Here is a 72,089-nt window from a genome sequence, read left to right as displayed (position 1 = left end):
GATTTGAACATGTTTCTTTTTGACCTCTCTATTACTTCGTATTTGGGCCTCTGAACGATGCTAAAGTCTATACATCACGTGACTGCTCCTGCAGGCACAGTGACAACCAGCCAGAAGCCATGTGGGTGTGCTTGGACCCCGTCCAAGGCCGCATTCGCAACATGTCCTGGGAAAGTGATGGACATCCTGCAGGATGAACAAGACAACTGTTATGTGCATTCTTTTTATTGATAAAGATGTTAAATGCGGGTGGGAAATAAAGCTTGGGAGAATAAATTAAGGGACGGGAACATTGAACAAAGAACTAAAGAAGTTTATTAAACTTAGCATGGTGTGATGATCATCCCCCCTTGCCTGTCCAATCAGAATTAGGAGTTTCATAAATTTGAAACATTTAGGGGTGGTACATGCCATTAAAAAAGTATAATTGAGGTAGTTTAGTTAGTTAGATATGCTCGTGTTGCTGAGATGCTGAGAGACTGGGATGCTGTCCAAGAGCTGATCAAATACTGAAGAAGAATCGAATAGCAGAACTTCGAGCCAAAGTCGAATAAATTAGAAGAAGGTCGTGGAAGAATCAAGGAGGGAAATAAGCCAAAGAATTAGAAGACTTATTTCCCTCCTCGATTCTTCCACGATCTTTTTCTAATTTATTAGATTTTGACTCTAAGGGAAATAAGCCAGAGAATTAGAAGACTCAAAAAGGGGCTAAGGAATGCCCCAGGAAGAATCTGGGGAGGCTTACCCTGGGAGGGGAAAGAGGGGGGAATCACATAGTAAAATCCATAAAAACAAAAAAATGCACAAGGTGGGGAGCAAAATAGGGAGAGAAAAAAATGTCCCAGCTAAGCAATGTGAGGGAGAAGGGGTACAGACAAAGTTTATGGGAAATAGGAAGGTTTCACCAAATCGGATGGGCATAAAAGGGATTGGTCTAAATGTCTGTTAAAATAATGATATGGAACGTTAACGGACTCAGGATAAGGAAAAGGGCAGCAAAAATACTGTAATACTTAAAAATAGTGGACTGTGAAATAATGATATTGCAAGAAACACATTTATTGAAAGAAGAATGGGAGAAAATTCTTAAAAATCAGAAATGGATAGATATGTGGGTGTGTACAAACCAAGAGTGCTGTGTGAAAGGGGTGTTGATACTTTTTAGGAAATCTCTAGGAGCAAGGATTGAAGCCATGGAGGTAGATAAGCAAGGGAGATGGGTTGTAGTGAAAGTGAAGATACACAACAACTTATATACACTGGTTGGATACTACGGGCCCAATCTGGATGACCCAGAGCCACTTTAAAAAATCTACTCGCAACTCCTATCTGTGCAGGTTCCTATAATAATGGGGGGAGATATTAATATTATTCTGGATCTGAAGAAAGACAGGTTCCCAACCAAGAATGGCCTAAGCCTACCTAAAATGAGGGAGTGGGTGAACCTTTGTATTAAAGATCTAGGGATCATAGATATATGGAGAGTAAAAGGTGATAAGACCAATAAATTCATGCTGCAAAACAAGAGACTGGGGCATGCATCAAGAATAGACTACTTCCTAATAGATAGGGGCCTATTAAACTCTATGCGAGGGGTAGAACATTCACCAGCACACTTGTCAGACCACTCCGCAGTGATCTTACACCTCAATTTAAATTGTCTCTCGCCTACCCCTAGATGGACAGCAGATAGAGGCATATTTTTAGATGAAACCTGTATAGAAGCATTAACAAGAGATACTGAGGAGTTCTTCAGAATAAAAAAAGAAGAGACTACGAAACAAATCGCCTGGGAGGGCTATAAGGCCTTTATCAGGGGAAGAATAGCCAGTCTTGTGGAATATTATAACAAATTTAAAATGAATAAGATCCGAGAACTAGAACAAGGGATAATATCCCTGGAGCTAAAACTTAACAGGAATATTAATACCGAGCAAGAGAAAATCAGTATTGAGGAGAAGAGAACCTTGAAAAAAAAAACATCTGGCAGACTTTCTTGAAACAATAGTAAAAGACAAATGGGAGGCAAGCAAGATATCACACTACGAGTACGGGGAAGGATGTGGGAAACTACTAGCGTGGAAATTGAAAACAGAGGCAACATGTAATAGAATAGTAAAGATACAGAAAGAAGACCAACAATATACCACAGAAGAGAAAGATATCAGGAAGGAGTTTGTGACATTTTTTAATAAATTTTACTCAGAGGAAAATGTGGTCACGGAAGAGCAGATGCAATCTGTGCTGGAAAAAATAACACTTCCAGAATCGTCACAAGAACAAAGATCAGAGCTTAACCAAGGTATTAGAAGGGAGGAAGTACTAGAAACCTTGACTAGACAAAAAAAAAGTAAGGCTGCATGTCCGGATGCACTCCCAAACGAGCAATATATACATCTGCGAGAAGTACTGGCCACCCCCCTGACAGAACTCCTAAATGGAGTATTTATAGGGAAAAGGACTCTTCCAGCCTCCTGGAATGATGCAACCATTACTGTCATACTCAAACCAGGAAAAGACCCCACTAAAAGCGAATCCTACAGGCCAATCTCACTTTTAAATGCCGTTTACAAGCTCTATACGCAAATGTTAGCTAAAAGACTCGGAAATATTGTGGGCACAGTGGTACACACAAATCAAAAAGTTTTCATCAGAGGAAGGTATATACAAGAACTTACACATGAACTTATTACTGCAATCGATATTGCAACACACCACGCAATCCCACCATCGGTTTTAACTCTGGAGGCCGCTAAATCATTCGATAGGGTGAGCTGGCCCTTCTTGAATGCAACTCTAGCTAAATTTAGTTTGGGAGACACCTTTCAGAGCGCAATCAAACATATATACAAAAGCTCTTCAGCAATGGTTCTAGTAATGGAATGTTAACAGAAAATATAATGATAAAAAGAGGAACAAGGCAGGGGTACCCGTTATCCCCCTATTGTTTGATCAGTACATAGAGCCATTAGTAGAATTAATAAGAAAAGAGAAGGGAATAATACCATTCAAACATCAGGGATGGGAGAAGAAGGTTGCCCTCTTTGCGGACGAACTGATGGTATTTACGAGCAATCTAGAGGTCTCTCTCCCAAACATTGAAGACATTTTCAAAATATATGGAATGGTATCAGGGTACCTAGCAAATCAAGCAAAAACAGATTTCCTAGAGTGGAACAACAATTCTCAAGACCCAAGAGTAAAAGATAAAATACAATACCTGGGCATAGACCACAGAGTGGATATAAAGGCAATTGCAAGTCTAAATTTTGAAAGAATTCATAAACAAGTAAGGAAGCTGCTAAAAGTATGGGGAGGTCTTCCGCTGTCTTTTATGGGAAGATCAAATATAAATAAAATGGCTATACTCTCAAAATTCACCTACCAGTTCAACACTATCCCACTGGAATTCAACATCGATCAGACAAAAAAACTACAAGGAGAATTAAGCAGTTTTATCTGGGCTGGAAAAGTGGCAAGAATAGCCTGGAAAAAGATAAGGAGGAACAAGGTACAAGGAGGGATTGCTACCCCAGACAACCTACAATATTGTAGAGCATTTCAATTTAAAAACATTAGGATACTTTTAGAAAGTTTTGATCTATATCCTGACCACTTGAAGGTGGAAGTCAACAAGGAAGGAAGCCACTACTTATACAAATTTGGTCACCCCAAGTACTTAAAGAAAATAAAATTAAAAACCTTGAAGGCGGCAATAACACTTTGGTACCAAATGAGAAGGATACTCAAAAACCATACTACAGCAGATATGTGCTCTTATGGGATTCCCCAGGAACCCCGGACTGTCTGAAAGACAAACTAGCAAACCCCCTGAAGGAAAATATTACCACAAAATGGGGTGAGTTAATGACACAGAGCTCTGTCATAGAGTGGGAGGTGCTGAGTGAAAGAACTAAGGGCACAATCTCGAGATTTAAGTAGCACCAAATAAGCAGGTGGGTCAAGAACTTAAAAGACAGCCATGATGGAAATGGGATAATAGAGGAAATGCTGCAGGGAAACAAGATCACCAAAAGAGAAATAGCATATTGGTATTGGGCACTTATAGAAGAAGGGGAGGAATACTATGAAATTTCAAACAAGATCTGGGGAGGAGTACTACCGGAGCTGAATATCCAACATAAATGGCAAGTATCTATGGCTACTTGTTGGAAAATTGTAAAGTCTGCACCATTATGAAGGAACCACTTATTCACTATCCACAGAGCTTAATGGATCCCAAACAGGCTATCTAAGATCAGAGGCCAAGGCGAGAGAAGTTGCCCTAAGTGTGGAGAGCCGGGTGCAGACGACCTACACATGTTTCGGCAGTGCCCCCAACTTGAGGAATTCTGGGAAGAGACGGGTAATACTTTGTCTAGAGTAGTGGGAGGACAGGTGGAGGTGAGTATAGATTTGGGTATTTTTGGGCTAAGTCAGAACGAGGTCAAAGCAACTAAACTGAGTAAAGACGAAGAAAACATTCTGTTTATATTGATACTTCTAGCAAGATGAGAGATATGTATCAAGTGGGTAAAATGTACACCTCCAACACATAAAGAGTGGGTGGCGTCCGTACAAAGAGTAAATAAACTAGACAGAAGCAGGCATAGGGGAAAGACAAATACATTCTGGAACATCTGGGAAAACTATAATCTCACAAGTTAAAGTTGGTGAAATGCATTGTATGGTCCTATGATTATGCAATGCAATAAAAGCTTTCAAGTGGGAACTTGAAGGAGTAGTCATAATGACTAGCACAACCTAGAACCGAAATGCACTGGAAGCGGACAAAAAGGGGCTCAAGTAGACAAGCTATTCTCCACGCACACGTTGCGCTTACCCAGGAGAAGCCCCGGAAGGTCGGAATAGAAAGAGAAACGGGCCCGACACCTCCAACTCCAAATTATTGCTATATGAGGACAAAAAAAAGAGAATTAGAAGAAGATCGTGGAAGAATCGAAGAGGAAGATAGTGTCAGAGAGGGGTGTGAAGCAGGCGTCGAATCTAGAAAAGGTCATCTATCCTGTCCCTGTAACTGTCCTGAAACCTTTGTCACCTGAGATGTCCCAGGAGACCCTTCCAGCTCCTTGCCAAGGGGCTGGTTTCCACACAATTCTAGGTAATTATAATTCTGTGTAGTATGTCATTGTACTGCTCTCTTTATTTTCTTCCTCTTCAGGTACTGTCATTGTAATAAATATTGTTTAGATGATTTTACTGACACATTTGAGAGAATGATTTTTCTTCCTTGGAGAAAACGGTGTACGAATTGTATTTTGCTTTATGGCTCACATGACTTTATCTAGATAAACATTTAAACTCTTCCTGAGTCTGTGCTTATTTAAAATATTCAATTTATGTCATTTCACCTTATACTAGATTAACTAAAAGGTCCATTGACCAAAGGATAGTGCGATTCAGAAAAGATTTGATTAGTAGATGTTAAGGTAAATTGAACTTAAAGCATATCACAACCAATTCACCCCAGCGGTAGTTTACCAGCCTATGTGACTGTGTGTCTATGGGCCCAGGTGAGTATGTGGTTTGTGAGTAACTCTATCTGGTAACAAATGTACTTTCCTTTTTTCAAAAGAAAAATCACTGAATAGACAATCAGTTACTGAGTGTTATTATTGCATGCCAGCAAATTAAGATTACTACACCACCTCCCTTGAGTAGGCCTTGGACTGCTCTGCTTCGCTCCCTGAGAAAGTCAATCGCTAAAATAGGGTGTTTGGTTCCCAGTGGAGAAAAATTTGATCCGATTGCTTGTACAGGCAATAAAACTAATGGCCCATTTTCTTACAGAGCCAGATAGTCTAGACTGGCCCTGGAAATGCATGGGAGCAGTTCTTGTCAATCCTGCTTGCCATCACCAGCTCCTGCTTCCTTCCAAGTGGCTAATCTGTGTGTCTGTGTAGGCAATTCTTGTCTTAACTCCCACCTTCTTGGGTCTAAAGGCCAAGCCATTGTCCTCTGGGAGTAGGGTTGTTAACTCCTATCCAGGAATGTTTATTGAGCCTCTTTAGTGGGGCGGATGCACTAGATCTGAACCAATTTTCACCCAGGCAGTGCAAAATAAAAAAATGTAAATCTACGTTTCTACTGGAATTATCAAAAATGGACTTTTGTTATTGACTTATATATTTAAACTAAATGAAAAGCAATTGTAAACTATTTTGCTTGCATTGTCCAAAACATATATATAAAATGAGGACTAAATTTACATGTGGGCCAGTTCTTGGAAAATCGAGCCACACATACACAATGAGAGAAGCGTTTGGACACCGCGAGGGTCTGCTTCTCCCAATATGTACCATATTTTAGGAGTGACTTTTTTATTTATAAAATAGATTTTCCTACATGAGAAAGGCACTTTTCCAGCAGTGCTTTTAAAATGCATTCCAGCCAGAACACAGTGGTGCACCTGGCAGTCATCTTATTTTGTCTTAAATGTTAGTGTTGTTAGTACCCGCTGTAGCCCATGTATGTCATTTAACTTTCCTGCCATTGGTACATTTTCTTCACCATCTACCATGGTCTGACAGGAAAGTTAAATCAGCATATTAGGTGAAAGCATTTTCAATAGTGGGTGTTTAGGGGCGAGGCTTGTGTACTGTGGTTCTGAATGGCATTGTTACAGCGTGCAAGGTTCTAGTATCAGTAAAAACTGGGCCCAGAAAAGAAAGCCAAAGATCTTGGTCACCATGCAAAACATGCAGGTTTTGTGTGGAACACATTGAGATCAGCATGTAATAGTGCCCTGGACTAATGCCTTCTCTCCCTAAGGCTACTCAGTATGATTACCAAAGGGGAACCATTCCCTTTGTAGATGCTCTGCTTCGCCACTCAGATACATCCTCTTTGAGGTGCTGGTATCTGAATAATGGTGAGACAATACAACAGCGATCGCAAAGCATTGAAGCACTCCATTGTGACTCACAAATGTAAGCAAGAATCTCCTTTTACGTTCCTATCATGCCACCTGCATTAGCGATTCCGAATGGCAAATGGCAGTGTCATTCCCCCAAAAAGTCCTGCTCATAAAATGGCTTTAATACATTGTAATAAGGTATTTTGCAGGCTTTGCAATCACAAAACAGCTGTGTACATGAGTACCTACATATCAAAGGCAATGACATAAGGGGTTGTACTGCAGGCAGTACTAATAGTTACTGATGCATTGATTGACAATATTAAAGAAGCAGTTTCCTGGGCAGTACTTTCCCAGACAGACGACACCCAACTGATACTCTTTCTGTTGGACAAGACCTCCACGACAATAAAACACTCGATTACCTGCATGGCTCTGGTACCCACTTGGATGAGATCCGACTACCTTAAGCTCAACTTTAATACAACTGAAGTGATTATCTTCAGAAGATCCCACCCGGAGGCTGGCAGAGCACGGCTCCAACAAACTGCCAGCACCCACACCAGAAACTTAGAAACAATCCTGCACTACAAGTAAGACATGACAGACCAGGTAAACGCGGTGACCTCCACCTGCTTCCACATCATGAGGATGGTGTGAAACATCTTCAAGTGACCACCAGAGAATACACGGAAAACAGTCACACCGGCCCTGATGAACAGCAGACTTGACTTTGGCAACACACTCTATGCAGGCATCACTAAACAGCTTCTGAACAGGCTCCAACCCATTCAAAATGCTCCAGAAAGACTCATCCTTAACCTAGCCCGCAGCACCCGCATCACCCCACACCTCAATGAACTTCAGTGGCTTTGCAAACACAAACACACTTGGTTCAAATTCCTCACACACACACATATAAAGTACTACACAACATAGGCCCGCGTACCTCAACAGCCGTATTCACTTACACCTACCTCCCAGGAACCTCTGCGCAGTTGTACTCTCCCTAGCACATGAACCCTGCATACACAAAACAAAGCCAGAGGTCTCGCCTTCTTGTACGTCTCCCCCAACGCATTGAACAACCTGCCATGGCACATCAAAGCCTCCTCATCAAGTCTTGAGTTCTGCAAGAAGCTGAAGACCTAGCTTTTGAACAATCTCTCCTAGGAGACAGCTGTCTATCCACCTGTGAAGCATGTGGATACCCTCATGGGTGATTAGAGCGCTATAGAAAAATACATAAAATAACTTAACATTTTACAAACAGCCTAAATGAGAAAATGCATTAATTACTGTAAGTACCTTGTGTAATACAAGATTGAAGCTCGCTAAAAAGTATTGTCGACCTGTGCTTCCTAATGCACTGAAAATAGTTTACATAAACAATAAAACCGGAATTTTGAGGTAACCTGTCATTTAAACATTAGTGTTCTCTAGGTATTCGAAGACACTAATGCCTTATATATTAAAATTTAACTTTCAGCAACATGATGGAATACCGCTACATCATAAAACGAATATCTAACATTAGTTCATTGTTCCTGGAGGGCATCATTATAGACTGCTTTCTGTTTGGGAGAGAAATATTGTCTGCCAGAGATGATAAATTACAGGTTTCATTATTTTGAGCTCTAAAATACAGATTTGTTAAAAAATGAGAAGAGTGAGACCATATACTCTGATTTAACGTAATCTCCTATAGCGTCACTTAATGCTTGCTGCATGGCAGGTGATATGTAAATGTTGAGGACTAAGATGCGCCTTACTGAATGAGTATTTTTTTCATTAAGTGTAGAAATGCCATTCAAAGTGAATGGAGTAAACATATGTAAACATTATTTATACTAGGAAAATATTTATATATATTTTAAGTAATTCTTTGCAGCAAAGCTTTAATTGACATCTTAGCAAATATAAATATCAAGTGATTTGAATATGGTTTTTTGTTAATCGGCTAAACTAAAAAGTCCTTCATAATTGCCTTGAGTACTCTGAATAGGTGCCTGCTCTCTGAATAGCCCATTCCTCAGCTGATAGAAATCCATGGGATAGTTCGACAGGAGGTGTCTGACTTCCTGTTAGTTAATACTAAAAAGAGACACTGCTATACTGGCAATTCACCAATATATGCAGCTGAGGCCAGATTCACATAGCCATTTGCGCTCGTAAAGCAGAATTATGAGCTCAAATGGCACAATTTATGGCTGTTATGTGAAAAAGCAGCCATAAATCTTCTTACTCCTGTGTAACTGTAACAATGACTCGGCAGGGGCTCATTTATAAGCTTGTGATGCAGTGCAGCGCAGCCGGTCACCTTGCTGCTCTGCGCTGCACTGCATGACAGGGAAAGGGCAGGAATGCACAGTATTTATGGCAATACACCAAATTCCTGTTTTTTCCCTTGTGCTGGTGTCCTTTTGGCTGCCTAGTGTCAACGCAGGCACCGTGTGCAAGGGTGACTGTGTTGTATGCACAATTGTTTTTGTGCAGGAAGGGCCACCAATCTGCACATAAACAATTCTGGGAGTCATATTCCTCATTTTATGTGTGGTTCAGAATGTAGAACACATAGAAAGAGGAAGAAGCATAGAGAAAAAGACGAATTTCTCTTTCTTATGCCTCCCCTGGGAAGGTGTAAGACTTTAGCATATCACAACGTTTACAAGTTCTGGGGATTAATCAAAATCCATGGGAGTTGCATAGGAACACCTACACAATGGCCATGGAATGCCTTCCCAGGGCAGAGTAATGCAACGCTGCATTGCAATTCTCCAGATTTTTTAAGCCACTTAGATGACCTCAAAGTGGCTTTGTCAAGGTTCAAAAATCTAACTCGGAGGTTTGTGTCACACATGTACCACGTTTTGTGGTGCAAAGGTGGCATAACCCTCTCATAAATAAGCCCTTAGTTGTTTATCCAGGAGAAACTTCCAAGCAAATGGTGGGAAGCAGGAGATACAAAGAGTGTGTTGCCTTGACAGTCTGCAAACACCCAGAAACTTGTAACATTTGTGAGCATTCCCAACCCCCTCTCTGATCCTTCACCACTCTATTTATTTATTTATTTGCAGTATTTGTAAAGCATGAACACTCATCCTCGGAGGCATATCACAGTGCTGAAACTGCCACACGGTCTACCTACTAATATACTGAGGGAGGGGCAATTTAGCATATCAAGTCAGTTACTCTGGGAAGAGCCATGTTTTAAGCTTTTTTCTTAATATGATGTAGTCACTAGTGAGGCGGAGTTCCAGGGGTAGACGTTTCCACAGGGCTGCTACAAGACGGGTAAAGGAGCCGCCTCCGGGTCTGATTTCTTGGACACAATTGGGTTTGGCTAAGGCTCGATTTACCGATCTCAGATTTCTAGTAGGTTTGCAAAACTCCACCTTGGATCACAGGGCTGGAATCATGAAGATCCTTGTGAGTATGGCAGAGAAGCTTACATTTTGCTCTCTTTCGGATGGGCAGCCAGTGAAGGGTTTTTAGGCAAGCAGAAGCAGAGCTGTATCTATCTTTATTGCAGACGAGTTTTGCAGCCGTGTTTTGTATCACCTGCATGCAGGTGAAAAGACAGTCAGCCATACCCATTTATAGGGCCTTTTTGTAGTCCAATCTGCTGCCATTTAGAGCTTGAACTACGGCTCTGCCAAAGTCGACTGGAATCCAATGAAAAAGTTTCCTGAGGAGTTTGAGTAAGCCAAAAACATTTATCTCAATTTGCAATTTGCAATTTTAGGCATGAGCATTACAGAAGGTTGTATTCTCTCGTTAGGAAGAAAAACCAGATTGGTATACAAAGCGTTTACATTTGTATTCACATGGGTGTTACCGGAGCATAACAGACATGGCATTATACAGGAGCGGTCGAGTTGGCTAATAAGGGCGTGCAGGGTGTGGGTGGCATGGATATGACCTGGGATGTTGGGGAGTAACTGGGTCTAGGGCTTTAAAGACTTCCAGCATCTGGTCCCACTCTATAGAGATAGGAACTCTACGCAGGCCTTGAAATTCTTGTCTAATAATCATGCCCTCTGCAGCTCCCCAACGGAATATATCTGCGTGCCAAGAGAGTGGTGTAGGAGGAGACGCAGACTTCCATCTCATGGTGATGGCACGTTTTGCTAACATCATAGCCATATCCGCAAATCTGTACAGGACCTTCTGCTTTTTTGGACGTTTGTGCAGTCCCAATAGACGACTGTCTGCTGTCGCTCAGACATTCGTGCTAGTAACTTCCTGTACTCTATAGCTGATTATGTGCCAGAATACTCGCAGCTGCAGGCAGTAGTTTATAGATAACATTATAAATACGAGTTTTATAACATCTGGCTGTTTATCTATACAAATGATCCGACTTTGTTCTTATTATATTGTCCAGGCCACTGTATTATTTCATATCATTGTGTATAATATATTTTTTTCATATTCCCATCTACAGTTTGGTTGCATGATCATTGTATCACAGGACTATCATTTCAAGGATATTTTTTCTTTCTTTTTTTTTCTGCTTCTGCCAAACTCTGTATCTCATATGCATCAAGAATTTGAAAAACTCAATAAAATTGTGTTTCAAAAAAGTGGCATTGAGATGTTCCTGCATGGAGAAAGACTCATCAATGAGTACTCCTAGATTTTGTGGCACTTTTGTGGCTCAGGCACAGGTCCCACTGATACAGGCCACCATGATGAGCCCCAAATCTGATGAGCACCATCGAATAGTAGAATTTCCATTTTTTCAGTGTTTAGTTTGAAGCAGTGAGCCATCATCCAACTAACTACCTCTGAGAGACAGTTAGAAAGGTTTTTATCTAGTTTCTTCATGCTTTTCCCCTATTAGGATGACCAGTTGAGTATCATCCGCATAGGAGCATATCTCGAATCCCCAATTTCTGACCATCTTGGCGAGCGAGGCGAGGCACACGTTGAAAAGTGTTGGGCTCAAGGAAGAGCCTTGTGGTATGCCACATTTAGAGCTATGGGGTGTAATTTAACAGTGTTCAGGTTAACGTACTGGGTCCTTTTGCTCAGGGTAGATTCAAACCATCATAGGGTTGTAGAATAGAGCCCTATCTCCTGAAGTTTTTTTTAATCACTTGGCTGTGTGAGACAGTATCAAATGTTGCTGAGGGATTAAGTAGGGCAACAGCCTTGACCTGAACTACTTCAAATCTAGTGTTATCCAGAACAGCAAGAAGGGTGGATTCTGTGCTGTTCTTGGCTCTGAATCCCATCTGGGAAAGGTCCAGTAGAGTACTGGTCTCCAGAAATGCTGTCATCCGACTGTTAACAAGTCTATCTAGGACTTTGGACATGTACAGAGGCAGGGATATAGTTAGATAGAATGAATACATCTAGTCCTACTTTTTTAGCCAAGGGGAGAATTAGTGATTGCTTCCAGGTTTCTGGGTACTCAGCATTCATCAAAGAAGAGTTACAAATTTGGGTCAGATGATGACTCAGGATGGGTGCTTGACAAGAGAAAATAAAATTGGGACAAGGGTCGAGCGGGGAGCCTGACCTGACTTCTAACATCAGCTTCTCTACCTGTTTCCTTGATAAGTTAGCAAGACTCTCCAAGTGAGCTCTTGCTTCCGGGTGTGGTGTTGACTGGGTCCAAGGGAACTCTGTTAGGGAGGGTTGGGTGTTGAAAAGTGGAGTGTATTTTATCGATCTTATCTGTGAAGTAATTAGCTATTGCTTCACTGTATTTGACTGAAGGGGTGATGACTTGTGATAAGCTGGTGGTCTGGGAAAGCTTTTTTACAAATTTAAAATGTTCTCTAGAGTAACTGCTGCTTTCTTCTAATGTTTCTTAGCTCTCATAAGCAATCTTTGAGAATCATTCAATTGATTTTTGTAGAATTGATAATCAGATGGACTTTTTGAATGTCTCCAAGTTTGCATTTGCTCTTTTCAAGTCTCAGCTAAGAAGAATAAAAATTTTCAGGCGGATTGCACCTGAGGGATACATTAATTTTACAGGCAGTCCAATTGTCTAGAAATGTTGATATACCTGCATTAAAATTTGCCAAGTAGCTATCAAAGTGAGTCTCTTTGTCAAGCTCTGGGGGACTGAAGTGATCTAAAAAGGATTTGATACAGAAGTTGTGCCTGGACCTTTTTGGAGTATTGGGAATTTTGGAGTTAGGTTTTTGAATTGAGGGGAGTGAGAGCAAGAAGCTAATGATGTAATGATCCGACCAAACTAAAGGAGAAATTTCAATATTTTTAATGGTGTCCCTATTAGAGAAAAACAAGTGTAGTGTATGGCCGACTATATGTGTGGGGCCAGTATTTTCTGATTAAGCTGTAGGATTTGCATGTCACTTTTTAGCTGCTAACAGAGAGGATCTTCCAAATTCTCAAAATTGATATTAAAATCTCCTTTCACTATGTAGTTTTTGCGCTGCCAAATAAAAGGGGGGAGAGCCATGAAAGCAGATTGGCGGCCCACTGAAAATTGAAGCCCGGGGATCTGGAAAGGATACAACCACCCGGCAGTGTATGCTCCTTCAAAGACTAGTAATTCTTGAAGTACTTTATTTCGGCCAAAGGCCATAAAAGTTTCACATGTGAAAAGTTTTCTCCAATTGACAATGCTCATAGTGATGCATATCAGAATTGTAAGCACGTTCCTGAGTAGGATAGTGTCACTCGTGCTGCACTCGAAATAAAGATCAGTTCATTTTTTTCAGTAAAGTAATCCAAACAAAGGTGGTTCTAAGGTCAATTAAATTCATTAAACCTTTTTCTTTGGTAGTCTCATAGAAGTGTATACATTCTGTTGGTTCTATATAACGTTTTGTCTGAATGCCCAATGCATTTCGGGCTGTCAGAGCCCTTCTTCAGGGGAAGTACTCTGAAAGGAAAAGAACAGGAATCAGCCTGGGTCTTCGAACTATTAAGCTTTGAATTGACTGTGAATAAAAAATCATAAGACTATGTGAAGTAGGCCCAAGAGGTAGAATCAAGGTTAAGTAAGAAACAGTTAATTCCCTTGTGCTTGGATTAGTAACTTATACTTTTTGTGAATAACGTGTTGATAGATGGTATTCATGGACTAAGCGGTAGTGAGGAAGCAGTTTAATTAAAGCCGCAGTATGTTAGATGAAGAAAAAAGTTAGAAAAAATGAGCGTGCATGAAAACTGTAGCCAGAATGTTAAGAGAGATCGTTCAAGCTCGTGTAAAGCAGGACGCGTGTACGCTCACCCGTGACTTAATCTAGTAAAAAAAGGTCGAAAATGGCTCCTTCGGTAGATAAAGTTGCCGGTATATCGACAAAAACGTGCACGAAGGTGTCGAAATTAACTTACGGTTAGGCATGAGAGTTTAAACGTCTGCGCTGGCGTGAAACGCTTCTAATCGGTCAAACGAGTGAATGATTCCAGCGTGTGGCAGTCATGTGACGGCAGAAGGCATGAGTATATAGGAAGGAAGAGAGTGTGGAACTACACAGAAGACAGACTCGTAGTTTTCATCAAAGAGTTAACGTCTTCGTGAAACAAACCATGATTGCATAAAAACGAACAAGAAAGTTATTTTCAAAAATCGGCTACAATAATGATATTAATAATTGAGTAAATAGTGTGACATAAATATAAAGAAGCTAAGTCAGATTATGTCTGTGTGCTCAAATTAATAAAGATTCAACAACATGTAGCATTGTAAGCATGAATCAAAAGTAAAATAGCGAGTGCAATTGAAGGAATTTTCTCAAATAATCAATACAAGTTATGGTCATCAATTGACTCAAACAGCTAAAAGTCAAACAAACATGAGAGGAGTGTCAACCATTGTGTGAACAGTTCTGGAAACCGGTGTTTTAAAGTAATTAGGGCTCCAGTAAGGACAATTTCGCAAAGTCTAATGTGTACATATGTAGGAGACTCATTACAAGAAGCTGCCAAGGTCGTAACGTTCATTAAGACCCTTTGGATGAATGGAGTTTAATTTGTGTATCCAAAAGATTTCTCTTTGCAACAGATACTTGTTGTTATCCCGTCCCCTTATGGTGGGTATTTGTTCAAGAATCAAAAACCGTAATTGACAAATATTGTGTTGGAACTGGTGAAAATGATTTGCAATTGGAGATTTTGCCTGTCGAGTTCGTATGTTGCTTTTGTGTTCGTTAAGTCTTATACAAATTTTTCTTTCTGTTTTTCCCACATAGACTAGGCCACATGGGCATTTTAACATGTAAATCACGTTCTGACTGTTACATGTTGCTGTCACCTTCAGTTTGATCGAGTGGCCATGTAACGGATGTTGAATCGTAGTGCCCTTAATAACGGAATTACAATTACCACAGTTTAAACATGGCATGGTACCTTTAAAGATGCTTGTTGTGGGTACTCTGGTTTTGGATAGAATTTGTTTGAAGTTGTGTGACCTCTGGTAGGCAAATCTTGGGGGTGTGTCAAAAATGTTCTTGAAATCTGCTTCAGTACTTAACATTGGCCAGTATCTGAGGATAATTTTTTTAAATGTGAAAACTTTGTGTAGAAAATTTGGACACGAATGCCGTTCTTTGTTCTGGAATTTTGGGCGATTTTTGTTGAAGCAACATTTGTCGAGTGGGTTTCTCTGCCTTTGCAATGGCGTTATCAATGATGTCTGGTGGATACTTCCGTTGTTTGAACTTGACAATACAAGATGATTTGCTGGTTTCATATAGGTCATTGGTGCTTGATATCCTTTTTAATCTCAATAATTGGGAGTATGGAAGATGTTTTTTCAATGATGGTTGATGGAAATTGTGAAAGTGTAGTAAATTGTTGCGGTCAGTAGGTTTAGTAAATACTTGTGTAATGAGATTTCCCTTATTGTTTGTTATGCAAGTATCTAAGAAAGTTATGGAGTCCTTGCTTATAGAGTGAGTGAATTCAATACGACTTCAACTGTATAGTGAGTTTTAATAAGAGATTCCAGATGATTGATTGAACCTTTCCATAAAATGAATATGTCATCAATGTACCTTTTGTAAAGGATTACATTTTCAACCCATTCTTGTTTGGTTAGAATATTGTCCAATTCAAATCGGTGCATGTAAAGGTTCACGTATGTTGGAGCAGCACAATTGCCCATGGAAGTGCCAGAGCATTGGATGTAGAATGTCCCGGACCACTCAAAGTAGCTGTGGTATAATGTGAAATGGATGAGTTCCATCAGGAATAACTTGAGGTTATTTGGTTTATCTGTATTCACCAGAAATGATTCGATGGCTTCTATCCCTTTGTCATGCGGTATGGACGTTTAAAGTGATTTGACGTCTATAGTGCAGAGTACAGTATCTGGTGTGATTTGATCGTGAATAGATTCTAAGATGTTGAGAAAATCGGTGGTATCCTTAATGTATGTGGTCATGGACTGAACTGATGGTTGTAGGTGTCTATCCAAATATCTTCCAACAGGTTCATGTAATGAGTTAATGATAGAGACGATAGGTCTGAACAGAGTTTTTGTGGCATGTTTATGAATTTTGGGTAGCATGTAGATATACGGTATTGATGGATTCTCTTTTATTAAGTATTTTTTGTCTTCCTCGTTGATGGTTCCCTGTTCAATGGCGGTGTTGATAATTGTCTTGAGAACATCAAGAAATTCTTTTGTGAGATCAGATGGTATTGGCATGTATGTTTGTGAATCTTTAACATGTTCATTCACGTTCTCCTCATAAAAGGTTGAATCCATAATCACCAATGCTCCTCCTTTGTCAGCTTGACGTATGGTAATTTCTTGCTTGGTGGCTAGTTCTTTTAAAGTTTGTTGTTCTTTTCTAGTGATGTTGGTATGTTTACTTTTGCAATGGTATCCAATTTTTTTCAGATCTTTACTAACGATTGTCTCAAAAGCGTCCAATATTTTGTGGCTCATTGGAGCTGTGTTATTCACAAAAAGTATAAGTTACTAATCCAAGCACAAGGGAATTAACTGTTGTTTACTTAACCTGGATTCTACCTCTTGGGCCTACTTCACATAGTCTTATGATTTTTTATTCACAGTCAATTCAAAGCTTAATAGTTCGAAGAACCAGGCTGATTCCTGGTTTTTTCCTTTCAGAGTACTGCCCCTGAAGAAGGGCTCTGACAGCCCGAAATGCATTGGGCATTCAGACAAAACGTTATATAGAACCAACAGAATGTATACAATTCTATGAGACTACCGAAGAAAAAGGTTTAATAAATTTAATTGACCTTAGAACCACCTTTGTTTGGATTACTTTACTGAAAAAGATGAACTGATCTTTATTTCGAGTGCAGCACGAGTGACACTATCCTACTCAGGAACGTGCTTCCAATTCTGATATTGACATCCTCACTCAGGGGGATCTACTCGTCTGCACCAACAACGATTTTTAAATTGAGTTCACATCGATAAAATTGAGTGCGCACACTCTGTTTTTCAGCAGTAATCATAGTGATGCATACACATTTTAAACACAGGGTAGTGACCATTGGAAAGAAGACATAGCTTGAAAAGGAAGATGGCGGATTGACTCCGCTCCTGAAGATGTCTCCTCCGCTCTCCCCCAGAAGCTCTCGCCGGTCTGTCCCTATGCCCTTCCCGACGGCCGTTGTCGACGGCTTTTGGCATCAAATGGGGAAAGCAGTGAAAAAGATTTGATCTCTGATCGGTTGGATTGTAATTAGAGGGAAAGAAAGAAAGCCGGAAAATGTACTTGCTGCCGTGGCTGTGTCTGCCCCCTCTGTTGTGGATGTGCCGGATAATGGAACTCAGCTGTGCGGTGTATGGCAGCCGCATAGGGAGTTGGCTGACATACAGAGCCCCTTCGCTAGCGATACGCAGCTTCTATTTCTGATTCAACATTCCTCTGGTTAGTCCTGTAACGGGGGCGACGGCCAGGACAAGCTCGGCTGTGGCCGGGTGGGTGAAAGTACAGGATTCAAAGTGGTGTGTTTCCAGTTAAAAACAATGGCTCCTCCACGGATGACCCACCGAGGGCGGGTGGAGGGTCAAGCACAAGTAGAAGCAGAAGCCGGGGATTCCGCGGATGCGGATGCCGCGGATGCAGTGGATTGCTCGATAGTAGCGGAATCCTCTGTGGCTGCTAGCGGCGGTACAGTTTCCGGGAGAGCCCCGGTAAGCGACAATGTACCCAGTAACCTCGGAGGTGATTCTTTAACAGACCCCCAGGTGGGAAAGCCTATTCTAAAACTTCTGCGCTCTGGAAAAGTTACAGCGCTGCTCCGCTCCTGTGGTTCAGAGACAGCCATCCCCAGAGCTCAAATGGCTGAAGTATTGAATGCAGCAGTTCATGAGGGCCGGGGGGGCTTGGAAGACTCCACAAGACCATTGAGTGCCTCTATTGAAGGGAGTTCTGTTAGTGGCATAATATTGGGTGCTTCTGCTTCTGCTGTTGAGAGGGTGGCCAATCCTGCTCCTGAAGAACCGTTAGACGGGGATACCTCAGCATCTTTTTGTAATACTTGCCCCGATGCCATTGCCGTTCCGACCATGCTTGCCAATGCAGACCATACCTCTCACTCTTTGGGGCCGAATAATGAAGACTCTCTGGCTCAGTCAAACAGTTTCTTACAGGGTACTGGTTTGGGTAGGCTGGATGGGAATGGCAGCAGCCTGACTTGTGATGACAATGGCAGCAGAAAGGGGGTGACCAATGTGGATTTAGAGAGTGGTTTGGATCTCTCTCTCAATAACTTTACTTTGGGTCAGGATATTTTGAATAGTAGCATCAGTAACAGTAGCGAGGCTGCTCGTAGCCTTAGGAACAATACCCCGGAGGGGGTGGAGCCCAGAAGTTAAAAGGCCCCAAACAGGGTCAGACTGGGAAAGGTGGTAGAGGTCGTGGGGGTGGGGCTGGTACAAAGGCTCAGATCTCAGAGGCACTGGGACGACTTAAGGGGGCAGCAAGTACCACAAAAGTGGGCCCGGGAGTGAGCCCACTACGGAAATGGGTCTCATCAAAAGGGTGAAGTAAGATCAATTGTTTCTAGGCTACCTAACCCAGGAACATATGGGACTGCTTCAGCTACTTCTCTCCTGAATGGTCAGTTAGATCTTGCTACCATTGCACCAGCTAACACTCCCGAGGTCTTGCAGGCTACTGAAACTTCCGACATGTCTATGGCTAGCATGCCGACCCCAGGCAGCTCACAGATTGGGTCTCAGTAGTCACTTGGTGCGGAATATTCTCATACCAAAGGGTCTGCATTTGTTACAACTAGCAGTCAACCTAGAATGTCTAACCCTTATTATCTCCTATTGGAAAACTGTCTACAGAAGATTTTGGAGCTGAGTGCAATGTTGAATTGAACTCGCAGGTGGAAGGGGCTGGTAGTGGGGAAGAGCCATCACTTTTTAGAATTATGTAGGCACTTAATGTTCAAAGAACAGAAGCACAAGTCTATTATCAACAGGCAAGGGCTGATACGGAAATTAAACAATCATTGTCTGAAGTTACTGCCAAGGTGTCCCATCTAGCCTCTGAGGTTTCTGATCTCCAACATTGGGTGGCAGCCATGGAGGAGGTCAATACACAAACTGTGAAACAGGTTACATCACATGAGCCACAGAGGGCTTTGATGCAGTTTAAAATTGAGGACCTTGAAAATCGGCAGCGACGCCATAACCTGAGGATTTTTGGGATCCCGGAAGGCAGAGAAGGCTCCGACTCTCGTGCATTCATTGTTGATTAATTCCGGAAGGCATTCCCTGATTTAGATGATTGGAACATGGACACACAAGTCCAGAGGGCGCATCGCTTACCGCTATTTCTTTCACAAAGTACTCAATCCAAAATAAATTTTGCTAGGCCTATTCTTGTCTCTTTGGGCAACTTTTTGCTTCGTTAGGCAATTTAGACACTTTGTCAATTTTTGTGCGGTCTGATCTGTCTAAGTCTACTATGGACAAGCGCTGGCAGCTCCACCAAATTATGGATTCCCTCAATGCTGTCTGTTCACAGGTTTTTTTACAGGATCCTGCCCGTCTAAAAGTTATCAAAGATGGTCACACACATTTTTTTTTTAATGAGCAGGAAGCGAAAAAGGCACTTTTTAAGTGGCAATCTACCCCCAATGTTTGATTTGTTATCTTATTATAGTATATTGTGAATGGGGTTGATAGATATTGCCATTTATGACTAGATGAAGCTGCCCAAGGTTGTACTTTATAGAAACATGGTCTTTCTCAATGTAGTTTTTTGTATGTGGCATCTTTCCCTTCTCTGGCTGGTATGGGTGGGGTGTGGGGTGGTGAGCACTGTGGGGGGTGTTGGGGGTGGGGGTGGGGCGTCTTCATATGCTGTCACATCAGGACAGCCAAATAGGGGGTGATTCCTCTTCTAAGATACGGGGTGGGGGGCTGGAAGTGGAAGGGATGGGAGGAGGCGGGGTGGGTCGGAGGGGAAGGAGGTGTTTAAATGGTCACGCCATAATTAAAATAGCAGAGAAAGGGTACAAACAGAATTTCGAGTATAAGCTTAAGGAAAAAACACTGTTCTTTATGGATAGAGAACGATGCGTTATTACAAATATACTTCATGCCGAGTGTTAAATTTATGATTTGGAATGTTTGCGGGCTGAACCATGCCAGTAAAAGGTGATTGGTAGTGGAAGAGCTGAAGGGGTTTAAGTCCGATATAGTTGGACTTGCTGAAACCCATTTGGCTTTTAAAGATAGAATGTATTTCAAACAGTTAGGCTATGATCTGATCGTGTGTACATCGCAGTTGGCATCTATCTGGGGGGTGCACTAATGAAGATTAAACATTCTGAGGCAGGGGTTCTACGTACACAGGCCGACCCTAAGGAAAGATGGGCAATTGCTCAGCTCTTGGTTTTTGGGTACAAGGTGACAGTATGTATGATCTATGGTCCTAACGTTGACTGCCCTAATGTTATCTCCTACCTAAGCTCTGAACTGTTGGAATGGGCTGGGGATCTTATAGTAATGGGAGACTTTAATTGCATATTAGATAAAAAAAATGGACACCACAAATACGACTGCAAGAAGTAGAATGGCTCAGGTGAGGGCAGCTATACAAGATTTGCTTTATATACCTCAATTGGAGGATGCTGGGAGAATACTTTCTCCCACAACACCGGGGTTTACCTTTTTTTCTCATCCTCACAAACAATTTCTAGAATTGATATGATTTTTACTAACTATGCTCTGCTGGATAACTCCTCTATGGTGGTATGTCCGAGGATTACTTCGGTCCATAACCCCATTATGCTTACTGGGGAGTGTTTGGTGAATTACTTGTGAGGGGCAGGCTTCCTACCTGAATATCGCGGCAAACCTTGAGGGGACAGACGCCCTTTTCTTTGTGCGGGGGTGCTTGCTGCCTATCGTTTCTGCCACCGCTGCTGCTGCAGACTTGCCGCCACACGCAGGGAGTACAGGACCACGACTCCCAAGACTCTCTGTGGCTCCGCCCCCACCCGGCAGCACTTCCGCGCCCGGAGGCACTAAATTCAATCGGCGCCGGGCTAAGCCCGGGCAAAGGGCGGGCCGTCTGTGGCCGTCCGAGGTCGGACTAGGTTGGGTTGGGCCAGGGACCCTGACTGAAATTCCTTTTGTACTATTTATGTCCCCACATGTGATTTTTGTTGAAGCAACATTTGTCGAGTGGGTTTCTCTGCCTTTGCAATGGCGTTATCAATGATGTCTGGTGGATACTTCCGTTGTTTGAACTTGACAATACAAGATGATTTGCTGGTTTCATATAGGTCATTGGTGCTTGATATCCTTTTTAATCTCAATAATTGGGAGTATGGAAGATGTTTTTTCAATGATGGTTGATGGAAATTGTGAAAGTGTAGTAAATTGTTGCGGTCAGTAGGTTTAGTAAATACTTGTGTAATGAGATTTCCCTTATTGTTTGTTATGCAAGTATCTAAGAAAGTTATGGAGTCCTTGCTTATAGTGAGTGAATTCAATACGACTTCAACTGTATAGTGAGTTTTAATAAGAGATTCCAGATGATTGATTGAACCTTTCCATAAAATGAATATGTCATCAATGTACCTTTTGTAAAGGATTACATTTTCAACCCATTCTTGTTTGGTTAGAATATTGTCCAATTCAAATCGGTGCATGTAAAGGTTCACGTATGTTGGAGCAGCACAATTGCCCATGGAAGTGCCAGAGCATTGGATGTAGAATGTCCCGGACCACTCAAAGTAGCTGTGGTATAATGTGAAATGGATGAGTTCCATCAGGAATAACTTGAGGTTATTTGGTTTATCTGTATTCACCAGAAATGATTCGATGGCTTCTATCCCTTTGTCATGCGGTATGGACGTTTAAAGTGATTTGACGTCTATAGTGCAGAGTACAGTATCTGGTGTGATTTGATCGTGAATAGATTCTAAGATGTTGAGAAAATCGGTGGTATCCTTAATGTATGTGGTCATGGACTGAACTGATGGTTGTAGGTGTCTATCCAAATATCTTCCAACAGGTTCATGTAATGAGTTAATGATAGAGACGATAAGTCTGAACAGAGTTTTTGTGGCATGTTTATGAATTTTGGGTAGCATGTAGATATACGGTATTGATGGATTCTCTTTTATTAAGTATTTTTTGTCTTCCTCGTTGATGGTTCCCTGTTCAATGGCGGTGTTGATAATTGTCTTGAGAACATCAAGAAATTCTTTTGTGAGATCAGATGGTATTGGCATGTATGTTTGTGAATCTTTAACATGTTCATTCACGTTCTCCTCATAAAAGGTTGAATCCATAATCACCAATGCTCCTCCTTTGTCAGCTTGACGTATGGTAATTTCTTGCTTGGTGGCTAGTTCTTTTAAAGTTTGTTGTTCTTTTCTAGTGATGTTGGTATGTTTACTTTTGCAATGGTATCCAATTTTTTTCAGATCTTTACTAACGATTGTCTCAAAAGCGTCCAATATTTTGTGGCTCATTGGAGCTGTGTTATTCACAAAAAGTATAAGTTACTAATCCAAGCACAAGGGAATTAACTGTTGTTTACTTAACCTGGATTCTACCTCTTGGGCCTACTTCACATAGTCTTATGATTTTTTATTCACAGTCAATTCAAAGCTTAATAGTTCGAAGAACCAGGCTGATTCCTGGTTTTTTCCTTTCAGAGTACTGCCCCTGAAGAAGGGCTCTGACAGCCCGAAATGCATTGGGCATTCAGACAAAACGTTATATAGAACCAACAGAATGTATACAATTCTATGAGACTACCGAAGAAAAAGGTTTAATAAATTTAATTGACCTTAGAACCACCTTTGTTTGGATTACTTTACTGAAAAAGATGAACTGATCTTTATTTCGAGTGCAGCACGAGTGACACTATCCTACTCAGGAACGTGCTTCCAATTCTGATATTGACATCCTCACTCAGGGGGATCTACTCGTCTGCACCAACAACGATTTTTAAATTGAGTTTACATCGATAAAATTGAGTGCGCACACTCTGTTTTTCAGCAGTAATCATAGTGATGCATACACATTTTAAACACAGGGTAGTGACCATTGGAAAGAAGACATAGCTTGAAAAGGAAGATGGCGGATTGACTCCGCTCCTGAAGATGTCTCCTCCGCTCTCCCCCAGAAGCTCTCGCCGGTCTGTCCCTATGCCCTTCCCGACGGCCGTTGTCGACGGCTTTTGGCATCAAATGGGGAAAGCAGTGAAAAAGATTTGATCTCTGATCGGTTGGATTGTAATTAGAGGGAAAGAAAGAAAGCCGGAAAATGTACTTGCTGCCGTGGCTGTGTCTGCCCCCTCTGTTGTGGATGTGCCGGATAATGGAACTCAGCTGTGCGGTGTATGGCAGCCGCATAGGGAGTTGGCTGACATACAGAGCCCCTTCGCTAGCGATACGCAGCTTCTATTTCTGATTCAACATTCCTCTGGTTAGTCCTGTAACGGGGGCGACGGCCAGGACAAGCTCGGCTGTGGCCGGGTGGGTGAAAGTACAGGATTCAAAGTGGTGTGTTTCCAGTTAAAAACAATGGCTCCTCCACGGATGACCCACCGAGGGCGGGTGGAGGGTCAAGCACAAGTAGAAGCAGAAGCCGGGGATTCCGCGGATGCGGATGCCGCGGATGCAGTGGATTGCTCGATAGTAGCGGAATCCTCTGTGGCTGCTAGCGGTGGTACAGTTTCCGGGAGAGCCCCGGTAAGCGACAATGTACCCAGTAACCTCGGAGGTGATTCTTTAACAGACCCCCAGGTGGGAAAGCCTATTCTAAAACTTCTGCGCTCTGGAAAAGTTACAGCGCTGCTCCGCTCCTGTGGTTCAGAGACAGCCATCCCCAGAGCTCAAATGGCTGAAGTATTGAATGCAGCAGTTCATGAGGGCCGGGGGGGCTTGGAAGACTCCACAAGACCATTGAGTGCCTCTATTGAAGGGAGTTCTGTTAGTGGCATAATATTGGGTGCTTCTGCTTCTGCTGTTGAGAGGGTGGCCAATCCTGCTCCTGAAGAACCGTTAGACGGGGATACCTCAGCATCTTTTTGTAATGCTTGCCCCGATGCCATTGCCGTTCCGACCATGCTTGCCAATGCAGACCATACCTCTCACTCTTTGGGGCCGAATAATGAAGACTCTCTGGCTCAGTCAAACAGTTTCTTACAGGGTACTGGTTTGGGTAGGCTGGATGGGAATGGCAGCAGCCTGACTTGTGATGACAATGGCAGCAGAAAGGGGGTGACCAATGTGGATTTAGAGAGTGGTTTGGATCTCTCTCTCAATAACTTTACTTTGGGTCAGGATATTTTGAATAGTAGCATCAGTAACAGTAGCGAGGCTGCTCGTAGCCTTAGGAACAATACCCCGGAGGGGGTGGAGCCCAGAAGTTAAAAGGCCCCAAACAGGGTCAGACTGGGAAAGGTGGTAGAGGTCGTGGGGGTGGGGCTGGTACAAAGGCTCAGATCTCAGAGGCACTGGGACGACTTAAGGGGGCAGCAAGTACCACAAAAGTGGGCCCGGGAGTGAGCCCACTACGGAAATGGGTCTCATCAAAAGGGTGAAGTAAGATCAATTGTTTCTAGGCTACCTAACCCAGGAACATATGGGACTGCTTCAGCTACTTCTCTCCTGAATGGTCAGTTAGATCTTGCTACCATTGCACCAGCTAACACTCCCGAGGTCTTGCAGGCTACTGAAACTTCCGACATGTCTATGGCTAGCATGCCGACCCCAGGCAGCTCACAGATTGGGTCTCAGTAGTCACTTGGTGCGGAATATTCTCATACCAAAGGGTCTGCATTTGTTACAACTAGCAGTCAACCTAGAATGTCTAACCCTTATTATCTCCTATTGGAAAACTGTCTACAGAAGATTTTGGAGCTGAGTGCAATGTTGAATTGAACTCGCAGGTGGAAGGGGCTGGTAGTGGGGAAGAGCCATCACTTTTTAGAATTATGTAGGCACTTAATGTTCAAAGAACAGAAGCACAAGTCTATTATCAACAGGCAAGGGCTGATACGGAAATTAAACAATCATTGTCTGAAGTTACTGCCAAGGTGTCCCATCTAGCCTCTGAGGTTTCTGATCTCCAACATTGGGTGGCAGCCATGGAGGAGGTCAATACACAAACTGTGAAACAGGTTACATCACATGAGCCACAGAGGGCTTTGATGCAGTTTAAAATTGAGGACCTTGAAAATCGGCAGCGACGCCATAACCTGAGGATTTTTGGGATCCCGGAAGGCAGAGAAGGCTCCGACCCTCGTGCATTCATTGTTGATTAATTCCGGAAGGCATTCCCTGATTTAGATGATTGGAACATGGACACACAAGTCCAGAGGGCGCATCGCTTACCGCTATTTCTTTCACAAAGTACTCAATCCAAAATAAATTTTGCTAGGCCTATTCTTGTCTCTTTGGGCAACTTTTTGCTTCGTTAGGCAATTTAGACACTTTGTCAATTTTTGTGCGGTCTGATCTGTCTAAGTCTACTATGGACAAGCGCTGGCAGCTCCACCAAATTATGGATTCCCTCAATGCTGTCTGTTCACAGGTTTTTTTAAGGATCCTGCCCGTCTAAAAGTTATCAAAGATGGTCACACACATTTTTTTTTTAATGAGCAGGAAGCGAAAAAGGCACTTTTTAAGTGGCAATCTACCCCCAATGTTTGATTTGTTATCTTATTATAGTATATTGTGAATGGGGTTGATAGATATTGCCATTTATGACTAGATGAAGCTGCCCAAGGTTGTACTTTATAGAAACATGGTCTTTCTCAATGTAGTTTTTTGTATGTGGCATCTTTCCCTTCTCTGGCTGGTATGGGTGGGGTGTGGGGTGGTGAGCACTGTGGGGGGTGTTGGGGGTGGGGGTGGGGCGTCTTCATATGCTGTCACATCAGGACAGCCAAATAGGGGGTGATTCCTCTTCTAAGATACGGGGTGGGGGGCTGGAAGTGGAAGGGATGGGAGGAGGCGGGGTGGGTCGGAGGGGAAGGAGGTGTTTAAATGGTCACGCCATAATTAAAATAGCAGAGAAAGGGTACAAACAGAATTTCGAGTATAAGCTTAAGGAAAAAACACTGTTCTTTATGGATAGAGAACGATGCGTTATTACAAATATACTTCATGCCGAGTGTTAAATTTATGATTTGGAATGTTTGCGGGCTGAACCATGCCAGTAAAAGGTGATTGGTAGTGGAAGAGCTGAAGGGGTTTAAGTCCGATATAGTTGGACTTGCTGAAACCCATTTGGCTTTTAAAGATAGAATGTATTTCAAACAGTTAGGCTATGATCTGATCGTGTGTACATCGCAGTTGGCATCTATCTGGGGGGTGCACTAATGAAGATTAAACATTCTGAGGCAGGGGTTCTACGTACACAGGCCGACCCTAAGGAAAGATGGGCAATTGCTCAGCTCTTGGTTTTTGGGTACAAGGTGACAGTATGTATGATCTATGGTCCTAACGTTGACTGCCCTAATGTTATCTCCTACCTAAGCTCTGAACTGTTGGAATGGGCTGGGGATCTTATAGTAATGGGAGACTTTAATTGCATATTAGATAAAAAAAATGGACACCACAAATACGACTGCAAGAAGTAGAATGGCTCAGGTGAGGGCAGCTATACAAGATTTGCTTTATATACCTCAATTGGAGGACGCTGGGAGAATACTTTCTCCCACAACACCGGGGTTTACCTTTTTTTCTCATCCTCACAAACAATTTCTAGAATTGATATGATTTTTACTAACTATGCTCTGCTGGATAACTCCTCTATGGTGGTATGTCCGAGGATTACTTCGGTCCATAACCCCATTATGCTTACTGGGGAGTGTTTGGTGAATTACTTGTGAGGGGCAGGCTTCCTACCTGAATATCGCGGCAAACCTTGAGGGGACAGACGCCCTTTTCTTTGTGCGGGGGTGCTTGCTGCCTATCGTTTCTGCCACCGCTGCTGCTGCAGACTTGCCGCCACACGCAGGGAGTACAGGACCACGACTCCCAAGACTCTCTGTGGCTCCGCCCCCACCCGGCAGCACTTCCGCGCCCGGAGGCACTAAATTCAATCGGCGCCGGGCTAAGCCCGGGCAAAGGGCGGGCCGTCTGTGGCCGTCCGAGGTCGGACTAGGTTGGGTTGGGCCAGGGACCCTGACTGAAATTCCTTTTGTACTATTTATGTCCCCACGTGCGGTGTGGTCTATACAGGGTAATTATAACATCTATTGGTATCCTGTGCTCTAAGAGTATTGATTATCTTAGCCACCTTATTGGTTTTACTCATGCCTGGAAAAAAACAAACCCCAGCAAATAATACTTTAGATAATTACCTGATCCAAGTTGTGGCTAAAATCAACAGTGACAGGAGATCCTCATTGGGATTGGATTCATCTACCCAATCCCATATGGCCGATAAAGAGTATGGGGATTCTTTGGCTTTACACAATAGTAGTGCATCCTGTGTGGCTCATGTCCCTCTATTTGATACAGACCCCATCTTGCCTAGTGGTGTAGTCGCTCTTATTGACGCCAACAGCGATAGTGAAGGGGTGTCAGTGATATTCACCAACATCGAGTCCCCTCCTTCTATTATCCCTGTACCAGCTCCGCGGGTTACTCGGGGTAAAAGCAAGGTTATTCAAAAAAGAGGGGGTCTAAGATCAGGCAGAAACAAAATTGCAACCCCTTCGAGGAAAATATCAGAGGACGAGGAGGAGGAGATTGATCTGCTCAGTGAAGCTCATGTTACCCTTTCTAACGCTCAATTTACTAAACTATGGAGTATGATGGATACAAAAATAAAAGGTATAGTCGAACTCCTGGTTTGTAAAATTGACAAATTAACCGCCGAGGTCAACAGACTAGGTGGTTTATTAGAGAAAACTTTGGTGAAGGAAGGAAAAACTACTGAAGTTGTTGTAGAGCCAGTATTGAGCAAAACAACAAACAACACTTGCTGAGAATAGGGGATCTGTCTCCAATCCTGTACCACTGCCTAATGTACTTAGTGGTGCTTTTGTTGATCCACCCCCTGTCGCTCCCACTAATAATTCTAATATGGGGAAAGGGTCTTCTGAGCTTGTAGTTGAAGCCTCTCCATTAGTTCTTGTTCTTGCTAATGTCCCCCCTTTGGCTTCTGGGGAGGTCGAATCTGCCCCTTCTCTACTAAACAAATCCTTATCATGGCTTACTAATAACATGATAATAACACCTTGGGGGAAGCAACAATTAGCTGTTGAACTTGCTAATGCCAGAAGGGTTGAGTGGATTGGTAACAGCGCCAAGAGGTTCAGAGGGGATTGTGTTATTCTAACCTTCACTGACCCTGAGGTTTTATCAAACATCTTACCTAACATTTTGCCTCCACAGAGAAGGTCAACTTCAATTGTACCACTGACCCTGGACTTTTTTTATTCTCGGAAAGGGAGAGGTTCGAACCCTAATATTCTAAGAACCAAATGGAATGTTGTGACCAATAGGAGTAGTAATGATGTTGGATCTCGTGAATGGGGTCTATGTGTGGAAAATAGGTTTTCTGCCCTGTCAAACCTGGACGCTTGTGATTGACTACCATCCCACCGTTCATCTGAATTACCCTGTACTGATGAGCTGGGCCAACGAGAAGGTTCTCGTCCTGAGATTGTTAACTCGGAGGCCATAGCTGGTTTAATAGCTGAAAACGTAATATATAATGGTTTTAATGATAATGTGATGAGTGTACTTACTCTTAGCCCCAAATCTGTAATGGCACATGATTCTGGAAACTTATTATCCTGGAATGTGGCCGGGCTAGGCTCAAAACTGGGTTGCGGTGATTGGTTTAATTTTGTTAGTAATTTTGATGTTTGTATTTTTCAGGAAACATGGGCTTGTGACCCCGTCTTCGCTTTGGGGTACTTAAATTTTTATGTACCAGCTTCTAAGGGCCCTAAAGGGCGTCCGATGGGGGGCCTTACTATATGGGTCAAACAATCTTTAAAGGCCGTTGTAAAGAACGTAGAGACTGTTCAGAAAGATATTCAGATCATTAGACTCATGAGTGATTTATCCTTATCCATCGATATTTACAACATTTATGTCAGAGGTGGAAACGTAGGAAAATCTGTGGTTCTTCTTGCCCTGTATGATCTCCTTGAGACACATTCAGGTGGTAAAAACATAATAATTGCTGGGGACCTAAACCGTACGTTTGAACCTCTAGATACAGGCGAAGCCTTTCTAGGGGCAGAGGAAGACAAACAATGGGACATTCCCCCACTAGATACCATCCCAGTAACTCGTTGGTCAGAGGACATTTTGGGTCTGAACGCAATGTGCCTTGAGCAAGGATTAAGAGCTTTGAATGGAAGGACAAAGTCAGACACAGTACCAGCTATGACCTTTGACAATGGGAGAAGCAAAAGTCGTATTGACTATATTATCTGTAGCTTTTCCCTTTGGCCTACTGTCAAAGACATGGTTGTAACTGAAATGCCAGAGAGTGACCATAATCCGTTATGTGTCACCCATAAATGGTGGCTGTCTGAATCCAACGCCTCTACCACTCTAGATAATTGCCTACCCCCGCTCATTGTCCCAACAAATGATATGCGTAGGCTCAGATGGACAAGTGTTAGGACAGACCAGCAAGCTCTAGATAATATAGGAGCTGCGACTGACAAGGCCATTATGGCCCTAGACGGCGAAACAGTGATTACTTCAAGTCAAGATACTATTATTGAAGTACATGAGTCCCTTTTCCAAGAAATCAAAAGCTACTTCCTGAAACCAGTAAACCCTAAGGTGACCCGTGTTCATAGAGTAGCCAAATGGTATAATCATGTTTGCAAGGTGGCACGAACTTCTTTGGGAGCTGCAATTAAGAGCAAAAACCTAGGGGCTATCCGCTCTGCAAGAAAGTCATATAAAACTTGCATTGCTAAAGCAAAAAAAGATTGGGATGAAGCCCATTGGGAAAAGCTAAAGTGTGCTAGTGATCGAAAAGATTCTAGACTATTTTGGCATATTGTCAAATGGGGGCAAGAAAGGCCTGAAGAGGCTTGCAATAATTATGTCCCGCAGGAAGCCTGGGTAAACTTTTTTAGTGATCAATATGCTAACAGGGTCCAGATTGTAAATAACATTAGCCCTATCTATATAACTTCTGAGGACAATGTCTTTACGATGGGTGAAATTCTGTCGGCCCTCAAAACTGTACACAGTGGACGTGCTCCTGGCATTGACGGAGTCCCAGCGGACGTTTTTTTAAACGACACTGATAGGTGGTGTAAATATATTCACTTACTAATAAACCACATAGCGAGGGGAGCAGCTATCCCGGCATCATGGCGGGGTGCTGTTATCATCCCTGTGTACAAAAAAGGTGATCGTTCCCAGCCTTGTAATTACCGCCCGATTAGCCTAATCGACACAGTGCAAAAAATCGTTGGGCGAGTGATTGTTATTCGATTGCTCGATTGGGCGGAAGAACTCAATATTCCTTCTCCATTTCAGGCTGGGTTTCGAAAGGCCACTAGTACTGTGGACCAAGTTTTTCGGTTTCAGCTGATCCAGTGGAGGACGGTGGTGCTAGGCGGGGGCAGTCTTTATGCGGCTTTTGTCGACTTGAGGGCTGCCTTCGACCTGGTACCAAGGGCGAAACTGTGGGAAGTACTTGCGGCCTTGGGGGTCCCAGGAGTCCTGTTGACTATGATCATGAGACTACATGAAGGCACCTATGCCAAAATTCAATGGGGTGGATGCGGCAAAGACACTGCCGAATTTCCTGTTGAGCGTGGGGTTCGGCAGGGGTGCTCAATGGCACCTACTTTGTTCACCCTTTTTATTAATGGCATAGTCCCCTGTATCCAATCACAGGCAGTTGATGCTCCTTCACTTGCAGGTGTAAAAGTTCCGATTTTAATGTTTGCCGATGACACGTTAATTTTATCTAAAACTCCAAGTGGATTGCAAAAAGCATTGGATATTTTTGATAAGTTTTGCGGGGATCACGGTCTGGAGGTGAACGCGTCTAAAACAAAACTCATGGTTTTTAATCCGTATCGTAATTTTAAATCTAACATTACCATGAGTGGACGCACACTTGAGGTCGTATCATCATTCACATACCTGGGAATCCTTATTTCTAATGATAATAGGTGGAACCAGCATCTAAATATTGCAACTTTGAGGCACAAGCAATTAGCAGGAACCATCATAAAGGAGCATAGGAAATCATTGACTAAACCGATCAAACCACCCCTGATTATATATGAGGCAAAAGCAATTGGATCGGCATTATATGGGGCTGAGTTATGGGGGCATGATAACCTACAGGAGTTGCAAACCTCAGAGAATAAATTTCTTAGGAAACTAACGGGCACTCCTCAGAGCAGTCCGTTATTGCCTCTGAGATACTAGCTTGGAAGAAAAGCAATCTCGGAAATGGCCAAACTACGACCAATTCTATACTGGCGTAGGTTATGGACCACACCTGAGCTCACTCATTATGCATCCGGGTTCACTGATGTTATTAGAGCAGATTGCTTTAACAAAATCAGATGGTTCAAACTATTAAAACTAGCACTATTTGAACTAGGCCTGAATGCATTATGGTCCGACCCAGTTGGAGCATCATTCCCTAATAAGACAACCTTAAAAAATATTTTTTGGGATAATGTCGCTAATAAAAGTCTCCTCAGTATCAATTGTGGGGCCATGACTGCTAGTTTTCTCGAGGTTAAACTGTACCCCATGTATGAACTGTATTGGGATTATATATCCAAACCTTTGGATAGGAAATTGCTTTTTCAATTAAGGGCGGGCTCTCTTCCTCTTCGTTATCTAACATCTAAATGGAGGGAAGGAGACCCTGCTATATGCCCAGCTTGTGGGGAAGGTAATGAAACACTTGGTCATTTTTTGTTTTCCTGTAAACCATTCTCTACTCCGAGGCGTGTTTGGTTAGCACCTATGTGTAGGAACCTGGGTACTAAAAGTAGTACGGTGGCTTTGCGCATAGTAAGATCGACTACTTTAACTTGGGTTATAATTGCCACCGCCAAGTATTTGGGGTGGGCATGGACAATCAGGCAGAGATTGCTAGTCCGGTGATTACTCTCTGCCTAGACGAACAGAGATTGCTAGAGTATTGTCTATTCTCTGTTTAATGTAATCTATCGTGTCACCTGGAAAAAACAATTTTAAATGATTTTTTTAGAACAAAGATTTTATAATATTATACTTAATTGTATTAATAACATTAATGAACTATACACCTGTGAAATGTATGTCTAAATGGCCCTCTCATTAGCACAAAGATTATATAAACTGTACATAATTGCATTATCTATAATAATGAATTTTATTACTGTGATTCATTTTATTTCATATTTGAAAATAATTTGTATCTTTTTAAGAATTGTGCGTTTGTCAATATGACATCTCTGATTTAATTGTTTTTTATTATATGTTTGTATGTCTGCTTTTATGAGTATTTCTCGAATAAAGCACTTTTGAATTGAAAAAAAAAAAAAAAATTGCTTACTGTACACCTCGGTCTCGATAGGGTAGTACAAGCCAGGGAATTTTCGTTTCCTAGGCACCTTCTTAGTGACTTAGATTATGTAACCTACGTGCAAGGGGTTTTGAAGGAATATATAGCAAATAATCTTCATACTACATCCCTTGCTATAGTCTGGGATTGCTTAAAGGCATATGTGAGAGGGGCTACACTTCAGTATATTGTCAAGCAGAATCGGTCTAACTTTAGTCAGCTTGAAAATGAACATAGGTTATATACTGATTTAGAGCAGCAACATGCCCTAGCAATTGCCTTGAATGACACTGCTGAACAACAAATATACTTACAGATTATTGATATAAGAGCAAAGCTTAGTAGAAGGTTAAAAGATAGAGCTGCCAGTAACTTTCTTAAGTTTAGAACTAGGCAGTATGAGTATGGAGAGCGAGTGGGACGGGTTCTGGCTTACCAACTTGCCGACAAGAGGGCTAAGTCACATATTAAGAAAATTAATGGTGCGAATGGAGTAACCTTTACTAAACCCCAAGAAATTGTAGAGCAGTTTAGGATTTTCTATGCTCATCTGTATAATGAGTCAATCAGTTTTAATCAACAATCGGCTATAGATTATTTACAAGAAAGTGGTCTACCTGTTTTGGATTCTTCTCAAACTTTGGGGTTGGAAGGAAATGCTGATTTAGTAGAACTTTAGTCTAACAATTGGGGCATTACCTTCTGGCAAAGCGGTGGGCAAAGACACCATCCCACTTGAATTTTATCAAATTTTTAGGGATGTACTGACTCCAGTATTTCTCGAGCTGGTTAATGAGCTACTGCAAGGAGGGGATTCGCCCCCTTCGTGGAACAAAACTAATATAATTGTTTTTCCCAAAAAAAGGTAAACCAGTGGAAAACATGAGCTCATACAGACCAATATACCTAATTAACTCAGACGCTAACATTTTTTCAAAGCTTCTTGCTTCCCGCTTAGCCCCATTGATCTATCTATTAGTATCAGAAGAACAGCATGGTTTTGTTCCAGGTAGGGACACTGCTGCACATATAAATACTGCCATTGCAGCATTTGATATTGCTAATCACCTGGACCAGCAGATTGGGATGCTGATTCTGGACGCCGAGAAGGCCTTTGACCGAGTGGCCTGGGGATTGTTGTGGTGTACAATGATATCTCTAGGTCTCCGTCAGAGGTTTGTCTCGGCGGTACAGAAAGTTTATTGTAAACCAACCACTGTAATTAAGCAGAATGGTTTTGTATCTTCTTCTTTTAGTAATCATCGGGGTACACGGCAGGGATGCCCGCTTTCTCCTTTATTATTTGCTCTTTATATTGAGCCTTTTAATTAGACACTTGCTCCACAATGTTTCTATTTCACCAGTGTCCTTCAATGGTATGATTTTAAAAGTCACTGCTTATGCAGATGACATCGCAGTATTTACCACAGGGCCAGTAGAAGCTATAGCAGTGATAACCCAAGAGGCACAACACTTTGGGTCTTTTTCTGGATACAAGCTTAATTTAAATAAGACACAGTCAATTCTTAATTGTATACCTGTATCAGCCCCACTCTCGCTAGGCATTACCACATCCGCTACGCATTTAGGTGTGTGTCTTAGTTGTCGTACTGCCGATCTTATGGATTTAAATAACAAACCACTGCTGAAGAAAGTAGCTTCTGATTTGCGTAGGTGGCATAAGCTACAATTGATTATTATCGGAAGGTGCAATACAGTTAAAATGGACATATTACCTACATTTCTTTACTTGTTTCGCACTGTCCCGCTAAGAGTTCCGGTGTCTTTTTTTAAGCGGCTTGACAGTGTTATTGGAACTTTATTTAGGGCTATCGTAGGGCGAGGAGAGCTCTCAGATATATCAAGCTGTCTTTTGAACAAGGTGGTTTTAAACTCCCGGACTGCAGAGCCTATTTTTGGGCTGCTTTTGTCAACCGTATTCAGAGCTTACTTAATGGACCTGATGTGGGTAAACCCTGGTTCGTGTATCAGTTGGATTATCGTTTGAATGCGGGGTTTTTACTACATCACATGTCTGACCTGAGAGAGGGTCGATTCAAGATAATTTGACATATCTCCCGCATTTGGCTCAACATTTGCAAAGCATTTATATTGCCAGATTGGCACTAATTTATTTTTCTATTTGGCAATCCGAGGCTCCCTGGTATATTTTCTGATTCGGTGGGGAGAATGTGGCACCTCTATGTCGAACACGGCTTTAGGTCATTCTCATCATAGAAAGAGGAATTTGGGGTAGCCCATAATTCATTTTTTAAATATTTGCAAGTTAGGAACTTCTTTTCTCAAGGGGAAGGCTTGTTAGCTCTACCCTTTACAACTGAGGTACTCCGGGTAATTTTCAAAACTTCGGGGCGGGGTTTTACAGTGAAAGTTTATCAGAGCTTTCTAGCTGCATCGGGAGATGATGCTATACAGGTCACAGCCAAACTGAATCGCATTTTTAAAATGAGATTACTAATGATGAGGTTTTTGAATCATTGGCTATAATTAATTCTGCAGTCACCTCAATTAATTTAAAGTTGCAACAACATCGTATCATGTTTATGTTGTATTGTACCCCAATCGTTATTTCTAAATGGGCTGTGTCTCATGAATCTTTGAAGTCATACAGTCCTAAGTGTAAGGAATATGCCGTGGATCTCCGACATACGTTTGTTACGTGTCCAAAGCTAACTATATATTGGTATGAGGTTGCTTGTGAGTTGAGTAAGTTAGTAGGTAAGGATACTTCATTATCTGAGAAAGAAATCTTACTGGGGATAGTACCAGATCCTGGCAATCTATCGAAATCCCTAGTGTCAATTATCATTGCTTGTGCTCGTTTGTGTATTGCTGGGGCATGGATTGAACTACTTTGTCCTAAGATTACTGATTTTTGGTTGTTACTGAGGGGGGTTTATGAAATGGAATTGGCACTAGCTAAAGCAACGGGCCTATGGTCGAGGGTTAAATTCGGGAGGGTTTGGTCCAGCCTTCAGTGGGACCAGTAGTATTTACTTTCGTATTTTATTTATTTACAATATGTTATTTGTATTAAGTGTTTATATCTATTTGTAATTATTGTTTGTGATGATGACATTTATATCTCCTGTCTGTGCTATGAATGTTTTTATGTTTATTTCAATTAACAAGTGGCCAATAAAATAAAAAATAAAAAAAACATTTTAAACACTTATTAGGTATAACTAAAATTCATCATGCGAAGTATATAAAACCCTCAATAGAAACGTCATTAGTCACTGTTGGTAAAACAATATTTACAAATCAATAGATATTTCATTGCATCCCCCTTTTAAGTATGTATTTAAAATCAACTAACAATCTATGTGCTACAGTTAAGATAACAGATTAAACAAAATTCAAGTACTATTCCAGAAAAAGTGCATAAATCATTAGGGCATCATAGTTGTAGTCCCATTTTGTTTCTTATAACCCCTACTGCTAACAAATTTCGCGATAGAGCAAATATTGCACGTGGTGCAATTCACATTCAGCCAAGGATGAACTAAGGGGCCCATTACGATGGCACCGTAACGGCAAAAGGGACTGCCCGCCATATGTGCGACGGTCCCACGACTCAAATTAGGATGCTCCCGCCACACTAGTGGGCTCATCCTGCATTTTTTACATTGCGGTGGGCAGTGCTGTCAGCAGCACCCGCCGCAATGTAAAAGAGGCATGTTGTGCATTTGCATGCACAACATGGCATGCACCGCGCGGTGCCTGCCACCTTGTGCATGCAAATGCAGGGGGGTATCATTGGTACATGCCATGTGCATCCCCCCAACATCCTGGGGACCTGCAATGGGCCCCCAACAGTGATCTCTGCCTGGCTTCCTTGGTGGGGTCTCCGCCATGGAAAGCCCTGCACCGCCGCACATCATAATATGGATGGCGGTGTCTTGCAGACACCGCCACCATTTGTAAGCCCTTTTCTGCCCGGTCGCCTGTCCGACCGGCGGAAAACCGGCCCGCCATCAGAATATTCTGATGGCGGGGGAAATGGTAGGCAGGCGGGGATCATTGGCGGGCAGATCGCCACAGGCATATGGGCGGTGGCAATCCACCCGCCAACATAATCAACCCCTAAGTTCCATGGAACATATATATATATATATATATATTCACTGAAAAAACCATGGGTTTCACACACGTTATAGTTAGGAATTAGCTTTTAAAAAACCTTAGAAATTCAATGAAAAAACCAAAGGTTTCACACATGTTATAGTTAGCTGGACATTTCACTCGTAAAAAACCACTGAAATTCCCCCGTTATAGTTAGTTCAGCTAACTATAACTCGCGCGCCCGCAATGCACTGCTGATGACGTCACATATTACATCACTCATGACATGGTCAGTGACATCACTCATGACATCACTGATGACATCTCAAATGACATCACTGATGACATCACTGATGACATCATCCAGAGAATGTGTGTTTTTCTGAAAATTACATATGTTTTATATATGTATATCTCAAGGTCGATGGAAGAATAAATGGGTATATAAGTGTCTAAATGGATGAATTGTTTTTGAAAAATTGATTGTATAACTGACTGATTAAGTGTATCTTAGTGAATACATGGCTTAGTGAGTAATGTTTAAATATGTAAATATCTGTATCAGTCTCTCACTTTGTGTATAAGTGGCTGCATGGGTTGGTGAGTAGCTACATGAGTGTCTATATAGGTTATTAGTTGGTTTTTTGAGTATCAGTGTCTGATGTCTGTATGGTTCGGTGGGGGGTATTACGTAGTGCATAGGTGCATGAATGAATGACTCACTCTTTGTATGTGTTGAAGACAGCATGTGTGCAGGACTCTATGGGTGGGTGAGTGTGTGCATGGGTGTGTTAGTGAGTGAATGACTGTCTCAATAGTGTCTCTATGAGTAACTACATATGTTTTAAACTAGTATATGTCACTATTGGTGTATATAAGCGAGTATATGTGAGAGTGAGAGATTGGAAGAGTTCCTGTATGAATAAGTATGTGTTTCTATAAGTGATTGTTTAAAAGACTAAGTATGTGTAAGTTTCTGTAGAAGTAAGTGTGGCGGTGTGTGTATAACTGTATATGCAAGTAAATGTATGTTTGATTCTTTATTAGCATGAGTGACTATGTGTGTGAGTACCTCTATGGATGAGTGGCATTGTGTAACAGGATGTATACGTGTATGAGTACATATGATGAGTGAGTACATGTATGAGTGACTGTATAGGACTGTTGGTGAATGAGTGGATGTGTATTTGGATCTTAGAATTACTGTATAGGTTGTTGTAACTGATATTGGTATGTCCATTGTTTTGAACATTTTAGTTTCTATATTTGAATGTGTGTATCAAAGGTTATATTAGGGGAAGAGGAGGTCTGCCACTCTATCACAAGGATGATGTCATCAGTGATGTCATCAGTGATGTCATTTGAGATGTCATCAGTGATGTCATGAGTGATGTCACTTACCATGTCATGAGTGATGTAATATGTGACGTCATCAGCAGTGCATTGCGGGCGCGCGAGTTATAGTTAGCTGAACTAACTATAACGGGGGAATTTCATTGGTTTTTTACGAGTGAAATGTCCAGCTAACTATAACATGTGTGAAACCTTTGGTTTTTTCATTGAATTTCTAAGGTTTTTTAAATGCTAATTCCTAACTATAACATGTGTGAAACCCATGGTTTTTTCAGTGAATTTGCAAGGTTTTTTAAATGCTAATTCCTAACTATAACGTGTGTGAAACCCATGGTTTTTTCAGTGAATTTGCAAGGTTTTTTAAATGCTAATTTTTTTTTTTTTCTTCTATTTTTTTAAACATATTTTTATTTTAATTTTCTATCCTTTTATAAAGACTATGGTTAAATTTTTAAAATTCTTTAATATGTTTTTTTTAATATATTTTATAAAATAAACATGTAAAATTTATTTGCAGTACATTTTTTCCTTTTTTTTCTTTTTTTTTAGTACGCGTACCGTAAGCTTACGGTAAGCGTACGGTTTACGCAACGTCCGTAATTTATCTACGCTGTTTGCGTATATTTACGCAATTTGCGTAGCCGCGCGTACTCCGCGTGGGACGCGTACGCGTGTACGCTACACGCGCACGTTACGCGGAAGTGTCGGGGAGTGACTGTTATGCGCATGCGCGCAAGCGCGTGTCTTTTTTACGCGCATGCGTACTTTTGCCGTAAGCGTACCGTAAGCGTACGGTAGGTCATGTGATCATGAAACACAACTTTTGATTGGTTGAAACTACTTTCAGTTCTAGAACTCTCCTACACCACACCCATTCCCCTCATTTCTGCTTGTGATCCCTTAGGAGAAGGAGCTGGGTTGTCTTTGTGATACGATGGCAGAACAGCAGAACCCTTCTGAGAGTGAGGCTAGCACTAGCAGCACTACCTTGAGGCAGAGAGCGAGGAAACAAAAGACCTCTTATGTATGGGATTATTTTACTTTTCCTGAAGGCCAGCAAAAGGTAAATGCACCCTTAGTAACTTGTAAGCTGTGTAAGCGTGTACTTTCAAGAGGTAATCCTGACAGGAAGTATTCCTTTGGGAATCATACCATGATGAGACACCTCAAGGATGTACACAGAAGGACACATGCTTGGCTTACTGGAGGTAACCCTTCAGAAAGTCAACCAAGCACATCCACAGCAGCTCAGCCTGGACCATCATCTGCAGGGCCGAGTCCTTCTTCTGCAGGTCAGGTGAGCCCTTCATCTGTGGGGGGAGCATCTCCTTTTTCTGGCCCTCTGGAAATTAACCCTCGGTTTGCGAGGGTTGAAGTACGGTGCGCCCATTGTCATGATCTAATTACTTATAGGGAGACCAGTGTTTCCCTGGTGAACAGTAAAATAGATCAGCACACTTGTCGTACCGTCTAATATTCCCAATCTTTCTTTCCTCTGTCCCTGCATGAACACAACGGCTCTTTTAAGAGCCAACCTTATCTTTCATCTTTTTTTTATATATGTTTTTTAAAACTTTTTTTTTTTTTTTTTACCGTACGCGTACAGTGCGCGTAATTATTATTATTTTTTTTTAAAAACACTAAAAATCAATTATCACATTACAAGGTCGTTGAGAGACTACAATTATTATTATTGACTTACCATACCCACTCAAAAAAATATTTATTCATTTGTTTTTTAAAAAAATTGCTTTAAAAATGGTTCTAGTTTTCGAAAATTTTCAAAATCAATCTGAAAAAAAAGAAAAAAGTATTAATATTTTTAAAACATTTTATAATACAGTACACATATTTACATATTTATCAAAAAATATTTTTGCCTTATTTTTGCTGTTTTCAGAATATATTGCATTTCACTATAAATTGTGAAAGCAATTGCATTCATCATTTAACAGCGGGCAAAAAAAAAATAACAATCTCAAAGATTGTATTAAAAAAGCCCAGAATCTCTTTTTACTTAAACTTAACATTATAGAAATGCATTATATTCTAAAAAAATATCATCTAATATCAATACTTATTTCTTTAAAATACCGTCTGATATTTTTGTTTCAGAAGTATAATCACAATATTATATCTCAAATAACTCCACAATACATCTGGTTCCATTTTCTTTAGGCCAAATAGTAATTTTAAAATTCTTTTTTGATTAAATTTCCAATGGTAATCCAATAAAATTGTAAAGTTTTATTTGTACAGATCTCACCGATTCTCTGTAACATATTGGTTCCCGAAAGATTTATTAATAATTTATTAAGTCCACAATAGAATTGGTTACCTTTCCACATGGCCAAATAGTAATTTACAAAATCTTTTTTGAAAAAATTTCCAATGGCACTCCAATAACATTCCAAAATTTAAATTGTGCAGATGTTACCGATTTTCTCTAAATTTTTGGTTTTCGAAAGTTTCATTAAAAATTAAAAAAGTCCACATTACAATTGGTTATCTTTCCATTAGGCCAAATGATATTTTAAAAAATCTTTATTTTTGAAAATTCCAATGGTAATCCAATAAAATGGTAAAATTGTTTTGTCCAGATCTTGCCAAGTCTCTCTAAAATGTAGTTTTCAGGAAGATTAGATAGGAATTTGCTAAATCAAAAGGCAAACGTTGCTTAAAAACCAATTGGGAATCATTACACAGTGTCCAGCCTTTTTCACATTTAAGATAAACTGTGTAATGTCCAGAAGTAACAGTAGGTCCTTCATGGAAAATTATTGCAACAGTTACAAAAGTTTTTCCTGAAATTGATAATTGCTGTCCTGTAAACTTCTTTATTAAAGTATCCAATTTTGAACCATCAGCTCTACATCGTTGCATCATTAAAATTACATACTGTCCGTATTCCTTTAAAATTAATGTTGAAAACATGTCAGATTGACACTCACCGCATTGCATGCTATGATTAGCATCTTTAACTAATTTAGCAAAAGTGACTGTTTTACTCTCTGGCAATGTCAAAAAAATAAACCTTTCATTATCAACATTAGAGCCACATATATTATAACAGTTTTCACAACTATGTTCCCATTTATAAGAGAGACCAAATAAATTATCAATTGCAACTTCTTCTTCTTCCAGTACCTGAAGACAAAACATCAAAAATGACGTCACATATTACATCACTCATGACATGGTCAGTGACATCACTCATGACATCACTGATTACATCTCAAATGACATCACTGATGACATCACTGATGACATCATCCAGAGAATGTGTGTTTTTCTGAAAATTACATATGTTTTATATATGTATATCTCAAGGTCGATGGAAGAATAAATGGGTATATAAGTGTCTAAATGGATGAATTGTTTTTGAAAAATTGATTGTATAACTGACTGATTAAGTGTATCTTAGTGAATACATGGCTTAGTGAGTAATGTTTAAATATGTAAATATCTGTATCAGTCTCTCACTTTGTGTATAAGTGGCTGCATGGGTTGGTGAGTAGCTACATGAGTGTCTATATAGGTTATTAGTTGGTTTTTTGAGTATCAGTGTCTGATGTCTGTATGGTTCGGTGGGGGGTATTACGTAGTGCATAGGTGCATGAATGAATGACTCACTCTTTGTATGTGTTGAAGACAGCATGTGTGCAGGACTCTATGGGTGGATGAGTGTGTGCATGGGTGTGTTAGTGAGTGAATGACTGTCTCAATAGTGTCTCTATGAGTAACTACATATGTTTTAAACTAGTATATGTCACTATTGGTGTATATAAGCGAGTATATGTGAGAGTGAGAGATTGGAAGAGTTCCTGTATGAATAAGTATGTGTTTCTATAAGTGATTGTTTAAAAGACTAAGTATGTGTAAGTTTCTGTAGAAGTAAGTGTGGCGGTGTGTGTATAACTGTATATGCAAGTAAATGTATGTTTGATTCTTTATTAGCATGAGTGACTATGTGTGTGAGTACCTCTATGGATGAGTGGCATTGTGTAACAGGATGTATACGTGTATGAGTACATATGATGAGTGAGTACATGTATGAGTGACTGTATAGGACTGTTGGTGAATGAGTGGATGTGTATTTGGATCTTTGAATTACTGTATAGGTTGTTGTAACTGATATTGGTATGTCCATTGTTTTGAACATTTTAGTTTCTATATTTGAATGTGTGTATCAAAGGTTATTTTAGGGGAAGAGGAGGTCTGCCACTCTATCACAAGGATGATGTCATCAGTGATGTCATCAGTGATGTCATTTGAGATGTCATCAGTGATGTCATGAGTGATGTCACTGACCATGTCATGAGTGATGTAATATGTGACGTCATCAGCAGTGCATTGCGGGCGCGCGAGTTATAGTTAGCTGAACTAACTATAACGGGGGAATTTCATTGGTTTTTTACGAGTGAAATGTCCAGCTAACTATAACATGTGTGAAACCTTTGGTTTTTTCATTGAATTTCTAAGGTTTTTTAAATGCTAATTCCTAACTATAACATGTGTGAAACCCATGGTTTTTTCAGTGAATTTGCAAGGTTTTTTAAATGCTAATTCCTAACTATAACGTGTGTGAAACCCATGGTTTTTTCAGTGAATTTGCAAGGTTTTTTAAATGCTAATTATTTTTTTTTCTTCTATTTTTTTAAACATATTTTTATTTTAATTTTCTATCCTTTTATAAAGACTATGGTTAAATTTTTAAAATTCTTTAATATGTTTTTTTTAATATATTTTATAAAATAAACATGTAAAATTTATTTGCAGTACATTTTTTCCTTTTTTTTATTTTTTTTTAGTACGCGTACCGTAAGCTTACGGTAAGCGTACGGTTTACGCAACGTCCGTAATTTATCAACGCTGTTTGCGTATATTTACGCAATTTGCGTAGCCGCGCGTACTCCGCGTGGGACGCGTACGCGTGTACGCTACACGCGCACGTTACGCGGAAGTGTCGGGGAGTGACTGTTATGCGCATGCGCGCAAGCGCGTGTCTTTTTTACGCGCATGCGTACTTTTGCCGTAAGCGTACCGTAAGCGTACGGTAGGTCATGTGATCATGAAACACAACTTTTGATTGGTTGAAACTACTTTCAGTTCTAGAACTCTCCTACACCACATCCATTCCCCTCATTTCTGCTTGTGATCCCTTAGGAGAAGGAGCTGGGTTGTCTTTGTGATACGATGGCAGAACAGCAGAACCCTTCTGAGAGTGAGGCTAGCACTAGTAGCACTACCTTGAGGCAGAGAGCGAGGAAACAAAAGACCTCTTATGTATGGGATTATTTTACTTTTCCTGAAGGCCAGCAAAAGGTAAATGCACCCTTAGTAACTTGTAAGCTGTGTAAGCGTGTACTTTCAAGAGGTAATCCTGACAGGAAGTATTCCTTTGGGAATCATACCATGATGAGACACCTCAAGGATGTACACAGAAGGACACATGCTCGGCTTACTGGAGGTAACCCTTCAGAAAGTCAACCAAGCACATCCACAGCAGCTCAGCCTGGACCATCATCTGCAGGGCCGAGTCCTTCTTCTGCAGGTCAGGTGAGCCCTTCATCTGTGGGGGGAGCATCTCCTTTTTCTGGCCCTCTGGAAATTAACCCTCGGTTTGCGAGGGTTGAAGTACGGTGCGCCCATTGTCATGATCTAATTACTTATAGGGAGACCAGTGTTTCCCTGGTGAACAGTAAAATAGATCAGCACACTTGTCGTACCGTCTAATATTCCCAATCTTTCTTTCCTCTGTCCCTGCATGAACACAACGGCTCTTTTAAGAGCCAACCTTATCTTTCATCTTTTTTTTATATATGTTTTTAAAAACTTTTTTTTTTTTTTTTTACCGTACGCGTACGGTGCGCGTAATTATTATTTTTTTTTTTAAAAAACACTAAAAATCAATTATCACATTACAAGGTCCTTGAGAGACTACAATTATTATTATTGACTTACCATACCCACTCAAAAAAATATTTATTCATTTGTTTTTTAAAAAAATTGCTTTAAAAATGGTTCTAGTTTTCGAAAATTTTCAATATCAATCTGAAAAAAAAGAAAAAAGTATTAATATTTTTAAAACATTTTATAATACAGTACACATATTTACATATTTATCAAAAAATATTTTTGCCTTATTTTTGCTGTTTTCAGAATATATTACATTTCACTATAAATTGTGAAAGCAATTGCATTCATCATTTAACAGCGGGCAAAAAAAAAATAACAATCTCAAAGATTGTATTAAAAAAGCCCAGAATCTCTTTTTACTTAAACTTAACATTATAGAAATGCATTATATTCTAAAAAAATATCATCTAATATCAATACTTATTTCTTTAAAATACCGTCTGATATTTTTGTTTCAGAAGTATAATCACAATTTTATATCTCAAATAACTCCACAATACATCTGGTTCCATTTTCTTTAGGCCAAATAGTAATTTTAAAATTCTTTTTTGATTAAATTTCCAATGGTAATCCAATAAAATTGTAAAGTTTTATTTGTACAGATCTCACCGATTCTCTGTAACATATTGGTTCCCGAAAGATTTATTAATAATTTATTAAGTCCACAATAGAATTGGTTACCTTTCCACATGGCCAAATAGTAATTTAAAAAATCTTTTTTGAAAAAATTTCCAATGGCACTCCAATAACATTCCAAAATTTAAATTGTGCAGATTTTACCGATTTTCTCTAAATTTTTGGTTTTCGAAAGTTTCATTAAAAATTAAAAAAGTCCACATTACAATTGGTTATCTTTCCATTAGGCCAAATGATAATTTAAAAAATCTTTATTTTTGAAAATTCCAATGGTAATCCAATAAAATGGTAAAATTGTTTTGTCCAGATCTTGCCAAGTCTCTCTAAAATTTAGTTTTCAGGAAGATTAGATAGGAATTTGCTAAATCAAAAGGCAAACGTTGCTTAAAAACCAATTGGGAATCATTACACAGTGTCCAGCCTTTTTCACATTTAAGATAAACTGTGTAATGTCCAGAAGTAACAGTAGGTCCTTCATGGAAAATTATTGCAACAGTTACAAAAGTTTTTCCTGAAATTGATAATTGCTGTCCTGTAAACTTCTTTATTAAAGTATCCAATTTTGAACCATCAGCTCTACATCGTTGCATCATTAAAATTACATACTGTCCGTATTCCTTTAAAATTAATGTTGAAAACATGTCAGATTGACACTCACCGCATTGCATGCTATGATTAGCATCTTTAACTAATTTAGCAAAAGTGACTGTTTTACTCTCTGGCAATGTCAAAAAAATAAACCTTTCATTATCAACATTAGAGCCACATATATTATAACAGTTTTCACAACTATGTTCCCATTTATAAGAGAGACCAAATAAATTATCAATTGCAACTTCTTCTTCTTCCAGTACCTGAAGAAAAAACATCAAAAATTCGTGTGCATCTTGCTGTTCATTTTGAGAAAACTGTGTTCGTCCTGAACATACATCTAAAAGTTTTCTAATTTCAGTAGCACTTTCTATTTGAGTTTTATCATTACTCAGCTTTTGAAAAAGGAGACTCAGCTCAGAACAGAATATTTTTCCCTGATTTACTATTATCTGCTCTTGCAAACTTTCCAGATAAAATGCAACATTCAGCACTACATTAGCGTAGCAGTTGACACCAGAGCTATTTTCAAAATGACATCCTACAACCTGTTCTTCTTTTTCCTTACTCTTTTTGCTTGCAATTACATCACTCCTCTTTTTTTTCCTTCTCTCTACATCTTCATTACAGATATTCTCATTTCTCCTTTTACGAGAAACTACACGTTTCTCCAACACAGGATACTGACCTAAATGAGGAGCATAGCTTCTTCTTAATCTATTATACTCCTTTACACAATTTGTATCAGCACTAACTTTTGAGTCATCAAAGTCTATCATGAATAAACCTGATAATGTTTTCACTCGTGACAAAGCAACATATGCCATACCTTCTTTGAACACAGTTGAACCAATGTTCACAAAAGCACAATCTACAGTTAATCCTTGAAACTTGTGAATAGTTACAGCATATGCTAGCGAAAACGGAAACTGCTTCCTACGTACATATAAGTCTTTCACAAGCATGAAACGAACTGAACAACGACAAATGTCTTTAACTTCTTCTATCTGATCAAATTTTATTTTTAAACATTCAATTCCATCTTTTTTCTGATAATTAATAAAACCCACAACTCTTCCCATAGCTCCATTAACTAAACCTTTTTCAACATCCAAATTTCTCCTTAAAAATACTCTACAGTTCATGCAAACATATAGATTTTTTTCTAATCCAGCTGTTTTGGAAATGTTCTTCTCTAGTGAATCCAATTTATTTTTCAGTGTGCCTGTTACTGTGACAGTAATTCTTCCATCCTCAATTTTGTCCACTGCTTCCAATTTCCTGATCTCTTCCTTTTCCAATTTCAAAAGCTCCTCATTGAATATTGAGCATTCACGTAGAGTTGGCATTAAGCAGATGACACTTTTGTTTTCTGCAATGTTCTTGTATATCTTCTCTGCAACTATTTCTTCCTTTGGAAATAAATTATGTAGCAGCCGACTCTGTAATGCTTTTTTGCCAACTTCTGTGAGTAGTCCAATTCTGATATCTTTCAGAATACTTCCATATTCTTCATCGCTTGCTTGCCTCATATTAGTAGTAAGTTCCTTGTACTCAAAGAAGGACCAAATATTTGTATTTCCGATGCTTCCCAATGACTTCTTCGTGTCTTCATGTGTGACAGTATTAAACACTGGTTGTCCTTTAACTGGAGTAAGTTGCAAAAGATCTCCAAAAACTATGACGTGTTTTCCACCAAATAACATGTCATAGTCTGTCTTCAAAATTTGCTGCATTCTTAAATGCACAAAGGCAAGCATTAAGTTTGAAACCATGCTCACCTCATCAATAATGAGAACTTGCATCTTCTTCAATACTCTTGAAACTTCCAAGGATGCTTCTCCAGTTAGCTTGTTGTATTGTATTTTGTTCTCATGCTCCACTGGTAACATTAGCAAACGATGTAAAGTGATTCCTTTTATGTTATATGCTGCTAACCCAGTTGGAGCAGTAACCACACAAGACAAAGTAGAATCCGTTTTTTGCTGTAGGTAGCTTCTGATGACTTTAATTAGGAAACTTTTTCCAGTTCCAGCTTGTCCGCTTACATACATCCTGATTGGATAAAATGATGTGCATGAGCACTCTTTTTTTTCATGTAGAAATCCGTGATCAATTTTTTTTCTGATCTCTTCATAAATTTGTTGCTGCTCTTCATTCAGTTGTCTTTCCAAATTTTGTAAGTCTATAAATTCTTCTTGAGCTTGATTCATAGCCGTTTCCACTTCATTCATGGCTATTGATGCTTCATTTTCAACGATTGGTTGTCCTAGGGGATCTTGACTGAGGTGCCGATCACAATCCGGTAAAAACCGGGTACGAACCGTCGGACGGAGCATATTCTCCGTCCGACGCGTACCCGGTCGTCAAAATATACAAACATGGAATTACGATTCGCACGGGTACACCATTACCGTACGAATCGTAAAAAAGACCGACCGAACAAAAAACACCTACCAATGCGATCCGGGAAAGCGCCGACCTGACGTCGGGACGCACGCAGCCAGCCATTCACGACCCAGGAATCACGATTCGCACCGACGTCACCCCGCACGGTGAATATTTAGCGGCAGCCAAAAACTGCCGGGAAATCAGGACGACGCGAACAAGGACCACCAGTACGCGACGGACAGACGACGACGCGAACAAGGAGGACCAGTACGTGACGGACAGACATGGACCCGAACCTACGAGTCATCCCTGCCCTCATAGCAGTCCACCTCCTCTACAGGTTACGACGCAGACGCCGCAGAAGGTCAGAATAACTAAGGGAGGGGGGAAAGTGGGGTGGGGTGGGGGTGGCACTACCAGGGCAGGCCACAAAACAACCACATGAGTGACACACTACACATGGCCTGGACATACCTGACTCCCATGCCCTGGTCACCACGAGGGGGTGGGGGCGTGTCCTGATAATCCAGCGACCGCCACAACGGAAGTCCGTCACCACGCGAACCGGCAACACAACCAGACAGGTACGTCCCGTACCCACGCCTGAAGAGCGTGGGTACGAGTCGGACCACGCCCACACACGTCACCCCAACAATGGCGGGACGGATCGCACCCACGTGGCAAAGGCCTGGGTACGGGCCGCACAAACATCACATAGCGTGGGGACGGATATGTACGGACCCTACCCCCACCCCGTATGCAAGGAGCGTACCCCCCACCCCAACAGTGAAAGTACGACCCGTACCCCCACCCGCGTATGCAAGGAGCGTACCCCCCTGCCCAACAGTGTAAGTACGACCCGTACCCCCACCCACGAATGCATGGAGCGTACCCCCCATGCCAACAGTGTAAGTACGACTCGAACCCCCACCCACGAATGCAAGGAGCGTACCCCCCAGCCCAACAGTGTAAGTACGACCCGTACCCCCACCCACGAATGCAAGGAGCGTACCCCCCACCCCAACAGTGTAAGTACGACCCGTACCCCCACCCGCGAATGCAAGGAGCGTACCCCCCTGCCCAACAGTGTAAGTACGACCCGTACCCACACCCGCGGACGTACGGAGCGTACCCCCAGCCCAACAGTGTAAGTACGACCCGTACCCCCACCCGCGGACGTACGGAGCGTACCCCCAGCCCAACAGTGTAAGTACGACCCGTACCCCCACCCGCGGACGTACGGAGCGTACCCCCAGCCCAACAGTGTAAGTACGACCCGTACCCCCACCCGCGAATGCAAGGAGCGTACCCCCCTGCCCAACAGTGTAAGTACGACCCGTACCCCCACCGACGAATGCAAGGAGCGTACCCCCCACCCCAACAGTGTAAGTACGACCCGTACCCCCACCCGCGAATGCAAGGAGCGTACCCCCCACCCCAACAGTGTAAGTACGACCCGTACCCCCACCCGTGAATGCAAGGAGCGTACCCCCCTGCCCAACAGTGTAAGTACGACCCGTACCCACACCCGCGGACGTACGGAGCGTACCCCCAGCCCAACAGTGTAAGTACGACCCGTACCCCCACCCGCGGACGTACGGAGCGTACCCCCAGCCCAACAGTGTAAGTACGACCCGTACCCCCACCCGCGGACGTACGGAGCGTACCCCCAGCCCAACAGTGTAAGTACGACCCGTACCCCCACCCGCGAATGCAAGGAGCGTACCCCCCTGCCCAACAGTGTAAGTACGACCCGTACCCCCACCGGCGAATGCAAGGAGCGTACCCCCCTGCCCAACAGTGTAAGTACGACCCGTACCCACACCCGCGGACGTACGGAGCGTACCCCCAGCCCAACAGTGTAAGTACGACCCGTACCCCCACCCGCGGATGTACGGAGCGTACCCCCAGCCCAACAGTGTAAGTACGACCTGTACCCCCACCCGCGGACGTACGGAGCGTACCCCCAGCCCAACAGTGTAAGTACGACCCGTACCCCCACCTGCGAATGCAAGGAGCGTACCCCCCTGCCCAACAGTGTAAGTACGACCCGTACCCCCACCGACGAATGCAAGGAGCGTACCCCCCACCCCAACAGTGTAAGTACGACCCGTACCCCCACCCGCGAATGCAAGGAGCGTACCCCCCACCCCAACAGTGTAAGTACGACCCGTACCCCCACCCGCGAATGCAAGGAGCGTACCCCCCTGCCCAACAGTGTAAGTACGACCCGTACCCACACCCGCGGACGTACGGAGCGTACCCCCAGCCCAACAGTGTAAGTACGACCCGTACCCCCACCCGCGGACGTACGGAGCGTACCCCCAGCCCAACAGTGTAAGTACGACCCGTACCCCCACCGGCGAATGCAAGGAGCGTACCCCCCTGCCCAACAGTGTAAGTACGGCCCGTACCCACACCCGCGGACGTACGGAGCGTACCCCCACCACACCAGTGTCAGTAGACTCGTACCCTCACCTCTAATGCAGTGTGCGTAACCCCACCGTGTATGTGCCAAGCGCACATATCCAGAAATCGGAGGTGTGTGTGCAGAGTCCACCCAGCAGTGCCCTGAGACAGGAGTGGTGGGTGTGGAGTCCTCCCAGCAGTGCCCTGAGACAGGAGGGGTGGGTGCCCATCACTCCCAGCAGTGCCCAGAGACAGGAGGGGTGTGTGCAGAGTCCTCCCAGCAGTGCCCTGAGACAGGAGGGGTGGGTGCAGAGTCCTCCCAGCAGTGCCCTGAGACAGGAGGGGTGGGTGCCCATCACTCCCAGCAGTGCCCAGAGACAGGAGGGGTGTGTGCAGAGTCCTCCCAGCAGTGCCCAGAGACAGGAGGGGTGTGTGCAGAGTCCTCCCAGCAGTGCCCTGACACAGGAGAGGTGGGTGTGGAGTCCTCCCAGCAGTGCCCTGAGACAGGAGGGGTGGGTGTGGAGTCCTCCCAGCAGTGCCCTGACACAGGAGGGGTGGGTGCAGAGTCCTCCCAGCAGTGCCCTGACACAGGAGGGGTGGGTGCAGAGTCCTCCCAGCAGTGCCCTGACACAGGAGGGGTGGGTGCAGAGTCCTCCCAGCAGTGCCCTGACACAGGAGGGGTGGGTGTGGAGTCCTCCCAGCAGTGCCCTGAGACAGGAGGGGTGGGTGCAGAGTCCTCCCAGCAGTGCCCTGAGACTGGAGGGGTGTAACACATGTGTGTGAGGCCAGAATTATCCACATGCATACTGGCTACAAGGGAACATGTCCCCATGAACTCATGTCAACAGACTCCACACACAAGTACAGTGATCACCAAGGATGCCACGATTGTCGCAGGTGGAGACATGGCCCTGCATGCATGGCCAAAGTAGAAGGGCTCCGTCACACACACAGCTCATGTAGACACAGCTCTGCGCTAAACATTGGGAACACCCTGCAGGGAAGAAAGCTGGGTACACAGAGGAAGGAATACACCCTTGGACAAGTGCACCATGCAGTAACTGCCTACATGAACAAAGAAAGTTAGCCAACACCTTGTGATGGCACACAGATCACAGGGTCCCACCAATGAGCAGTACACTACTACATATCCCACACACCCAAACCCTTACACACCACCCAAAACCATGTAGCAGCCCCACCAACACCAATACCAGCATAGCAGTAGTGTGATAATGAAAACAAAATTAAGCTTTATTCTGCAGGAGCACAATGTCCGTGGATCGCAGGCAGTTCAATCTTCACAAAGCCCATAGGGCAGTCAATGATTCTCAGCTGGATGGGGGACACAGTGGGATGCGTGTCCCCTACCTTGCCTGCACAGTCAAATGGCATCGTCTTCCACACTGGTGAGGGCATCAGGGGGGGGGGGAGCAACAGGCACCGCAGGGACATCAGGGCAAAGGGGCGGCGTTGTGGGTGCAGGGATGGAGGACTCCACCACAGGGGGTGGGTCAGTGCCAAAGGCGGAGGCCAGGATGGCACTACACACCTTTGCAAGGTCATCCAGGGAGTCCCCTGCACCCGAAGGGACCTCAGGCCCCAAGGAGGGGGGGGGGTCAGAGGGATGGGTCGCAGCGCCACCGGGGGAGGGTGGAGACAGGGGGGGAGACTCAACCACCCTGACCGGGGACCTCCGTGACCGCTTGCGTGGTGGTGTAACTGTGGGGCTCAGGGACAGAGCGGCCATGAAGGAGTCCTTGGGGGAGATGTGGCCAGGAGAGCTGAGGGGAGGGGATTTGGAGGGAGTGGACTGGGTGGAATGCGGACTCCCACTATGGCTGCGTGTCACACGTTTGCCCCCCGACCCAGTGGGTGTGCCTACCTCACCCTGTGTGTGCGTGTCAGGAGGAGTGCGGTGGACCTTCCCTGCTGGTGTGGTGCCCGTGTCCGTTGATGTGGGTGCATGCCGACGTCTGGGTGTACGTGTGACAGGCATGGGAGTGGGAAGTGTGGCAGGGGTAGGTGGGGGGAGGTCGCGCTGCAGGAGACCCACTGCTGCAGTCAGTGTGGAGTCGATGGACCTCAGCAAGTTGCGTTGGTCAGCCTGCGATGAATGAATGCCCTCCAAGAAAGCCTCGATGTTGGTGAGGGTTTTGCCGTGGGCATGGAGGACATTAAGGATCGCAGCCTGACCAACCTGCAGTTGCCGCTGGATGTCCACAGACTCTGCATTGGCGGCAGCAGTGGAGACAGGGGCAGGGGGCGCGGTGCCTGGCAGGAAGGAGACATGCTGTGACCGGGCACGCTGGGAAGGGACACGAGCAAGTGGGAGGCGGCTGGTGGAAACTGAGGGGGCGGTGCGAGGTGTTGTTCCGCTGTCAGCTGCTGGTGCAGCCTCCGCCCACTCGGAGACATCGTCCCCGGACCTGTCAGCTTCGTAGTCTGATGTGCCAGTCGACAGGTCCTCGGCCACACTCTCCTCCGCCTCTGTCCCACTCGATGTGCCAGCCCCGATGTCACGGCTGGCACTGGTGCTCGGTCCCTCCGCCTGGTCTGTGTCCATGTCTCCCTCTGTGTCCCCCGACGATGCTGTGGGCAGGGTGGAGAGACAGAAATTATTCAGACACCTGTACACATCTGTCACATGAGTCCAATCTACATAGGTAACATTGCATGGCCTGAAAAGGAAGATCCCTAACATCTACTGAACAGGGTACCGATGTAGGGCATGCAACACACAGTTGGTTGAGCCACCATGCCACTGAAATACCATGGAGAGCATGAGACAATAGCGAAACACAGGAAAAGGAGTCTGACATAGCACCCAGGTCCTGGGGACAATCCAGCACTGCATCTGCACCACACAGCGTTTGCGAAAATACCGATGACCAGGGACCATATCCATGAACTTGAGACACATGCTGCATAGGTAATGCTGAAAACATGCACAACATGACTCGGTCACTGCACATTGCGTGTGTGTCCAGGCACATCACACACTGCCCAGACCCAGCAAGTGGTAATCAGGATTTAACACATAGGCATTGCCCGCCCCAACAAGACCCTACACGAGGCAAATTGTGGAGACACAGGTGGCACCAACATCTCATGGTCTGGGTGATACACACAGGGGCAGGCAAAAAGCAAGATTGGACGCCAAACAGCCAAGGTGCGCCTGTACAAATAATGAGGTACCAGTGCCCATCCTCAGATGAGTATAACAAGACACACAGGCACTGGCAACTGTGAGTATGAAGAAGGACAATCAGGTCAGGCTGCACAGTGGACACCTGTACAAATTAGCACGTCTATATACATGGTGACAGGGGACAATGGCACAGAGCACAACTTACGCTGTAGACACTGACAGTGGCCACGTTCATGATGACACATACACCACTGAGGAAAAGGTGCCCCAGGGGACAGTAGTGGGCACGCAACTACATGCTACTGAATGGTAATGACAGCAACACACGTCACCATCCCTGCACTATGTGTATCGCACAGTCATGCACATCATGTCACAGGCCACTACATAGGACATGCGCGCTGTAAGGCATGACACATGAGAGACCAACTCCCATGTCTGGAGTCAGCATCAGTGCCAACTGACATGGAACCCACATGCAGTGAACTTGACAGTGCACAGGCAAGGTCCCACAACCTGTTACACACCACCCCCACACATGATGCTACAGACATTGTTCCCGTGGACAAAGCGCCAGCCTACATTACCCTGGGAAGGAGTGACTACACACAGACCAGGGAACACATTGCAAGGAGGGGAAGGGTGGCAGGGGCACAGCGCTATACTGGGCCAAACAGGATCTGCACAGCACCTTTAAACCCTGCCAGTGGATTCATGCTACTGTGCCCTTACAAATGCCGGTGACACACAACAAACACACATGTACCTACCCCCTTCCGGCTGCTGCATCGCCTGTAAGCGCCTCTCCAGGTCTGGAAAGACCACCGGCAGCACACGCCTGTGGAGGTGGCTCAGACGGCGGCGGCCGCGGTTCTTGTGGCTCTCAGGTGAGTCCCCCAGCAGGAGCCGTGCAATCCTCCGCGTCCAGCACCGGATATCCTGCCAGCGTTTCCTCACCTGGGCCAGGCGCCGCCTCCGACCATCCACACCCCTCACGGCACTGACGGCGGTCAGCCAGATCTGCTCCTTGGCAGTGGCGCCTACCTGTGAGGAGGAACAAGTGACACCACATCAATACACCAGCCACATGTCACAGAGAGACATATGGGTACAAATTAGCTGGTAACAACAAGGCATGTCATGCAGCCAACGCATTGCACCTTTGTCATAGGGACATCATCCCCTGGTGAGGGAAAAAGCAGTACGTGCCACAGTGGGTACACAGGTGGAATGATGGCAATGTCACAATCAATGATCTAGGCTCACACTGTGCATCACACCCACCCCTCCTGGCTCAGGGCACTGCTGTGAGGACTCCACACCCACCCCTCCTGTCTCAGGGCACTGCTGGGAGGACTCTGCACCCACCCCTCCTGTCTCAGGGCACTGCTGGGAGGACTCTGCACACACCCCTCCTGTCTCAGGGCACTGCTGTGAGTGATAGGCCCCCACCCCTCCTGTCTCAGGGCACTGCTGTGAGGACTCCACACCCACCCCTCCTGTCTCAGGGCACTGCTGTGAGGACTCCACACCCACCCCTCCTGTCTCAGGGCACTGCTGGGAGGACTCTGCACCCACCCCTCCTGTCTCAGGGCACTGCTGGGAGGACTCTGCACACACCCCTCCTGTCTCAGGGCACTGCTGTGAGTGATAGGCCCCCACCCCTCCTGTCTCAGGGCACTGCTGGGAGACATCAGGCACCCCCCCCCTGGGACCCCCCCGACAGTACATGGCATGTGTGTTACACCTGGACGCAATGGCAGAAGTCACAGTCACCACATAGGGACAGTCTGTGGCAGTGGCCTATGCACTCACCTGATAACCTGGTCGCCCATACAGCATGGAGTACTGTGGGAGGATCACATCCAGCAGAGCCATGTTCTCCTCCAGGGTGAATGGCTGTGTCCTCTCCACAGCCCTTGACATGGTTCCAGGGAATCAGTAGCAGCAGCTGGGTCGACGAATGCAAAGATGTGCAGGCAAGTGCTCCCTCATGGGACCTGGCTGCCTTATATGTGCCCTTCTGCCCAGTCTCATGCACAGGAGTACAGAGAGATTGGTCACTCACATTTGCATCCTATGTTTCCACCAATCCCTTCAAACCTAGCAGTCTGTGGGTTCTCTATCGGTTTCATTCTCCTGCATGATGTCAGCCCCACAAACACATTGCAACAAAGTAGACAAATCCCAACTGACTTCTGCTGTGCACCTTCCAGAACAATTTCCAATTTTGAACTTGGTCTCCATGACAACCAGCATGCATGTAGGCCTTAATACTTGTCCCCCATGTAATTTGGAGCATCACACACAGGTACGGTGCGTGTGGGGGCCCTAGGGCACCCCAAATGCATGGCAACGGCCCGTACATGCATGCCTACGCTCTCCATCACTTTTGGTCTGCACGCGTATGCGTACTCGTAGTGGTACGGACCGAACACTCGCATCTACGCTCACTATCACTACGGGTACGCATACGCGTGCAGACCCATAGTGATAGTGAGCGTAGATGCGAGTGTACGGTCCGTACCACTACGGGTACGCATACGCGTGCAGACCCATAGTGATAGTGAGCGTAGATGCGAGTGTACGGTCCGTACCACTACGGGTACGCATACGCGTGCAGACCCATAGTGATAGTGAGCGTAGATGCGAGTGTACGGTCCGTACCACTACGGGTACGCATACGCATGCAGACCCATAGTGATAGTGAGCGTAGATGCGAGTGTACGGTCCGTACCACTACGGGTACGCATACGCGTGCAGACCCATAGTGGTACGGACCGTACACTCGCATCTACGCTCACTATCACTATGGGTCTGCACGCGTATGCGTACCCGTAGTGGTACGGACCGTACACTCGCATCTACGCTCACTATCACTATGGGTCTGCACGCGTATGCGTACCCGTAGTGGTACGGACCGTACACTCGCATCTACGCTCACTATCACTATGGGTCTGCACGCGTATGCGTACCCGTAGTGGTACGGACCGTACACTCGCATCTACGCTCGCCATCACGATGGGTACACATACGGCAGCACTCCCACAGTGATTTGGGAACATGCACAGGCCCTCTCAGCAGCAGTACGGCGGATTTTACACATCACTGTGGTGATAGGCGACACACATGTCGGAATAGGGCGGACATACTTGTCCATGGATGGACATACTTGTCCAGGAATGGACACCAAGGCATCGTCTGTGCATTACCACATGTGTTGGGCACAGGTGTCACAGGCTGTGATGTGGAACATGCCTCCTGAGTGGAGAAGGCACCAGATGTATGATGAGATGTGTACATGTGTACTGTGTGAGGGTGCAATGTGTGCCAGGCATGCCCTTGACTCCTTTGACATGTGTGCATGTGGGACTGCGCACTTGGGGTGAGCGTCACTGGCATGGCACGGACACCAACACACGGAAGTGTCCCATGATGCCCGGTACAGGGGTCATGACACATGACTCATCACTACCCACAGTGCACAATGTGACTATGCCATATATGTGTCCGGGATTTACATCGGGTTGATGTTGTTGCACCCTCAAAAGCTGCAGCCGTTGCAGCAACCAACATGTGGCTGTGTGTAGATTGTCATTGCACACTGTTCCCAACACCATGCCACATGTGTTACCGGATGTGAGGTGCACATGTATGCAAGGGACACGGAGTAGCGTGACAAGGCCATGTCAGCAAACTCACAAGGAATGTGTGGGGAGTCATGACATGTGCACCTTCATGGCAAGGTGTGTGGGCTGGACTAGTGTAATGTCATGTGACCTGTGGCTCAAGTGTTCCGCTGCCAGTCTCTGCAATCAGCATCACACTTCTGCTGATGTGTGGGTGTATGTCACTCCTGTCTTGCGTCGGGCAGTGCACTTGCACTGGGACACAGCTATTCCCATGGCGTGGCATGGGGAGGTTCTCAATCACCGTGTGTAGCTGGGTCTTGGAAGGAGTGTCACCTTGCATCCATACGTGTCCTGGGCATGTAGCACATGCCTGACTCCCTATGTGGCATGTGTGTATTGGCAGATTTACATGTGCTCAGTAGACATGAGTTGTTCTCGTAGTGCACTCACTCTTCCTTGTCACTTCCAAATTACTGCAGAGCGCCTCCTGTTGCCCGAAGAATTCCAGACTTGGCCACCATGCAGGAGAATGACAGGATCCGGCTCTACCGCTTCACCCAACCATTGATTCTGGAGCTGACGGCGAGACTGGCACCACACCTGCAACCGCAGCACAGGTATCCTACGGCACTGACACCCCAGCTGAAGGTAATGGCTGCCCTACATTTCCTTGCCACGGGTACCTTCCAATGTACCATAGCTCATGTTGGTGGCATGTCCCAGAGCATGTTCAGCGGTGTGCTGCATGATTTCTTGGAGGCCATGTTGATTCACCTGGATGACTTCATCAAGTTCCCAACCCCTGAACAGATGACTGAGGTCAAGCGTGGTTTCTATGCCCTGGGAGGGATGCCCCATGTCATTGGGTCCATAGATGGGACACATGTAGGTGTGGTACCACCACACGCACGGGAGGTGGCGTACCGCAATCGGAAGCACTACCACTCCATCAATGCCCTTGTGGTGTGTCTGTCCAACATGGTGATTTCACATGTCTGTGCTCGTTTTCCAGGATCAGCACACGATGCCTACATCATGAGGCGTAGCGGGATGCCTGATATGATGATGCAGCTGCGCAACGAACGTGCATGTGTTGTTGGTGGGTACAGTCTGTCTGTCCTGTATTCTGTTTGGCCGAGCAGCACTACCGCTTCGCCAGTTCTAACGATATCCATGTGCTTTCCATTTAGGGGACGCTGGCTATCCCAACATGCCTTGGCTGCTGACACCTCTCCGCAACCCCATCACGCCGGCCCAGCTCCGCTACAACACCGCCCATGGCCGGACAAGGCGAGTGATAGAGAGGACGTTTGGCATGCTGAAGAGCCAATTCCGGTGCCTCCACAAGACCGGCGGCGCACTCCCATATGCCCCGGCGAAGGTCTGCAAGATCTTCATGGTCTGCTGCATGCTGCACAACATGGCAGTTGAAAGAGCTGTGCCCCTCATCCTGGATCAAGATGACGAGGACCATCCACCCGTGGAGGACGAAGGGCTTGGCAATGGGGCTAGTGATGTGGAGGATGTGGAGCCGCAAGAGGACATCCGGACTCGGCTCATACGCGACTTCTTTGCTTAGTGGTGAGTACCAGGGTCTGAGTGTGCACGCATTGGTCCCCGTGTGGCATGCGTTGTGATGTGTGTCTCCACCTGCATGTATGGCACGTGGGTCAGAGGTGTGTGTGGGTGTGTCACTGGAGTGATGGTGGCAGTGATGGTAGTATTTCCCCAGGCATAATTGTGACCTAGCATGTTGTCATACATACATGTGTCGAGTAAATGCACATGCAAGTGGCTGTGCTTCTTGTGGCTGACTTCTTGTGTGTCTCTCTTCCCCAGGTACCTGCGCATGCCGTTTGCTGGTTGCATTGTTGTGGCACTGCTATTCCTCATGGACATGGCATCGTGGGCTGACTCAGCGTTACAGGCACGGACACGTTTGGAAGTCTCCATGGGGTAAGGGATGCATCTGGGGTGTATTGGGTGTGGCAGTTGTTCACGATGTGTGCACACTGCCCCGGTCGGGGTTTGGGTCCTCTGCAGACATGTGGCATCCCCATGGGACACGACATGCAGCTGGGTACACCTGAATAGATGGGCTGCCTGGTTGTCAGTCATCAGTGATGGGATGGTGGATTGTGATGAAGGCATCAATGTGTGTGACACTGCCCTCGGACACATACGGTTAACATTGTCTTGACATGGCGTGGGACTTCCACATCAGCGGATGTATGGTGTATGGCAGGCTCTCCGTGAGCAGCTGTGGGTATTTAGCTATTATCCGACACTTGTGTGCCAGTTCCATGGCTATCACGCATTTGTGCTGCAGAAGGGGGGTGCCAGTGTTGGAGCCACATGTTACTCCACATGATGTGTTCATGTGTACTTCAAGTTGCCTCTGCAATCCCAAACACATGACTATTAAAGGTGTCCCTATGCCTCCAAGGTGCCTCTTCTCAGTCAATGCTGGTGTGTTGGCACGGTGCATCCTGCATGTCTGGCATGGTATTCCCTGATTGTGGCTATGTGTCAATGTGTCGAGTGGCAAGATGCAAGCTGTGTGTGTGTGCTGAGACTGTGTAATGGGCATGATGTCCATGACTGTGTGGGTATTGTGACATGTGCCATCCCCATGCATCCAACGTTGTCCATGACCCCATTCTCTGCATCCACCGGACTCAAGCTTGCAGGACATGGTTCTGCCACCTGTCTACACGTACCTGGGTGCCCCCCAGGACACGGGCCAGGATCCCTGACCTCTGCGCATGACTGTTGCTGTACTCAATGTGTCTGTCAGCACGGTTGTTCGGCCACCCCCTCAGCTGGTTCTGACCATCACGGGTGTGTATGGTGCTCCATGTCTGTCTTGCCTAGAAAACTGTGACCCATGTGTCCTGTGCCAGACTCAGGCCCCAGGGTGTGGATGGTTGAAGTGAACAGATGACTCAGGCATGTTTAGACTGTACAAGACACATGTTAGGTAATAATGCTACCAGCAGGCATCTACTCTTAATAGTGTGATTTATTATTGGGGGGGGGGGGCAAGTGAGGGCCTTTCCGGGATTAGGGAATCCAAAGTTCAGTAGGGGAGTTGGTGTCCTTGCCATTGGAAATCCTCAGAGTCCATGCCACAGTCTTTGTCAACATTGGTCAGCCAGTGACCAGCAGGGCCATGTGGCAGAGAATGTCTCTTGATGCTGTGATGCTGTTGCTCCAGTGGGCCAGGTGCCAGGCCAGGTGTCCTGGGAGATGGTGATGTAGCAGCCACCCTCACGGTCCTTTCCGTGGACGACCCGGCTTCCTGCGGGGAACCTCAGCAGCAGGCCGTGACGACGTCTGGGATGCTCCGTCGGATGTTTCCTCCTCCTCCTCATGATCCCTCCCTGTGGGTGGTGATGTTCTCCGCCTTCTGGCACAGGGAGGGTCGGCCATGGTGTCGGCCATCCGACGGAGTTCAGCGTGAATCCCCTGGGACGCCGTCACTTGCTGAGCCTGTCTGTCCTCCATCCTCCGTTGGTGTAGCTGTAGACAGGCTATTAGCTCCGCATGTTGCTGGGCCTGCTGGACCTTGATCCCCTCGAGGACGGACACAACCTGGGCCATGCCCGTGGTGTCCTGCCGGTATGAGTCCAGGATGTTACGGACATGGGAAAATACCGGATCCCCAGCCAACTGGTCAGGCTCGCGCCTCCGCCGCTCTCCACTCCCACCACCCCTGCCCACTTGCGTCTGGCCTGCACTTGTGGGCACATGGGGTCTCCGGGACCCCTGAGGGGTGGCATTGGCGTTGTCGCCTGCCTCCTCCTGGGTGCCCGGGACACCGTGTCCCTCCTGGCGAGCCTGGCTGCATTGTGGTGTTGGGGCAGGGATCCTGGGTGTCTCCTGGGATGTGGCAGGAGTGGGGGTGGTGGTTGGCACGGTTGTACCTGACGCAGGTGCTGCAGGTGGTTGGACACCAGAGGGGCCAGGTCGGTCGGGGTCGTCCGCAGAGTGGTGAGAGTGGTCGCTGCCGGTGGGATCGGTCTCCTGCAGATCCGGGTCCTGTGAGTGTTCCCCCCCAGTGTTGGGGGGTGCAGCACGACGTTGACCTGTGTGTGAGAGAGACAATGTTAATTTTGATCCATGCAACATCCATGTTTCATCCGTTACAAAGTTGGCACATTTCCTCTTGGAATTAGGATCTGTCTTGCATTCCACTCACAGTGCACTTGTGCATGTGTGTGTCCCTTGGGCACCAATTTGGCCCCTTTAACTATGTGTGGCACAGTCTTACTTGCTGCGTCAAGTGTGACTGCAGTCAGCAGTGGAGTGTGCATGTGTGCCGAGCTATGCGTTTGCGCCTTCCTTGTAGCACTGTACATGTGCACATGGAGTGGATCCACACACTCATATGATGCAGGTGGCTGTCCTTGTGCTCGTGTACAGGTTGTAACATGGCCCTGCGTTTTGCCATGATGAAGAGGGGGGGTTCTGGCACTGGGCACCCTTGTCTACATGCACGCAGTCCACCTGCTGACGAGCAGACATTCCCACACACCAAAGGACTGATTTGCTCTCCCTGTGTCTCCCTCCTTCTCTGTCCCCCTCTCCCTCCCTCTCTGTCCCCCTCTCCCTCCCTCCGTGTGTCAGCCTCCTCCCTCTGTCCGTCTCCCTCCCTCTCTGTCCCCCTCTCCCTCCCTCTCTGTCCCCCTCTCCCTCCCTCTCTGTCCCCCTCTCCCTCCCTCTCAGTCCCCCTCTCCCTCCCTCCCTGTCCCCCTCTCCCTCCCTCTGTGTCCCCCTCTCCCTCCCTCCGTGTGTCAGCCTCCTCCCTCTGTCCGTCTCCCTCCCTCTCAGTCCCCCTCTCCCTCCCTCTCTGTCCCCCTCTCCCTCCCTCTGTGTCCCCCTCTCCCTCCCTCCGTGTGTCAGCCTCCTCCCTCTGTCCGTCTCCCTCCCTCTCAGTCCCCCTCTCCCTCCCTCTCTGTCCCCCTCTCCCTCCCTCTGTGTCCCCCTCTCCCTCCCTCCGTGTGTCACCCTCTGTCACCTTGGCCCAGCTTCCTGGGCACACACTGTTAGCAGATCTTTGAGTGGCCCTTGGCCTGTTGATGTGAGTTTGTTTCTGATCTCCAGGCACCCATTTTGTCTGCTGTGTGTCTGTGCGCTGCTGCTGTGGTGGTGTGTGCTGCCACTCTTTCACACTGTTGGCTGTTCATTAGCTGCTGGCATGTGCAAAACAGTGCCTTCACCCCCATGTGTTGATGCAAGGCGTCCGCCATTTGCTGGCAAGTCATTCCTGTGTTGGGACACAGTGTTTGTCTGGCTGTGACCTAGGCCATATGGGCAGAGGGCATTGTTGTCTGCTTTGGAGTCGCACTATGTGATTCTTGGTGCCCAGCCTCCCGCCATCCGGGTTACCGTGTCATGTGTTGTTGTCTTCTGTGGCCTGTGACTTGACATTGTCCAGCTGGGTGCATGGGGCATGGTGGCAGCAGTGGCATGTGCCTGCTCATGGAGTGTGGTTGAGTAATGCGATGGCTTGTGGTGGTTGCGTGCCTGTTATTGATTTTGGTTGTGGTTGCAGTTCCCCCCATGTGAGGTGCGTTGTTTGTGTACTCACCCGGGTCTCGGAGTCCTTCTACTCCTTCAACTGCCTCCACCGGCAGTATGGCCATCACCCTCTCCTCCCAGGGATGGTACTGTACGGCTCTGCGGGAGGGCCCTCCTCCGGTGGCGTTGGCCTGGTCGTGTTCCTCCTGCCTCTTGGCTCTGACCCTCCTCCGCAGATCGTACCACCTGTTCTGGCAATCCTGCTTGGTCCTCCTGGTGTCCGCAACAGCATTCACAGCATCGACGATGGTCTGCCACATGGCTGTTTTGGCTGCCTGGCTGGTGCTTCTGACCAATGTTCCAAAGATCTGTGGCTCGACTCTGAGGATTTGATCAACAAGGACCTCCAACTCTCGGTGACTGAACTTTGGATTCTTGGTAGTGGGCATGGTGAGGGGTGTGGGTGGGGATGGTGTGGGTGTGGGGGGGGTGTGGATGTTGGGGGGGGGTGTGGATGGTTGTGTGTGTGTGTGAATGTGATGAGAGGGTGTTTGTGAGGGTGGTCGTTTGAAGGTGTGCAAGTGTAAGGTGTGGTGTAGCTTGTAGTCTGGTTCTGTGGTGTCTGGCAGCAGTGAGTCTGTTGGAAAGGCTCATGGTTTGTGTGTGTGGGCCCTTTTTATTGGTCCATGGGTGGGTGTGGCAGTTTTTGAATTTTGGGTGGGTGTGTTATAAGGAGTGGTGGTGTATTGGGCCTCTGTTTGTTTTTGGCAGTTGCAGGTCAGTGATTGTGTTATTTAAGTGGTTGTTGGCCATGTTTAGTGGCTGTGTGCCTTTCGACTGGTGTATTCTTGTGTTGTTTTATTTTGTCCTGGTTGTGTACGTGAGTTTTGAGCGTGTGTACGGTGTGTACATGGGCCATTTGGTTGTACGATTTTGTCCTTGTGTGTGGCTTTGTAAGACTCGTACATGCGGTTGTGATGTTGGGGCATGGGGTGCGCTCCGTACTTAGGAGGTTGTGTTGGGGGTGCGCCAGGAACGTACTGGGGTGGGGGTACGACTGGAACGTACTTGGGTGTAGGTACACGGGGGGTACGACACGTACAGGGGTGGGGGGTGTACATTGACGGTGGTACGACACGTACTGGGGTGGGGGTACGACTGGAACGTACTGGGGTGTAGGTACACGGGGGGTACGACACGTGCAGGGGTGGGGGGTGTACATTGACGGTGGTACGAAACGTACTGGGGTGGGGGTACGACTGGAACGTACTGGGGTGTAGGTACACGGGGGGTACGACACGTCCTGGGGTGGGGGTACGACTCGAACGTACTTGGGTGTAGGTACACGGGGGGTACGACACGTCCAGGGGTGGGGGTACGACTGGAACGTACTTGGGTGTAGGTACACGGGGGGGTACGACACGTCCTGGGGTGGGGGTACGACTCGAACGTACTCGGGTGTAGGTACACGGGGGGTACGACACGTACTGGGGTGGGGGGGTGTACATTGACGGTGGTATGACACGTACTGGGGTGGGGGTACGACTGGAACGTACTGGGGTGTAGGTACACGGGGGGTACGACACGTACTGGGGTGGGGGTACGACTGGAACGTACTGGGGTGTAGGTACACGGGGGGTATGACACGTCCTGGGGTGGGGGTACGACTCGAACGTACTTGGGTGTAGGTACACGGGGGGTACGACACGTGCAGGGGTGGGGGGTGTACATTGACGGTGGTACGACACGTACTGGGGTGGGGGTACGACTGGAACGTACTGGGGTGTAGGTACACGGGGGGTACGACACGTCCAGGGGTGGGGGTACGACTGGAACGTACTTGGGTGTAGGTACACGGGGGGGTACGACACGTCCTGGGGTGGGGGTACGACTCGAACGTACTTGGGTGTAGGTACACGGGGGGTACGACACGTACTGGGGTGGGGGGTGTACATTGACGGTGGTACGACACGTCCTGGGGTGGGGGTACGACTGGAACGTACTTGGGTGTAGGTACACGGGGGGTACGACACGTCCAGGGGTGGGGGTACGACTGGAACGTACTTGGGTGTAGGTACACGGGGGGTACGACACGTCCAGGGGTGGGGGTACGACTGGAACGTACTGGGGTGGGGGTACACGGGGGGTACGACACGTACTGGGGTGGGGGGGTGTACATTGACGGTGGTACGACACGTACTGGGGTGGGGGTACGACTGGAACGTACTGGGGTGTAGGTACACGGGGGGTACGACACGTACTGGGGTGGGGGTACGACTGGAACGTACTGGGGTGTAGGTACACGGGGGGTATGACACGTACTGGGGTGGGGGTACGACTGGAACGTACTGGGGTGTAGGTACACGGGGGGTACGACACGTACTGGGGTGGGGGTACGACTGGAACGTACTGGGGTGTAGGTACACGGGGGGTACGACACGTCCTGGGGTGGGGGTACGACTCGAACGTACTTGGGTGTAGGTACACGGGGGGTACGACACGTCCAGGGGTGGGGGTACGACTGGAACGTACTTGGGTGTAGGTACACGGGGGGGTACGACACGTCCTGGGGTGGGGGTACGACTCGAACGTACTTGGGTGTAGGTACACGGGGGGTACGACACGTACTGGGGTGGGGGGTGTACATTGACGGTGGTACGACACGTCCTGGGGTGGGGGTACGACTGGAACGTACTTGGGTGTAGGTACACGGGGGTACGACACGTCCAGGGGTGGGGGTACGACTGGAACGTACTTGGGTGTAGGTACACGGGGGGTACGACACGTCCAGGGGTGGGGGTACGACTGGAACGTACTGGGGTGGGGGTACACGGGGGGTACGACACGTACTGGGGTGGGGGGGTGTACATTGACGGTGGTACGACACGTACTGGGGTGGGGGTACGACTGGAACGTACTGGGGTGTAGGTACACGGGGGGTACGACACGTACTGGGGTGGGGGTACGACTGGAACGTACTGGGGTGTAGGTACACGGGGGGTATGACACGTACTGGGGTGGGGGTACGACTGGAACGTACTGGGGTGTAGGTACACGGGGGGTACGACACGTACTGGGGTGGGGGTACGACTGGAACGTACTGGGGTGTAGGTACACGGGGGGTACGACACGTCCTGGGGTGGGGGTACGACTCGAACGTACTTGGGTGTAGGTACACGGGGGGTACGACACGTCCAGGGGTGGGGGTACGACTGGAACGTACTTGGGTGTAGGTACACGGGGGGGTACGACACGTCCTGGGGTGGGGGTACGACTCGAACGTACTTGGGTGTAGGTACACGGGGGGTACGACACGTACTGGGGTGGGGGGTGTACATTGACGGTGGTACGACACGTCCTGGGGTGGGGGTACGACTGGAACGTACTTGGGTGTAGGTACACGGGGGGGTACGACACGTCCTGGGGTTGGGGTACGACTCGAACGTACTGGGGTGGGGGTACACGGGGGTACGACACGTACAGGGGTGGGGGGGTGTACATTGACGGTGGTACGACACGTACTGGGGTGGGGGTACGACTGGAACGTACTGGGGTGTAGGTACACGGGGGGGTACGACACGTCCTGGGGTGGGGGTACGACTCGAACGTACTGGGGTGGGGGTACACGGGGGTACGACACGTACAGGGGTGGGGGGGTGTACATTGACGGTGGTACGACACGTACTGGGGTGGGGGTACGACTGGAACGTACTGGGGTGTAGGTACACGGGGGGTACGACACGTACAGGGGTGGGGGGTGTACATTGACGGTGGTACGACACGTACTGGGGTGGGGGTACGACTGGAACGTACTGGGGTGTAGGTACACGGGGGGTATGACACGTACTGGGGTGGGGGTACGACTGGAACGTACTTGGGTGTAGGTACACAGGGGGGTACGACACGTCCTGGGGTGGGGGTACGACTCGAACGTACTGGGGTGGGGGTACACGGGGGTACGACACGTACAGGGGTGGGGGGGTGTACATTGACGGTGGTACGACACGTACTGGGGTGGGGGTACGACTGGAACGTACTGGGGTGTAGGTACACGGGGGGTACGACACGTGCAGGGGTGGGGGGTGTACATTGACGGTGGTACGACACGTACTGGGGTGGGGGTACGACTGGAACGTACTGGGGTGTAGGTACACGGGGGTACGACACGTACAGGGGTGGGGGGTGTACATTGACGGTGGTAAGACACGTACTGGGGTGGGGGTACGACTGGAACGTACTGGGGTGTAGGTACACGGGGGGTATGACACGTACTGGGGTGGGGGTACGACTGGAATGTACTGGGGTGTACATAGACGGTGGTACGACACGTACAGGGGTGGGGGGGTGTACATTGACGGTGGTACGACACGTCCTGGGGTGGGGGTACGACTGGAACGTACTTGGGTGTAGGTACACGGGGGGTACGACACGTCCAGGGGTGGGGGTACGACTGGAACGTACTGGGGTGGGGGTACACGGGGGTACGACACGTACAGGGGTGGGGGGGTGTACATTGACGGGGGTATGACACGTACTGGGGTGGGGGTTCGACTGGAACGTACTGGGGTGTACCTAGACGGGTGGGGGTATACATACACGGGGGGTACGTGTCGGACGTACGGGGGCTGGGGGGAGTGTTGGGCGCGTATGCGGGCACATGTCTCCATGGTTGCTATGGGTGTTCGGTGCGGACGGTGTTTTTTCCATACGGTTGTACGCTCGGACGCACGGGATGGATCGTGATTCCTCGGTCGGACTTGGCTTTTCACGTTTGTAAGGTAAATCGTCCGAGGACGTGTCGGACACATTTTCCGACCCGAGGACGTGTGGGGAATGATTCCCAGTGCGGTTCGTATGGACTTTTTACCATGCGAATCGTGATTGCCAGTTCGTACGGCACTTGTACGATTCGTACGGTAAAAAGACCCGATACGAGTCGCACGGGGGAATTTTTTACCGGATTGTGATCGGCACCTGAGTGTTTCTGAACTTTGGCTGTCCTGAGAACTGTCTCTAGCTATTTCTGCTGCAATTGTAGTTTCCTGTTCAATTTCTTCATTTAACATTTGCAGATAACTTGAGAATGTACTGCATTGTATGCTGTCTTTGCAAGCATTAAAAGAATCTTCATAGCTTTGAAATTCTCCCAGTAGTTCATCCTCTGTACGCCATGGTTTAAACAACTGTAAAAGAGCCAAGTAGTAAAATTCCTTCTTGTCAGTAGTGTCGCAACTCAGCTTCCTGTGATTTATCAAACTTCCTTTTGTTTGCTTCACCAAACATCCTTCCTCACCAATGACTTTATATTTTCCATTGTTGATGTCTTCTGCGGCTTTCCGTGAATAAATGTAGTTCTGCAGCACTTCATAGAGACACATGTTCTCCAGATGTTGACTTCTCTTGGCATAATATGTGTCCAACATGTTTGATTTCAAAATATCTGTACTTTCTGGGTCATTCTCGGCCAAATATTCAATTTCTCCAACAGATTTTAGTACCCGATTTCTCATTGCTGCAAGGCCTAAACTTGCCCAAATTATTCTTCTTGATTTCGAGTAGAGACTTGCAGAAGATAACCTATCTGAACATTCGTAGGATCCAATTTCTCGATGCGATAACATCTTCAAACTGAAACTGTACAGCTTCTTACTGACAGTCTTCTCGTGAGAAATCTCTTCCCACATTTCCTTCAATTCTGTTTTTTCTGATTTCGTAATGTAAGACGTTACATATCGAGCAACAGCAATGGAATTGTCAGCTACATACTGTATATCCATGTTAGCGTTCCACATGGATAAAATGACTGGGTTGTAGTCATTTATATTTTTTGATTCTTCTTTTCTTTTTAGGTTGTAGGTATTCTTAGGTGATTTTCTTGTGATAGTATGTCTCACAGCTGACATACAACTGTTTACTCTTCCATTTGAAAGAACAGGTCTAGGAAATCCAAATCGACATTTAGTGTAGTAGTTATCTTTGCTCTTGTATTTCCGTCGACAGTATTTTCCACACCGATGACTTTGGAAACATAAAACTTGCTCCTTTAACTTTTTCTCTTCTGTGCTTTTTGGTATAGCACATGTTGCATATTCTTCAATGTAAGATAACACTGCTTCATCAGTATCTGTTCCAAACTTTGGGGGGTACGACACGTACTGGGGTGGGGGGGTGTACATTGACGGTGGTACGACACGTACTGGGGTGGGGGTACGACTGGAACGTACTGGGGTGTAGGTACACGGGGGGTACGACACGTACTGGGGTGGGGGTACGACTGGAACGTACTGGGGTGTAGGTACACGGGGGGGTACGACACGTCCTGGGGTGGGGGTACGACTCGAACGTACTGGGGTGGGGGTACACGGGGGTACGACACGTACAGGGGTGGGGGGGTGTACATTGACGGTGGTACGACACGTACTGGGGTGGGGGTACGACTGGAACGTACTGGGGTGTAGGTACACGGGGGGTACGACACGTACAGGGGTGGGGGGTGTACATTGACGGTGGTACGACACGTACTGGGGTGGGGGTACGACTGGAACGTACTGGGGTGTAGGTACACGGGGGGTATGACACGTACTGGGGTGGGGGTACGACTGGAACGTACTTGGGTGTAGGTACACGGGGGGGTACGACACGTCCTGGGGTGGGGGTACGACTCGAACGTACTGGGGTGGGGGTACACGGGGGTACGACACGTACAGGGGTGGGGGGGTGTACATTGACGGTGGTACGACACGTACTGGGGTGGGGGTACGACTGGAACGTACTGGGGTGTAGGTACACGGGGGGTACGACACGTGCAGGGGTGGGGGGTGTACATTGACGGTGGTACGACACGTACTGGGGTGGGGGTACGACTGGAACGTACTGGGGTGTAGGTACACGGGGGGTACGACACGTACAGGGGTGGGGGGTGTACATTGACGGTGGTACGACACGTACTGGGGTGGGGGTACGACTGGAACGTACTGGGGTGTAGGTACACGGGGGGTATGACACGTACTGGGGTGGGGGTACGACTGGAATGTACTGGGGTGTACATAGACGGTGGTACGACACGTACAGGGGTGGGGGGGTGTACATTGACAGTGGTACGACACGTCCTGGGGTGGGGGTACGACTGGAACGTACTTGGGTGTAGGTACACGGGGGGTACGACACGTCCAGGGGTGGGGGTACGACTGGAACGTACTGGGGTGGGGGTACACGGGGGTACGACACGTACAGGGGTGGGGGGGTGTACATTGACGGGGGTATGACACGTACTGGGGTGGGGGTTCGACTGGAACGTACTGGGGTGTACCTAGACGGGTGGGGGTATACATACACGGGGGGTACGTGTCGGACGTACGGGGGCTGGGGGGAGTGTTGGGCGCGTATGCGGGCACATGTCTCCATGGTTGCTATGGGTGTTCGGTGCGGACGGTGTTTTTTCCATACGGTTGTACGCTCGGACGCACGGGATGGATCGTGATTCCTCGGTCGGACTTGGCTTTTCACGTTTGTAAGGTAAATCGTCCGAGGACGTGTCTGACACATTTTCCGACCCGAGGACGTGTGGGGAATGATTCCCAGTGCGGTTCGTATGGACTTTTTACCATGCGAATCGTGATTGCCAGTTCGTACGGCACTTGTACGATTCGTACGGTAAAAAGACCCGATACGAGTCGCACGGGGGAATTTTTTACCGGATTGTGATCGGCACCTGAGTGTTTCTGAACTTTGGCTGTCCTGAGAACTGTCTCTAGCTATTTCTGCTGCAATTGTAGTTTCCTGTTCAATTTCTTCATTTAACATTTGCAGATAACTTGAGAATGTACTGCATTGTATGCTGTCTTTGCAAGCATTAAAAGAATCTTCATAGCTTTGAAATTCTCCCAGTAGTTCATCCTCTGTACGCCATGGTTTAAACAACTGTAAAAGAGCCAAGTAGTAAAATTCCTTCTTGTCAGTAGTGTCGCAACTCAGCTTCCTGTGATTTATCAAACTTCCTTTTGTTTGCTTCACCAAACATCCTTCCTCACCAATGACTTTATATTTTCCATTGTTGATGTCTTCTGCGGCTTTCCGTGAATAAATGTAGTTCTGCAGCACTTCATAGAGACACATGTTCTCCAGATGTTGACTTCTCTTGGCATAATATGTGTCCAACATGTTTGATTTCAAAATATCTGTACTTTCTGGGTCATTCTCGGCCAAATATTCAATTTCTCCAACAGATTTTAGTACCCGATTTCTCATTGCTGCAAGGCCTAAACTTGCCCAAATTATTCTTCTTGATTTCGAGTAGAGACTTGCAGAAGATAACCTATCTGAACATTCGTAGGATCCAATTTCTCGATGCGATAACATCTTCAAACTGAAACTGTACAGCTTCTTACTGACAGTCTTCTCGTGAGAAATCTCTTCCCACATTTCCTTCAATTCTGTTTTTTCTGATTTCGTAATGTAAGACGTTACATATCGAGCAACAGCAATGGAATTGTCAGCTACATACTGTATATCCATGTTAGCGTTCCACATGGATAAAATGACTGGGTTGTAGTCATTTATATTTTTTGATTCTTCTTTTCTTTTTAGGTTGTAGGTATTCTTAGGTGATTTTCTTGTGATAGTATGTCTCACAGCTGACATAAAACTGTTTACTCTTCCATTTGAAAGAACAGGTCTAGGAAATCCAAATCGACATTTAGTGTAGTAGTTATCTTTGCTCTTGTATTTCCGTCGACAGTATTTTCCACACCGATGACTTTGGAAACGTAAAACTTGCTCCTTTAACTTTTTCTCTTCTGTGCTTTTTGGTATAGCACATGTTGCATATTCTTCAATGTAAGATAACACTGCTTCATCAGTATCTGTTCCAAACTTTGGGGCATCCTTGATCCACAACAGCATATGAATATGAGGAGCACCTCTTGCTTGGTACTCTTTTCTCCAAAAGAAATCTACTACTTCTCCAAGAGGTGGATTTTTTTTATTGCAGATGAAGGACATCATAGCCTCAAATCTATGATTGAAATATCTGCAAACATTAACCGGATCCAATGAGCACAGTTCTCCTGCTGTCTTGTATTCGATGTTTTTAATGTTTGAATTTGCCTCTCGTAGAAAATCCAGTAAATCATCCGAAGCGTACTCAGCACAGCTTAGGGTAACGAACCATGTTGGTGTTCCTAAATTCCGTAACATGCATTTTAATTCACCATGACGTCGGTACCAATATTCGTTTGTCCCACGCTGACAAGCCATCAGATTGATCAGTTGTGTTTCCAAATGATCATCTCGGTGCTGCACTTTCTCCATAAAATCCTTAGCAGATACATTTTGTAAATGTACTCCACTTTTTAAAATGTGATTTACTGCATAAGACAGTGCAGACAAATCACTTTCAAATAAAAGATGGAACAAATAAGGAATACTTTGTCGAAATCTGGGATCTTCAGCATATAGTCTTGTAGTCCGATACTCAGAAGCTGAAATCTGTTCCGGACGTTCATCGTATCGTCCTCCTTTTCCTTTAGGAAACAGCTGGGGAAAACA

The 72,089-nt window shown here is 45.6% G+C and overlaps 1 protein-coding gene across 1 annotated transcript; it reads right to left on the bottom strand.

The window, feature by feature from the left end:
* Positions 1-32,410: 32,410 nt before the first annotated feature.
* LOC146785050 (uncharacterized) lies at positions 32,411-67,814 on the bottom strand. Its single transcript, XM_085632977.1, has 3 exons — positions 67,518-67,814; positions 46,423-47,720; positions 32,411-32,484 (listed from the first exon to the last, which is right to left on the bottom strand). The coding sequence occupies exons 1-3, from the start codon at positions 67,607-67,609 to the stop codon at positions 32,411-32,413; spliced, it is 1,464 nt and encodes a 487-aa protein (XP_085489103.1). The 5' UTR covers positions 67,610-67,814.
* Between the last annotated feature and the right edge of the window lie 4,275 nt (positions 67,815-72,089).

Source organism: Triturus cristatus, chromosome 11 (assembly GCF_964204655.1).
Source record: "Triturus cristatus chromosome 11, aTriCri1.1, whole genome shotgun sequence".
NCBI lineage: Eukaryota > Metazoa > Chordata > Amphibia > Caudata > Salamandridae > Triturus > Triturus cristatus.
This window is presented reverse-complemented; position numbering and strand designations above follow the sequence as displayed.

Excerpts from the sequence above, each read along its gene's own strand:
- LOC146785050 (XM_085632977.1), bottom strand. The coding sequence starts at position 67,609 with ATGTTAAATGAAGAAATTGAACAGGAAACTACAATTGCAGCAGAAATA. Across the intron at positions 47,721-67,517 it reads CAAAGTTCAGAAACACTCAG|TCAAGATCCCCTAGGACAAC; the intron begins GTGCCGATCACA and ends TCGGCACCTCAG. Across the intron at positions 32,485-46,422 it reads AGAAGAAGTTAAAGACATTT|GTGACACGATAGATTACATT; the intron begins GTCGTTGTTCAG and ends TGTTTTTTCCAG.